Below are 56,823 nucleotides of genomic sequence, written 5' to 3'. Positions count from 1 at the left end.
GCTTATTCTGAGCTTGAAAACCAGGCCAGCAATTTAAGCTCCAGAATAGAACTGGGAATGCAACTTTTGTTTCTTTAGCTTGGTTTCCTAAGGAAATAAAGCTTATGCAATTAAACTCTCTGTGTGCACATGGGTATCCCCTTCTACATTTGCACCCTTCTGCCAGTTCAGCTGTGTTTCACCATGATAAAGATCTGTTCAGTGTCTGGGGAAAAAAAATAAAAAAATAAAGGAAAAAAAATAAAGCAGTTGTGTAGGGCAGAGGGACATGCTCTGGCCTGAGCTCAAGTATACTATAGGACATCAGAGGGTCCACATTGCCGGTGCCTCCCTGAGCAGGATCACAGCTCATGTTGTGTTAAGTGCTGGCAACACAGTAGCTTTGGAAACATCATTTGCATCCTTATGGTTTTTTTTTTATTATTATTTTTATTTTTCCTTTTTCTTTTTCTTTTTTTTTTTCTCTCTCTCTCTCTTTTTTTTTTTTTTTTTTTTAAATCTTTGTTCTGAGTGCCAATGAAATGTCCTCCACACCTGGGCTGTATCACATCAAAGATCAAGAGCCGTCTCAGCCCTGCAGCAGCCATGTGAGTGTGGCAGTGGCCTGGCAGCCAAGTGGAGGCCATGTGCTGTGCAGACCATTGCTCTGGACTGGAGCTGTGGAGAGGCATCCAGCCAAGAAGGACAGAAGGCAGAAAAGAGACCCTGCAATCTGTTGGAGGGGCTGTACTATAAACAAGAGCAGGAAGGCTTCAGCGTGCCAGGGAAGAACAAGCTGCATAGATAAAAGAGGCTGCTTCAAAAGAGTGGACGGCAACTAATTTTCCTTGCACTGGGTGGCCAAAGAGCAGGGAAAAAGAAGTGGCCTTCACTGAGCTAGCAGTCAGAGGAGGGGAGCAACCTTTTCATGGTAGAAAAACTCATAGAAAAGCCTCTGGAAATCTTTCATCATGGTTTTAATGGCAGCTGGATTCAGCAAACTCAATTTTTTGTCTTTGGTGATACAGAGATGCTCAGGGAAATTGCTTGATTCAGAGTCAACTTGTGGTAGCAGCTGGGCTGTCAAATGGGCAAGCTACGGTCTTTTATGTACAGCAGCAGAGGGAAAACACAGGGGGTCAACAGCTGTCTAACAACAGAAACCCTAGAAGAACTGGTATAGGGGGATGTGGGGGCAGCTACTGTGCCGAAGTCCAACACAAAACCCAAACACCAGGCCGAGCACCCTCTGGCACTCTGAACCTGGGTCTCCGGTACCCCATTAGGAAGCTCAGGGCCTGCTGAAGACCCCAAACACATCCCCTCAGCCTCCAGAGGACAGGTGCTATAGAAAGTGTTCAGGTCAGATGCTAAAAGCAGACAAACCAGACAAAATGGTTCCCCCAACCAGAAGAAATTCTACAAGTCCAGGGGCCTTTCTCCTGCCCTGAGACCTTTCCTGCCTGCCCCCAGTCCAGTCACTTGACTGGTTTTAGCTAGGAAGGTGCTGATAACGTTCATGGACATGGAATTAATTTCTTTGAAAAGAAGCAACTACAAGCTCTTCCCAGCTGTTTGAAGACTAGCATGTTTGGTCATGGTGTTTCCGAGCTTGCGTGTGGGCTTCCAAACACCTCCGAGAAGCTGGGGCATCCAAGGGCCATCCATGTGGGCTGAACTTTCCCAATCACCTCCTGGATCATCGTGCACACATTGGCTCTCTATGCGTTTCAGCCTCAGCAGAGACTGCAGGAAGAAGGTGGACAGCTCTGCCTGTGTGGAGAACCATGAAGGTGTGTTGGAATGGAAGTGGAGCAGAGGGGACATGCTCAGCAGGACAGTCAGTGGTAGGATCTCCACAAACAGCTCAAAAACACTCAGAAGATGATCTGTAAGATTTCAGAACAGCTCTGGGGGCTTGGGTCTCTTATATTTTCCTGATGGGAGAGCATCTTCAGAAGCGAGCAAACCATTTCTTCCCCAGCAGAGCTGGGGTGTGCTAACCCACCAGTCCTCCCAGGATTTTCTTACTGCATCGCTGCTCCCTGACCCAGTGTATGGAGGGTGAGTCCAAGCCACTGCTGGAAGCATGTTCTGACCAAAAGGACACCTGGAGTGCTACCAGCAAACTGCTCGCAAACAGCCTCTCATTTTGTAGGCCTGTTTTCTGCATGGTTGAGCTGTTCCTCGTGCCTTGCTGAAGTTGTGCCATATGGAGCAAATGCTTTAACGTCTGTCTGTGTGTCTGCCTGACCGTGCAACCCAAGAGCTCTTCTTTCTGCAAACAATTCTCTGCTCTTATTGTTCTCATGAGCTGCGGACAGACCCCAATAACAGCTTTTCTCCACTTTTCCCAAGTGTTGTTTTTTTTCCCCCCTCATCTCCTACAGTATAAGGAGCCATCACGTGAGACCTGGAATTGTATAGCTACTGGAAGGGAGAAGGTGGCTGGAAATACTTGCACGCTTATGCTCTGTGTGTGTCCTCACTCGTGCCAATACATGGCACTGGGATTTGGTTTAGCTTTGGGCTGTTAAAAGTGTAACAAGAAGGAACAAAAAGGTCTCTCATCCATTCTGTTCTCTTCCTGCTACACAGCCAGCAGGAATCTGCCAGCTTGCAGGGGGGAAAGGAGTAAACAGAAAGGATTTGAGAGGAGATGATGGGGCTGAGCACCCTTTTCTTGCACTCCATGCTATACAGTGCTGCAGTCTGGAGGAACATTCAACTTTTATGAAAGCAGATTTTCCTGCTTTCTAAGAGAAGCTGAGACAAAATCCTGGACCTGAATCTCCTCAGTTCTTTTTTTTTTTTTTTTAATTACGAAAAAAAAAAAGGAGTTGTGTGTTTTCAAGGGTCTGTGTGTACACGTGGTGAGTAACAGCACTCCCAGGGTTGTGCTGTATGTCAGGTCGCACCTCGCTCTCACCGCCTGCCTTGTTTTTCTCAAGCTGACGAGCTCCTGACTAATGACAGTCACTGCTGCTTAATCAGGAAGCAATTTAAGGATAACCTTTTTTAATTAACTAGCAGAGAGAAGAATGAATAAATAAACTGTGAAACAGCCAGCTGGCTTCTGTGTCCCCAACCGAGGGATCTGTTGGGTGAGAGAAAATGGCATTTGGGGACAGGGATGGCAGCTCCAGACCTGCTGCTGGGAAGGGCAGTGACAGTGTGAGATGGAAGGGGGTCACAGCACTTCACGGGACTGTTTCCTTGCCTTTTTTCCCCAAAGCCACTCTGGCCACACATGAAAGGATTACAGCTGTCCAGGAGGGATGGCTTCGTGCGTATGATTACACCCCGCGTATAATAAAAACCCAGGGAAACACTTTTATTCAGAAATGTAATGCAAATACGACTAATTGCATTATTATGAAGGTAGCATCGCTGTTGCCCATGTGTTACTCTTACTTTTAATTCTGCACCCGCTTAACAGACAGGTGCCTCGGTGCACCAGGCCCAAGAGGCAGCTGGTAAGCAAGCTCTGGGTGCTACTAGGGGACAAAGCCCCAGCCCGTGGCTTGCAGCAGGGACCCCACACCCCGCATGTGTGCGGAGGACAGGGGCAAACAACATAATTAGCGCTGCCTCCAGCCCCCCTAATTCACCAGCGAGCCCCTCAGCGCCCCTAAAATGGCGCCGGGCTGGAAAGACTCTATTTCCCAGCGTGCCCAGCGGCCCGCGCCCTATTTCAGTTCCCGGCGTGCCGCCCGCCCTCGGCTTTCCGATGCCGCTGGGCGGCGAGCGCGGGGGCTGCTGGGAGTTGTAGTCCCTGCATGGCCGCGCGCCCTTTGGCGCCGTGGCCGGCCTCTGCCCGCCGGTGGGTGTGGGGGCAGCGGGAGGGTGCGGGGAGGCAGCGGGATGGAGGGGGGCCGGGGGGGGGGCTCCTTGTGGGGCGGCAGCGGGGCCTCCAGGGGGTCGGGACATCCCCCAGTTTGTAGGGGAGGCAAGGGGGGAGCCTGGTTTTGTGCAGGGGGTGGAGAACGGCCGTGGCCAGGCGCTGCAGGAGGTGGGCGACGCCTCAGGGCGTGAGGGGACGTGTGGTGGGAGCCTGATGCAGCCAAAAGAAAGCCTTGGGCTGGAGCTGCCTCCTTGTTATTGTGCAGTCCTGTTATTAGGAACCAGATATATAAAATGCTTCCTGCATAAGACCTCACAGAGGCTTACTGCTTTGCCTGCGTTTGCCTTCGCAGGCTGTCCCCATGCTGGGTGGTTTTATCAGGGCTGGTAGCTGCTAGGACTTGCCAAGGAGGGTGCTCAGAGCTGTTAGGAAATGGAGGTTTTTCCCTTTTTTTTTTTTCCCCATACTTTTTTGTCAGTGTGGGACTAGCATGGAAAGCCCTAGTGGTGGTTATCAGCGTTCGCTCACTGGTAGTGGTTCAGCACTGGTCTGACAGCTAGATTTTTGTGTAGGAGCAGTTAGTGTAACATCTAACCACAAATAATACTGGGCTGTCAGTGCAATAAGAACTTTGTTGGGGATGGAGTTGAAATTTCCTGTTTTCTGTGTGCTGTTTTCTTGCGTAGGCTGGCCTCCACTCCTGTAAAGAAGCAGGTGCCTCTGTGATTAAATACTGACGCGGTTTTGCTTCGGGTTTGTTTGAATTGTTGAAGATGTCATCAGGCCTTACAGATGAGCAAAAGAAAAGAATTGAAGAGAACCGCCAGAAGGCCTTGGCTAGGAGAGCAGAGAGGCTAGCAGCAGAGAGAGGCGGACAGGTGGGGATTGCAGGACCTCAGGTAAAAGAACAGAGTCCAGGCAATTGGGAAAACTTGAAGCAAGAAAACAATCATGTCAGGTTCATTAACCAAGACCAACGGAATCCACACAGTCCTGCAGAGCAGAAGAGCTATCTTCAGAAAAATTATAATCATTACCCTGCAAACCAACAGATGGCTGGTTCACATGGAGAGCAACAAAAGAATTGTTCAGAGGACGCTAAGCAAGCAAGTGGCATTAAGCAGTTCCCTACAACGATCCCAAATTCTCTGAGTTATTCCCATCAACAAAACTCAGATGCCGATGGTCAGAAACACAGACAACAAGCTTTAATTAATCTTGGTACATTCCAGCAGCCCACATGCTACCCAGCTTCCAAAAACCCTGCAGAACCATCTCATCCTAAATTAATTGATAACGGGCACCCTGATGGTATTAAAGATTTACAAAGTTGGAGCAAATCTGCCATAAAATATGTTTTAGCGCCGAGCAGCGCCACCCCGAGTGATTCAGAAACACTGATAAACAGAAGCAGACCAACAGAAAGCCAAGGGGGAGGTGGTGCCTTTCAGACCAGTGCTAAGGTGCAGAAGCAGCCCAGCTCTGCTGTTGCAGGCTCTACTTTTGAAGCTGCCTCTCGCAAGAAAGCAAATAATGTTACAAAAGGAAAATGTGTGAAATACGGGGAAGACCGTTTCCTGGTTGAAATAGGGTATAACGCTGAACTCATTGCTGTGTTTAAGAAAATACCAAGCAAAAGCTATGGTAAGAATTGATTGTTTGCTTTTATCTCTGTCTTAACGTTGGATCGAAGTTTCAGCATCTGCTGGAATTGTAGTAGCTCTTAGTGCAGCTGCTGTTGGGATGGCATATGTGGTATTAATGGGGGATTGCACAAGTGAAGGCAGCTGAAATTGGAAAGAATTTCTGGGTGTAAATATCTTGAGCTTGGATTTAGCCAGGAAACCAGAATTTTTGCTTTATGAACAGTGCTCCAATAAGGTTAGTGTTGGCTGCTGGTCAGAGCCTTTTGGGAATGAAGGAGGAGAAGTTATCCATGAATTAGTATGGGAAAATGGGTCACTTCAGCTGTAGTTCAGAGTTGATGGGCTAGCTCTGTTAACTGGGTTAGTGAGAGTAGTGGAGTTTCCACCTTTTCAGCTTGCTTCTGATCTTTTCTCCCTGCCTTTATTTGTTACATTCTACTTGTGTTTCCCCACCTGTGTTGCTGCTGCCTGTGAATGATTGATGCATTTTTCTTGCTTTAGTATTGATGTGCCCTGTGGCTTTTTTTTGGTGTCAGGTAGCTGTAAGCCTGTGCATACTGTTTTTCAGATGTGTATCAAGAACTTTGCATGAGTAGAATGAATTCAATCTTGCCAGGCATGAACGTTTTATAGCACCGCTTTATTCTACCCTAAATGACTCATATTCTGCCCTATTTTAGATCCTACTATGAAAAAATGGAATTTCAGCCTGGAAGATTACATCAGTTTCAGTAAGTAAATGGACTGTTGAATGATAAAAAGAGATCTAAGTCTTAACATTCCCCCCTGCAACCTTTCCATAATTGTTATTTAGCTTTGTTATTGTCTGGAGTAATAAAAGAAACAGTGGTACTCAAACATAATGCCTGTCTTTTCGACTTCTAGCTCATAACATTCTTCTGACATGGCGTAGTATATTAGAAATAACTTGATTTTTGAGGTAATATAAATGCCAAGCGTAGACTTAATCCTGCACTTGCTGAATTGCTTAGGAGTCAACAAACCATATCATAGGGAAAATATCTGCTGTGTGAATACTTTATATGAGTCTGTATGGAGACCTGAGCGTTTTCCTCTGGCTCATGATTAATTTCTAGGTCTGTTCAAGCATTTTCTTTTTAAACAGATCTTTTTTACTTTTTTTTTCCTGTTAATTTTGGGGTGTCAGAAAAGGAAAAAATACAGTTCTTTAAAGCTCTGAGCAAGGCTGAAAATGAAGTTGCCTTTTTTCACATAGCAAGGATGGTTTTATCTTTTTTGTCTACTGTCATTTTGTTCTGGAAAGATTGAGAGATGACAGAGGCAAACAGTTCAGGTAAGCTTTTCAAAAGCACATTGTATTGAAGCCAGTGATAAATCACTATTGATTTCAGTGGGAACAGAACTGGGCCTGTGTTGAGCACTTTGAAAAACCCACAGATGAGTGCTGGTATTTTAGCTTCCCATGTGGGTTGCCGCATATTCATTATTTAAGTGCTGCTGGTTTACTTGAAGTTTGTCAAGTACAGATGAGAGCAGAGTCTCTGCACCAAGGAGCTTGCAAATGAAGAGAATGTTTTGTTGTTTGTTTTTTTTTTTTTTTGAAATCATGTCATGTCGGGCTTTTTTTTTTCCCTTAAACCATCACAGTTGAACGATAATAATAAAGACAACATATGGGTATAGGTTGGCAGAGAGACAGAAGGAAAAATGTGCCATTAGTTAGCGTTGTTAGCCGTGGTCTTTGCCTAACAGCTGCAAAATGATCTGTCCCTTCTCTCCCCATGCCCTGGCATCGTGACAGCTGTGGTTGCTAGTAATCGGTAAGAGAGGAGCCCGGATGGCTGGGGAAGTACAAGCCTAGCTGCAAGGTGTGTTAGAATAAAGGGTGATGGACTTCAATTGTAACAGAGGAGATTTGAGGTTTTGGCCTAGATTCCTTCCTAGAGTATTACGAGTATAGGGCATTCCTACTGGGTATCGGAGGTCCACATGAAACACGAGGCAGATGTGTTCAGATCTTTCTCCTTTGCTCTTTACAGAAGCACCTTCCAGCCTTTCCAGGCACATGCTATTGATCACCATACCCCTGTCCCTTTGGCTTCTTAAGCGACAATACTATGTTGTGACCATGCAATTTACTGCTCAGTGTGGTTCTGCAGGTTGCCTGCACTGGCCTAGTAAGCCACATTTTGGGACTGCTGATAGCAGAAGCCTCACACAATGACAATACCGGGCATTAGTTCCCCTATTCTCACGTGCTCCCCCGCCCCTCCTGCACAATTTGAGCCACCACTCTCGCTATTCTTTGTCCCTGCAAGTTAAAGCAAGAAGTCATTATTCCCTTTCAATGTGAAGGTGTCTGGCTTGCTTGTCAGCCACTTGTCATCCTTTTCCAAAGCATCCTGTACACCTCGTTTATCCGTGTCCTTTGTTCTTTCCATGCTATCTCATGGTTTTTCTTCCTAGTGGAAGCGGCGAATCGGCTTTCTTCAGTGATTCTGGAACCACTGGAAGGCGGAGAAAATGTGGTTGGCTTGGCATCAGGCTCTCGTTTCGGTGACAGTGGGGTTGATGTGGTGTCCCTCTTGAAGATGTGCAAGAACTGGAAGAAACCCTCAGCCCTCGTCAAAGGGAAGTGTGTGCTGATCTCTCGCTTCCGCTTTGAGGTTGATATTGGATATTCTGCAGAAGTTATTGGAGTGTTCAAACAGATGAATTCTAGAAATTACGGTGAGTCTGTTATTATTTTGCTGTTGTTTGGGCCGCTTTTGGAGTGCTGTGAATTCAGTTCTGAGATGAAGAGGCATGGATGGATGGCCATGCTCTTCTGGACAGAGAACTCAGTCTGTTTTAAGAGTTGTGACAGTGTTTGTTGTAACTATTGCAGATGCAAAGACCAGAAAGTGGAATTTCTTGCTGGAGGACTATCCCAAACTGGGTGAGTTGCAGCTTTTTTTTTCTTTTTTTTTTTTTTCTGGCTAGGGCTGTTTTTGGGAGTGGTGATTTTAATTGTAACTTCATTTTGTGGACTAAGCCTTTCCACTCTGGGGAGATGAGTGGCTAACGGACTATGAAATGGCTGCCTTCCCCTTTTGTCAGACTTCCTTTTTTTTTTCCCCAGACTCAAAACTTTCTATATGTGTATTATTCATGCCATCCCACTGGGCGAGTGGCCCTGTTCTATAAGATTCTGTGCTGAATTTCTGTACAGCTTCTTAGAGGATGTCTCAGTATTTGCTATCACAAAAATCTTCCTGCTTACTATGTACAGCAGCTCTACTTGAACTCTAAGGAGCTGCAGGAGAGCAGATTCCTCTCGTCTCCTGCCATATTTGAACAGGTAGGCATGGTGGCAACCAGGCCTTCTTGTCCTCACGGAAATTCTGTCTTACAGACTCTTTTTAGGTATGCTCCTCTAATCCTCAGCGCCAGCCTGCCCATAATGTTTGTTCCCTCTTGTTCACATGTCAATTTGTAAACTGGCACAGCCACCCCTTGCTCAGAAAAGAGCACAGAGCAAAGCTTACCAGGCTGTTTCACTTCCAGTTCTTCCTCTTAGTTAGCTACAATATTCCAGTAGTGTGCAGAGTGTCACGTTATTTTGTTTCACACTTAGCAAATTCTGTCTTTCAGGTCAGAGCACGAGGTTTTCAAATCAGCCGATGATTTCTGTAACAGTTCCTGTGTGGGCACAGTTAGGGTGTTGACTCCAGCTGGTTTTGTTCAGCATACATTTTACTGTTAATAATAATGTCTTTGCGGATGTCACACAATGTTAGGCTTCCAGCTGGTGTACGAGGCAGGTTAGAATTCAGCTTTCTCCCGTAGCTGTATTTACTGTTGGCCAAACAAGAAGAGCTGCTTGTTTCTCTTGCAGGAGTGTGCAGATCTGCTCGAAGTAGTCGTCTTGATGCAGAACTTCATATCCCACTAGAATGCTTCAGTGTTCGTTGATAGATGCTTAAAAGAAAGCTTGCCCCAAAAAAATCTTTTCAAGAACATCATTTATTCTTCTCCCAAGTGGAATCAAAGAACAAGGTGTTGCTGCACCGTTCATTTCTTGGCAGAAGTTGACCGCTAGACTCCTGCCTTAGTGCATCCACGCTGTGCTGGTGGAACTGTGACTGGCTGAACTGAAACGCAGAACTCTTGTTTTGGGTTTTGTTGCTGTTTTTTAATGGATGCCACTTTGCAGAACAATTCCGTCTAAGCAGCGTGTTCCTAGCACATCTGCTTCTTAGTTGGTTTTTTTTTTTTTTTTTATGTTTAGTGAAGTTTATAGAGTGCTTTGAGATGAACAGCATTATGCAAGTCCTAAGTATTATAATTATTATTTATCATTCCAGTTGGCCTGCTGTGTTTGCCTTGCTACTTACGGGAGGGTGTGTGGCTGTGGAGTGTGATTGGGGTAAGCTGCAGAAAGATAATAAGCAAGGTGCTCTGCACTCATCCTTAGAAAGCATGTTGTGTAGGACTGAGCATTTCAGAGCTGGAATGCTCGGAGTGGTTTTTCTTTCAGTGCAGGCTCATGCTTCCATGGGATACTGAAGCGTGCTTCTTGACTATCTCTCTGTGGCTATGGTGCGTGCCTCAGGAATGTTAATAATGGTCGTAGGGCTGAGAGCTACGTGGTGAGGCCTTGTAGGAATGGCAAATCATGAAAACAACGGCGTGTGCCTTGTTGGAGGCTGTGAAGCTCCAGGACTGGGACAGTCTGGTGACAGACCTGGATCTTCTGTATGTGCAAAGGGCCTGATCTTGTAGCTAGAGCTAGGTAGTGAGAACAAATGCATCATCTGCCAGTCTGTCACTCTCTTTGCTGTGCTGGCAGTTTTACACATTGCGTGAAGGATCCAGAATACCACAGATTTAAAGAAAAATCAAACCAAACCACCGCCACCAAATCCTGAACCAAAAACCTCCAGAGATGCTCAGTTTGTGAGGGCATTTGAGGCTTCCTGTGGCATGTGCCTTTCTGAGGAACAGCATTCGCTTTGTGCCTGTTCATTTACCTACGTCAGGAAGAAAAAACAATGTTTTTAAAAGGCTGGTTGCCATTTCCAGCAGTGATATCTGTTAGTTTGGAACTGTTTGTAGAGGTTAATGTCTCTTTGCCTAGTTGCTCAGTCATCTTTATATAAAGGTCACTTCAGTAAAAAGTGTCTGTTGGATGAATCACGCTGGTGGCAGATATATCTTAATCACTCTCCCAGCTCATGTACAGAACAATAGCAACAGAATTATCAGTGAGCAAATTGTAGCAATTATGCTAACACATAGCTCAGTCTGTGAGTGTAATAACAAGCTTGTGCTCTACTTCGGGCGGAGAGAGTTCCTGCTATTGAAGAAGTATAAATTAAGCTGGAGAGTTTAGAAAGTTTGGCCATTGCCCAACCGCAAATGGAAATCTTTTCATATGTATATTCCTTTGAATTGCTTTCCCCCTTCATGTGGCAGGGGTCCATAATGCTGCTTTCCTCCTGGAGCTAACTGAAACGAGAATACCTGGCTGGGTTCTGGAGGTGCGTTTACTGCTGGTGTAGTGAGTTCTTATTTCAGGGAGCGTAGCACTGGTCATTTTTGCAAGCAGGGTTGTTTTTATGTCTTCCCGACTTCCTCTACAAGCCACTAAGTAAAAGTGGCTCCTCACAGGAAAGGATCCGTGCACATGCATTTGTGTTGCTAGTGTAGAGGTGTCTTTTGTTCCTCGGTCAGTGGCCGCAGGTTGATTACTGAGCCTGATTTCCTGGTCCCACATGTTTGAGAATTGTATTTATTTTCATAGAAACTCACAGCTGGATTAAAGAGACATACTTATCCCCTTTTGGGATGGGACGGGGAGGCAAGGATGGCTGGCCGAGTGCCACTGACGATGTGGTACGAGGGGAGGGTCTCTGAGTCTTGAGGCACTGCCCGTTTTCTTATCCAAATATGCTGAAAGTGGGGTGATGTGCATTTTAGTCAGAGCTGAACCTGTGTGAATTCGGGTAAGAGGAGAAGAAGAGTTTTCAAAGCTGAGGATTCGTATGACCTTCTTTAACTGTCTCAGGTCACTCCTGGTCATGTACTAAGGGGTGGTAGAGACCTCAGAGAAATTTAGTGCAGAATCCCAAAGTCAGGATCAAGGTGCTCTTACTTTCTAGGCTTCAAGAGCTCTTTTGTTCCAATCCACACTTTTATTCCTGAGTAAAATGTGCCCTAAACTGCCCTCGATGTGAATAATCCAGCTCCAGCTGTATTAGTAGCAATCATCTCTGAATGATGGCATCAGACTTTCAGTTTTTTATAATAAAGCCTAAATACAAGGGGAGGGGATGTGATTCATCATGTGGTGCTGAAATAGACTTCAGGGAAGAGGCCAGGCCAACACCTGTGCGTGATGCAGTGCTTTCTTCAGCTGTTTCAGGGTAGGAAATAATGTTGTAGATGAGGTCAAGGGATGTGCTCTCGTGTCAGTAATGTAAGTCGTGTGCATGGCACCTCGGCTGCTAACAAACTGCTCTGTTCTTTGCAGTGAAAACGTTCCAGAGCCTCGCGTCTGTGCAAGTGGAGCCACTTCCCGAGGCAGTAGTGCAGACCTTCGCTGCTCAAATTCAGAGCTCCACGTCACAGACGACAGACCTTCCCGAGGCTGACCTTTCAGTAGTGGACTCTAAAATTGTGACGAGCCTCATGCCCTTTCAGCGGGAAGGTGTGAAGTAGGTCCTTTTTGCATGCTGTTAGAGCTGGTCTTTGCCTGGAATTGTATGCTTTATATCGGTGCTCAGGCCACGTTCTCTTCCACAGAGGGCTCTACATTTCTCTGGAGTCTTGGGTCGTCACACTCTGCCAGTCTGGGCTCTTGGTTGTTTGGTGTGGTTTGTTTTCTTTGATTTTTTTTGTTTGTTTGATTGAATGACACATCTATTCGTTTCTAGCTAGAATTTTTCATCATGAGTCAGGACAAAAATATCATTCTGCTAGTCTTACAGAACTGTTCAAATGGTACATCTCTGATCTCTCTCCCACGATTCAATATGTGCCTAATTGTCATATGATTTTTTTTTTGTAAGGTCATTTTTTTTACCCAAGTAACTTTTTTTTTTCCTCTCCAAATCCTAATGTACATGGAGAGTGCCAGGAAATGGGACTCTGGTCATGAAAGGCTTGGAATGGCTAACTGTATGTAGGGAGAACCTTTTAAATGTGCCTGTCTGTGCCATATACAGCTATTAGCTGCTGAATTCAAGATGCAACCCAGGAAGGTCTGTGTTTACTGCTATTTAAATGGCATTGTTGTTAATGTTTTCTTAGCCCAGACAGAGCATGAATAATAGCACGGAAAACGTGCTTTAAATAATTGTGAGGTCTTGCATCTACTTCTTGCATGAAATCAGTGTCTCTGAGGTCCGGGCTGCACCATCCAAGCTTTGGGAGAAGAATTTTATGAGCTGCTTCTTTATGTTAAAACTAATGGAGAAGGTCCAGGTTTACTGAAGAACCCAGATTACTTCCAGGCAGTTCACGTTGTAGGCTTAACCTACAAAACATCCCCAGTTTATTGGGTACCATGCAGAAGGCTAAAGATATTTACTGCAGTTGATGCTCGCTGTGGTGTCATCCACAATCTGCAGAAGGATTTTCTCTTTTTTTCCTCAATTTTTCTAGAAAGTGCTTCTCCTCTGATTCAGACAGTTGTTGAGTTGTGCTCACCTTGGACGCCAGGAGAGACGGTAACCCATTTCTTGCCTCTTATTTCCCCCAGTTTTGCAATTTTCAGAAATGGCCGTTTACTTCTTGCGGACGACATGGGCTTGGGCAAGACCATCCAGGCGATCTGCGTGGCTGCCTATTACCGAAAGGAATGGCCCTTGCTGGTGGTGACTCCTTCTTCTGTGAGGTTCACGTGGGCAGAGGTACTGTGAGCTTAGCATTACGGAGATGGCCAGTAGAGGGCACGTGTGGTGATTTATTCTGTGTTGCAGTCTGTGCAAGTTCAAATTTTAAGATGGATTTTAAGGGCAAGAAGGCAAAATCCGTCCTTGTTTAGAAACCTGAGATGGGCAAAATTGCGTAGCATTGGCATTGACCATGTGATAGAAGCCTGCTGCCTTTCGCTGGCTGATTTTCTTCTTGCAGTCCAGCTGATCTATTGAAAAGATGGAGATTTAGAGCAAATATGTCCTGTGAGCCTTTGTTAACTTTGTTCCTGCAAGTCGGCCAGCTCCAAGGAGGCATTTTACTCATTAGTGCTGAAGACAATAGTTGCATTGAAGCAACTGCCTGTTGTATTCAATTCCTTTATAGCAGGACTTAGATGCTGAGCTTCTTGTTATTCTTCCTTCTTTCCAAGAGGTCCCATTATCATCATCATTAAATGTTTGTCATAACATTTTTTAGCTTTTAGCATGTCCACCGTGTGATGCTAAGTCCTCGGAGCCCTTTATCACTGCTAAACAGAAGCTCAACAAAGCTCATGTGGCTGGGAAATGTGATTTGTTGAAAGAAATCAGTCATGACACAGGCTCTTGGGTTGCCATAGGCTAGTGAGATGCTCATTGTGGGAGAAAAATGTAAGCCAGATGTTTTAGCTTGTAACTTTATGTCTGAGTCGGTGACGGTGGGAGTTTAGTCTTCCCCATGATGCTTCTTTGATGAGAAGTAGATTGGTGGGGGTTTACTTACATTTTTTCTGTTCACGTTGTTGGTTGTTAGAGCATCTTGGCTTGTGTTTTCACATCCAATAGTGCAACAAAACACTGGGTGGCAAGAAAAAAAATAAAACCTGAACAAGGGAGTAATGCTCCTCGTGTTTCAGATGGGAAAGAAAAGGATTTACTTCAAAGGCCCATGGACTTGTGATTCAACGCCTAACCTGGATTCAGGGCTCCTGTTGGAGACACTGGGAGAGTTCTGGGGCCTGGGTTCTTGAAGTACTTGGTACCTGCAGCTAAACTCCTACATCCTGCTCCAGGAGATTTAAGCAGTGTGAAGATTTTCTTCTTGAGTGCTTCATTTCCTCTGCCTATGCCCTCCTGGCTCCTCGGGAGATATTTGTTAGGATGTTTGCTTTAAAATTGTCCGTGCTGCTTTGAGTATGTGAAATACCCAAGTCCAAGGAAAATGCGTTGCAGAAGGAGGAAGAAGGTGAAGTTTGTTATGGTCTGTAACCTTCTCAGTTCACTTCTGCACAGATGTGTTTAACACGGAAGCTCTTGTTGTGGCTCTAGAGCTGAATTGCCAGAAGTTGTCTTCATCTCAGCTGCAGGATTTATTTTTAGATTATCTGGGCTCATGCCATTGAGTGCCTTAGTACTGAAGGTGCAGTAGGAAGCTAGCAAGAAGGTGCAAGTTACTCTTAGGTGAGAAGCGCTGCAGGCGTGCATTTGGAGTTCAGCATCAAAACTATGTTTTCAAAATGAAGATTCAGATCTTCTGTTCGGGGAATTTCAAAGTCCTTGTTCCAGGCAAAGTTCAGCATCAAGTACAGGATCACTTTTATGGTGTGAATGAGGCAAGCGACCTTTAGAAAAGGAGAGAGCAGCACAGTAGGAGCTTCTAGATACCTTCCCACTGCTTCAGCCGTTGACTCAAGTTTGTGTAGCATCAGCCACGTGTTTTCTGGTTGAAATCTAACCTTGCCCATGTGGCGGCGTATTTTGTTTGTGGTGCTTATAGGTGGTGCCTGATAGCCAGGTGTTGGTTTCTAACACGCTGTTGGTATTTGGCTCATCTGACTACAACATGTAGTTGCTGCACGGAGGAGAAGAATGAGGCTTGGGGGATTTCTGCAAGTGAAGGGCCTGGAGACAGAGATGTTTCCCATCACCACTGCTTGAATGTATTTCTGTAGGGACCAGATCCTGATTAGTGGAGCCCCAGCCTGTCCTCTGCAGAGCAAGGCCATCAGGACTCAAATGTTGCAGAGAGATTGGTGTCGCTGGGGTCAGGTTTACAAGGGAAGGGGCGGGTGCTCAGTGCCTAACAGATGGGTTTGCAGAAGGATGTCTTCCTAAGGGGTGTGGAGAATTTCAAGAGGTTCTTTTGAGTGCCTATTACCACGTGAAGTTCATTTTGCTGTCACAGAGCAGATGGTGTGGTGTTGGCTTGATCTTTTCTTCCTTTTTTGTTGTTGTTATAATGGTTTTGTTTTTTTTTCTGGTATACTATTCAAGAAGGAGGGCTAGTGGAAGAGTTTTTGTTGGTCTGGATGTGTTATGCTTTATTGTCATCGTGGATTAAACATTAATTAATGAGAGATTAATTAATTAATGAGAGATGTTTACCTCTCAGAAGTTCACAGCCTAACTTCACAGCCTAAGTTTCCTGCTGAGTTGGGAGAACTGGAAATTATTGCATTCTCTGTCTGTGAACATAGCAAGTAATATCATGAGGAGGTGGCACCCATTTCTATTGCAGACCATACTTTATTTTCAGTAAGGAGCAAGAATAAATCAATTTGAGCCTTCCTGGCTGTGGAAGGTGAATTCGGCCTTGCAGCCTTGTGCTATTCTTCCTCTTCCCATGACTGGCAGTGCTGCCACGGGAATGCTGCTGACCCTTTCTATTCCCTCAGCTCGTGTCTGATAGTGGGTGGGGTGAGTCCTTGTTGTAAGCATTCATGTTATAATTTGTGATGGGTTCTGTGATCCTGACGGGGTTTGAGCACCAGAATGAAATTACTCTCTCTTCTCCTCCAGGCATTTCACAGGTGGCTTCCATCCTTGCGTCCAGGTAGCACGAACGTCATCGTGACTGGCAAAGACAACCTGACGGGAAGCTTGATTAACATTATCAGCTTTGATCTCCTCAGCAAGATGGACAAACAACTCAAGAACACTTTCCAAGTAGTTATTATTGTAAGTAGTACACCGGAGTTTTGAAGTTAATTATACGTTGCAAGTCGTGTATCCTTCGTGTGGTACAGCAGAGAAGCGTGAGGCAGAGGTTTTTTTAGGACTGAAACTATCTTGTAATTGTGGCTGTGATCACAGATCTCTTCAGGAGCAAAAGCAGTGGGATTTTATGAAACTTTTTTGATTCCTGAGGCTATATTTTCTGTCTTAATGCTTAAGGTGCACCTTTGGTTCCATTGTGGTTGAGCGTGTCCCTTGCTGGAGAGCAAGGTGTGTTGTATCCATGTAATAGTCTTGGAGTTGTATCTTTTTGAGGGAAATGGACTTCAGGTTGACTTCAGTGTTTATCAAGTAAGCCAGATAACCTCTCAACACCACCTATGTGGGTAAAGCATCAAAAAAAACCCTCCCCTTGTTTGCATTCCACTGGCAGTGTGCATTAAGCTTTCTTCAGTCACAAATATCTTTGCTTTTGTAAATTAGTTTGAAATCCATTTTTTTCACCTTCCTAGGAGCCATGGTAAAAGGCATTTTTCTAGATTTCAGTTTGTAAAAATTCAAAACACGTAGTGTTTCAAATCCAGCTTGGATCAATAAAGACCAAAAGTGTCTACAAAGCTTCCTGTGTTTCGTGTTCTCAGGCTAGCTTTCAGTTAACAGATGCACCTGTCCCCAAAAATATAACCCTTGGAACATAACAGACCTTTTGTTTCTCAGCATCAGATGGGAATATGGAAGTTGTGGGGGGTGTGGAGAGAGGGTTGGAGACTGAACTGCTCATGAGGGAACTGATTTTTTTCCCCCCCTTTTCTCCCCAAGCTACTCTCAGGGTGGAAGTGCAGATTATCTTACGTGGGCTGCTGCTTTCAGTAAAGGGACTCAGGCTACTGTAGGGCTACTACATTGGAACCTTTTACCAGTCCTGAGCTGGAAAATGTTCCTCCTGTGTTTATATGTTCAGATCTGGACACTCTGTAAGTTTTTACAGATGCTAGGAGCTCTACTGAGTGCTGAGGTTTCCTGCTTTTCCTTCCGATATTCTTTTGCTGACTGGGGCCAGCAACGTAGCTTATTTGTTAATCAGGAGGGAGAGGACTGTGCCTGGGAGGCTAAGCAGTTGTATTGTCTTTACACGCATGGTTGCTTGCTCATCCAGACGTGGAAAGATGAGAATGTACCTTGGAGGGTGCCGATTAGATTTTGTGTCCAAGATCTGCTTTGCTATAGCAGAAGAAATAAAGCCTGTTTGGGGGTGATGGCTCAAGTAGGAGGCTGTTATCCACCTGGTGAGCCCTATCAGCAGAGCAGTTGGATCCTAATTAGATTTCTTTTTTCCTTGTTGTTTTCATTAACCCTTCAGTTAGGAAAGTATCACTGTGTAGGCCTCCCGTGTTTGCTGCATTTAAAGGACACACGGGCAAACGAGTATCGGTGGTGAAGATGATGTTCCTCTTTCTCCTCCCCTTTCCTCCTCCCCTCTGGTCACTTGCCTGTGATCATTTGAGATTCATGGCTTTAAGGTTTGATTTCCATTTCGTTTGTGTGCAACTGTGGGTTTGAATGTGGGAAGCCTGCTGCTCCACGTGCTGTCTTCATGTTTAAAATTTGATGCGACTATGTCAGTGCTTGAAATTTCCTCTGGAAGGATAAGCTTCTAATATTTTAGATACCTGAGAACACTGGGAATTTGTTCTTTATCCTGCAGTTGGGCTATGGATCAGAGCTGTCTTCATTTCAATTCCTGTTTTGTTTCAGGATGAATCTCATTACCTAAAGAACGTAAAAACTGCACGATGTCGAGCTGCCATGCCTCTACTCAAGGTACGTATGTTGTGTGTCAGACATCCAGCAGCTAAGGCCAGACTTCCAAAACATGTGCTGCTCTTTTTACCAGTTTAGGAGCCAGCAGCTGAATTCTGCTGTTGTACCAGTGGAAGTCCAAGTAACTGTTGATTCAAGAGCAAGATTTGTCTTTATCTTAGCCACTAATTTCAATACAAAAGTTAGATGGTAAAAACTAACGAAAGAACCTCAGAAACTCCCTTGATCTAATTGTGGTACCGACGCTGATGTTTTATGGTGATGGGGGAAAAAGGGAATGTCAAAATTTACTGAAAATACATGTATTAGTGGAGAGTAGAAAGAATATAGCCGTATCAATGCAGCTTGCTTAGTGTAGAATCATAATCACTTACTACTTGGCACTCAGATTGCTGCTGTGTGTCAAAATGTTACCTAGGTCCCGTCCTTGGCTTTAGTTTTGACCTTTGCTTTGTTACTGCAAGCTTCCAACGTATTTGTGTGGCTGGCATATGAGAGCACTCCTACTAGTTCTTTGCGTTTAACCAGCAGGAAACAGCAGAATGGGAGGTTAGCAAGACAAGTGGCCCCCAGAAGGGAAGGAATATTGAAGTATGTGATAGCAGGAGAAATGTAAATTTTAATTTCTGCCTGTTGGTGTCGAATCAAAGAATCAAATTGTCCCTGGTAGCCTCTAGGAGATTAAAGTTACCTGTAGTTTCTAGGCACTGCAGAGTCTGTACGTTAGAACAAGATAAATGCAGTGCTTTTTCAACAGCTATCCGTAAGTGTGCATAAAAAGAAGGTTTGATCTGTGATGGCTTTACAGCAACCGACTTTTATATGCAAGATTTTTAATGGCAGGTTAAAGGTGGTTGTACTTGGGTAACTTCTTCATTCTCTCTATAGGCCTGACTCTTGTCTTCTCTTTGCTTTCAAATCACTTGAGGCTTTTAATGTTTGCAAACTCAGTAGGAGGTCCAATTTTACGAGCAGTTTTAAGTACAGTAGTTAAGTTTTATGTCCGAAAACGATGGAAAAATAACAATTTTTACCTCATTGTGGAATGCTCAGAAAGTTTTCTTCTCCCTTCCTACTTGTAGCTTTACGAGGATCAGCTCATCAAAATTATTTGCAAGCTATAAGATATGAAAGATGGTACCTGTTAAATGGAGGCTAATTGTCTGTATGAACTTACTGAGAATGTACAGTTTTATGCTATCACATCACTGGTCTGACAGCGTTGCGATCTGCTGCTCTTGAAGCTGAATTTCACCCTTCTGAAAGCGTTACGAGTCTCATGTTCTCCTTATGCACTTTCTCACCCATGAACAGCGTACAATAAGAGAGGACCAGAACCTTTAGAGGCACTTCTTGCTTGGTGTTTACATAAATTGCGTTTTCCTATTTGCTGACTACAACTTCTGGAGTGAGTATTTGCTGTAATAGCCACTCCTCTGCCCTCCTCGCTTTCCAACGTGTGTTTTGTTCTAAAACTAGTCCATTTGGCAGCTTTGTCCTCAGCTACCAGTGAGTGATGCTGAGCACATGACAGCGACGTTTCATTTGAAAGAACACCCAAGATGTGACAAGCCTTCATGACCTGAATACTGGATTTAAAAGCTATCCTGTTGTCTGCAGAGTAAATAGTCAATGGGGTAAAAATGGGATTATTTTCAGTATCTGTTACACGATACTTCAAAATTCTTGGATAAGAGGAACTGATAAAGTTGGCTGCAGTTTATTGTTGCTGGAAGTTTGAGAACTAAGGATGATATTCTTGCTCTTGCTTTCCTTACATTTAAAAGGAGCAGTAGTGAGTCTTTTAGAAGAGACCCAAAAAGCTGTATCCAAAGCAAGCCATTTAGAGGCACAGTGCACCTTGTACATCAGTCCCTACCTTGAGGGCTCAGTGCAAAGCCGTACCAGTGCTGTAACAAGAACCTGAGGAGTCAACTCATGCCTTGTCTAGGTGATCTAACTCTTGTTGGGAGCATACTACTCAAAAATTTCTTAAATTCTTAGTTACCTTTATTTTCTATGAGGTCCTCAACATCCTTAAGCATGAAAGCTTAGCCTTGTGCTGAATTTTGGGGAAAAGAAACAAACAAATGTGATCCTTTGTCCTTACTTGTTACAAAGATTTATGAGTCCATAATGGCACTGGACGGATCTAAATTAAAATATTCCTGTGCCTGAAATGTTTCTGTCCTTTCCATTGGTTCTTAATGAATTCCTTTCATCTTGGTAGAATCTGTTCCTGTGACTTCTCCATTTGAATAACAAGTAAAATATAAAAATTGTTGTGGGAGTTTAGACAGAACTGCGCAATAACCAGATTAAATCAATACATTCATAATAAAGATGACTTACCTTGGGTATTAATTTTGAATCTGCCTTGTTAGACAGCCAAGCTGAATCTCTACCTTTGAAATATTTAACCCATGGTTACAGCATTTAAAGTCTCATTTTACTTTTAATATCTGACATTGATTATTTTTCAAAATGAAGTGGTATTTTTAACCACTCAGTTATAATTTATCTTTCCCTGTTCTGTTGAATATATGGTAGGGTAAGCGTGGTATGGAATTGTCAAGCAGAGCCCATGTATTCAACATGCGGCCTAAGTCTGTCAGTTGGGGACTTCTAGACATCTTCAAAACATTTAAAAAAGCAAACAACAACAACAAAACCCACCAAACAAACCTTTGAGTAGTATTCAAGATCGTTTATGACCTACTTAGTTGCTACCCTGGTGGAGATGCAGGGAAGTTTTTTGCTTGAGGACAGTAGGCGAGCAGTAGCAGGCCCTGCTTTTGTCACCTTGCTCTCTTCTTTGGTCTCATGCTTCGGACTAAGTTCTCCTGGGCATACTGTCAGTACTTGTTCCCTTTACCTCTGTCCTACGTCTGCTTCCCACGGCGTTACGTCTTCTGTATGCATTTTGTTCCTTTCGAGATCACACCGGCCCAGAGACATGAGGATTGACGAGGGAGTGTACATGCTACCAATATCCATAAAGCACCAAAGCCCGAAGGGAAGTAGAGAAAGAAGAAAACAAAATTTTTCACTGATCTGTGGAGGGATCTCTTGGGAACTTGGGTGAAAAGGATTCTACATCCTTCAACCAGCCAAAGTGCTGTGTTGTTTTTGTTCTGCAATTGCGTGGAGTATCACAAAGCAATGGAAACTGGGGAAGGTTCCACTGGAATATGGATGAGTTTTTTGGTTTTTTTGGAGGCATGACAGTAAGTTTTCAGTGAAGAACAGCATCAGAAACTGAGAAACATAGTTGCATTTAATCAAAGATTCCAGTGGCATAAAATGGGCTTATTTTTGTTGTTCTCTGTATGTTCCCCCCCAACGTTTGGATAATATTACTCATGCAATTGTTTGTATTGAGCTGCTGCTCAGATTAAGAGCATGACACACATCCTGATCTGTGGAGGGTTAAAGGTCTTTGTTTCTATTACAGAAGTCCAAATGCATTGTGTAGCTGGAATACGATACTCTGGGCTGGTTTTAATAAAGAGATGCCTAAAAATAAGAAAGAGAATTAGATCAATGCTGAAGGTAGAAGGTGAGGAGGGAAGAGAAAAATCTCGCTGGTGGGAATAAATAGCTGCTTTCTTTAGGCATTACAAATCCACGTGGACTGGATAAAAAAAGCCTTCCCTTGTCACCTGCTGAGAGGAAGAACTTCATCTTGAGATCACAGAAACTGTGGAGGCATCTCCAGATCGGTTGGCACCTTCCAATTTCCCCTCCGTCTCGAAGTAGGGAGGTAGTGTAACTTGCTTCAGTCACAGTGATTTATCACTATCTGACACACATTCTCTTTCTGGGTGTCACTTAAGAATAGGGAAAGGCATATATATATTTTTGGAATGACCACTCTAGGATCATCTTATAAAATGCAGAGCACTACCTGACCCAAGTACAGAAATAGACTCCCCAAAACAGCTGCAGCCCTTTCCCTTTATCAAACCTTCTATTTTATGTTTTATCCCTATTATATTATGGCCACTCTCAGATTTTTCATTTCACAAGATAATGCATTCTTATGCTAAGCAGCTCAAAATTACAAAGTAAGCAAAAATTGGGGACACGAGTAATTGTACAGCCAGAACCAGCCATACTTTTATGTTTAAAAAAAAAAAGTCTGTCAGCCTGTTAGCATATGGCAGAGCTCATGCTGTGAAATTCATTTAAAACAGAGACAGTCATTGTATGTTAATGAAGCTCTTTGCATGTTCTCTTACTTCTTTGTGGCATAATGCTCCCCAGCACCCCCTAATCACTCCCCTTCCAGTCAGTTGGGTTAATAAATTCCCCTTTGACTTTCAAAAGTAATTTTTTTTGTAAATGTTATCACAGCTGTGGAATTAATTCTTGCTGCTGTTCTGTGTGTGTGCAGGTGTAATGCTACAATTGTCTTAGGTGGCTTGGTAAATGAGGGCTACAGAAGAGGTGTCACCTTTTCAAGCCATCCTCAGAGTTCCTTAAAGCAGTTTCATAAGAAAGTAGCTGTAAGAATAGTCACAGGGACACGAGAGAGAGGAGGGCTCCTGTCGAAGATTTATTTTCATACCTAAACGCAAACAAGTAGCTGAAGTGTCAATGGAGATGCGTATCAGTTGCTGACAGCTCTGTTTTTGCTGGAAAATCCTCGCTGCTCGCTGCGCTCGTATTTTCTGTGCTGTTGATCCATGTTGTCCTGATAGACCTTGTAAGAAAGAGGGTAAGCACTCACTTTTGACACCACAGAAGGTTCATCAGAAAACAAGAATAAGCAGTGATCAGCAGAGACTTCTCTACAGGAGCAAATCTCTCTTGGCATCTATTCAAAATGAGTTGCCAGTAGCAAAAGAAACGTGAATCAAAGCTGTTGCTTTCATCCAGAATTTAAGAAAGTCTTCAACACTTGAAACCTCTTCAGCCTAGGATTTTTCTTCCCTCTCTTAGGCTTCTTCTGTCATGGATTTTAAAACTGAAGGGAATTATTGGGATAATGAGTCAGACCACCTATGTTCTACTTCTGGAATTAATTTCTGCACATTCTTAGCAGCTGTTGCTTAGGTTGTACCTCTCTTTTCTTTCTTTTTTTTTTTTTTTTTTTTGTGGTGGTTCTTGTTTTTGTTTGTTTACTTGATTTTTAAAATGGTTGATTAGCAATTAGGTATCACAACCCTTAGGAAGCACTTGCAGTGGCTAGAAACTATCTCTGTTCAGAAATACGTTGCACACAAAAGCAGCAATTGGACAAGTTTAAAAATCAGATAACCTGTAACTTTATCATTCCCTCTCTTGGTACCTTTTTTTGGGATTGGAGAAGGAGCAAGGAGCCCAGCTGATTTCACTACTGGGGAATTAGTGTTCCAACCTGGTCTTCCATAGCTCCTGAGGAGCCCCCTCCAAGGAGGGGGAGTTTTGGGAATGGTCTAAGACCTCTCAACACAGTTGATTTTACGTTACGTTTAGCATGTCCTGGGCTTGTTTTGAATGCACATTGCTTGGAAGTGTCCCAGCAGTGCTGTTAACTCCTCAGTTAACTCCTCAAAGGCTTCTGCAAAGCACTGGATATGGTCTAGGTTTTGCTTGGTTGTCCTCCACTGTTAGCTTCATTTTGAAAACTGACCCAATTTCTTTTTTTATCACTTTGTTGCCTCATGGGATTTGAAATCTTTGGGTTCTCTCACCCCTACCCCCTTTGAGCAGGACAGGGACCTTTGTCTTGTGTGAACTAACACTTAAACTTCTGACATGTCTAAAGGTTAGACACCTCCTCTTATTTAGTTCGATAAACATCCTGCTTTTTAAAAATGTTTGTGGGAATTGTCTGATCCTTTTGGTGACTGCATTGCCTTCTGACATGTTTAATAGGGCTGGAGGGAGAAGGCAAGCCCCACCTTCATTACAACCTATATCTATATATCTGATAGAATCCTGAAATTAATTTCCGGTAGCTGAGCTGTGAACTTTTTCCACCAGATTTTGGTTGGTGAGTGGATGAATCAGCTGAATAGATTTGGGTGACTGGTAGATCTCGGTGAAACGATAAAAGAATTTCATTTTCTTTTTCATTTAAATGTGAATGAGCTGTTGGTACAGATGTCACTCAAGAATCCCTTTTGTTATTTTAATGAACCTGCTTTAAACCATGCAGGAAATTACAGGGCATTTGTAATTTAACTACTATAGGTGAATTTACAGCAGGAGAAATTCATCTCTCGCATCTAATAATAGAATTAGATAATACTGGACATAAGAGGCTAGAAATGCATCTTGGAGGCATTTGTTTGTGGTATAATTTTCCCTCAATTTTGGGAGCACCTACTTTAGATACCGTGTGAGGCTTGTTTGTCTGTTCCCCTCCCGTATCAGACACAAAGCTTTTTTTTTTTTTTTTTTTTTTTTTTACAGTATTCTTATGTGCCTTTTGCCATGGCTGCTAGGTAGACATCTTCTGGCCTTTCTTCATCGTCTATCTCTTCTTGCTAATAGAACTTAAAAAGAAAAAAAAAATCAGAAAAAAACAACTAACAGACTGAAAAATCCTACTTCTTTAGATGCCTTCTGCTTTTGTGAGCAAGACGGTCTGTTTATGGCATGGTTTATTCCAAGAGGGTTTATTCTGGAGGTGAGGATGTACCTGTGAGGGGTGTGTGTCATGCTCCTGTGGCGTCTGGTGCCCAATGAAATCTTATGCCAGGCGTAAGGCATCAATGTGCCTTGTGCCTAAATGCAAATTTGGAAAGTACTGTCATAAAAATTGATGTCCCCTTCCCTTCCAGCATGTGGATGATGAATAAGACGTGCTGCAGGCTGTCCTGCTTTGGAAGGTGAAACACCCTTCCATTTAGGGTGCCTGAACGATGGCTTTTGGGGCCGGGGGATGACTTCTTAGCAGGTGCTGCCTCTCTCGTGAGCTGTCTGATAAGGGATGTTCCACTTTGCTTTCCCAGGCGGCCAGGAGAGTGATCTTGCTTTCGGGAACCCCTGCCATGTCCCGGCCTATGGAGCTCTACACGCAGATCGCAGCTGTCCAGCCAGGCTTCTTCCCTCAGTTCCACACCTTCGGGCTCCGCTACTGCGATGCGAAGCAGGTACCTCCGTGGGGTGCTGGGGAAGTGACAGCGAGACTCTTCAGACAGCATTTTGCTTTATTGTTTTGTTTTCTTAAACTGCAGTAGTGTTTTTTTTTCTCTCCCTCCTTTCCCTCTATGATATTATGTGCTCTTTTTGAGAAGGTCTCACTCCAAAGTAATATTTTGAAAGCTCTCAACCTTAGAAACGGTAGGTGCTGCAAATAAATCGTGGGCCTGAGATATGGAGGCAGTAAAGCTTCTTGTCAAAAGCTGCCCTGGAAGGGCACAGAAATAAAAAGCTAAAAACAGAATTGGCCTTAGTGTGGGGAAAGGAGCCTGCTCTGACAAGAATTTGCCGACAGCTTTAAATGGGCAGAGTGGCTGTGGGCCTTTTAAGCAGCTCTAGGATTGGGCTAATTGATTGAAAAACAGTCTCTGGTCTGGCTTAGTGACTGTTCTAACAACGTGAGGCTTCTGTTGCTTAGGATTTTGGATTTCATGCCTCCAGCTAGGTAAAAAAAAATTAAGACTTACTTATTAAGTCTGTATTCCACCTCTTCCAATTCAGGAAATGGATGTGGTGCCCAACAAAACTTGGAAATAAATTATCTTATCTGGAAGTGTTTTTCTCTTCTAGGAGTACTTCTAAGAATACTTCTCTTATCCCTGGAAGTGTTTGAGGCCAGGAGATGAGGCTTTGAGCAACCTGGTGTAGTAGGAGGTGTCCCTGCCCATGGCAGGGGAGTTGGAATTATATATGATCTTTAGGGTCCCTTCCAACCCAAACCAAGTTCATATAGATTATAAATATATACAGAGAGAGAGAGAATGAGAACATAACAGCATTCATGTTAGCAAAGCTCTGCTTTCATGGCAGAGGATTGGAACTTCTGCCTCCCATCCAACTCTTACTATGGATGGAGAAATTAGAAGGCTGCAATTTCTACTGAGTTTCATTATCTTTGCTGAGAGATCCCTGTCTGAGCAGTGTCCAGTGTGCTTTTTAGAGGGAAATGAAAAGATGCAGTTTAATCTTGTTGGCTTTCTGCAGTAAAAGGGAGGGTGAATTGTGAGTGTAAATAGGTTTGGAGTTTCATAAACCCTTTGAGGGTAAAGTTCTGCATGACTTGCTGTTGCTTCAATTACAAGGCATATGGACCTCAGGTAAGATGTGGAATTGGATAAAAGAAATAAAATTGTTCTGCACGATCCAGGTTGTACCAATGTATTCTGTATAAATGAGTTTTCAGCCTACAATGGAACTCAGCATGGAGGTCACAGTCTGTATCAGCTCCCCTTCAGAGCCTCTGCAGGGTTTCTAGTCCAATTTTGTTTTTGTTTGACCCGCCTCTACTAGACAGTTGAACATTACTGGTCTTCTCAGTGCTCACCTGGGACTTCTGCTACAGTTAATGGCAGTAAATGATACCGTGAACCTAGAAGGAATTTGCTTATTTAGACCAGAAGTGGGACTGCTGGAAACGAAGAGATGTGGATAGTATTCGAAACTAAAAGTAGGACTGCAGTGTATTAGGTTGCTGAAAATCCACGCAGCTCTGAGTAAACTAAAAGGTATTTTGATGATTGTAGTGTTTCCCTCATGGTTGCAGTGTTTCCCTCATGTTTGTTTTTGCAGCTCTAACCTGCGATTGTGTTAAGAGTTACAAGCTCTCTGAAGAACCGTTGTGGTACTTTTGCTGGTGTTACTCAGATAGGTTCTTCCTTCTGCCCTGAAAGTGGCTGCATTGTAAGCGGGGTGGAGTGGCACAAAACCAGGGAGGTTTTGCAAAGCTTTTGGAGATCTGTCAGGATGAAAGGTACTCTGTAAAAATATTTTGGTGTTAATTGTAAATCTGGTTGCATTAGAAGATTAATGAAAAATTGACAAACCTGAACCATTCAATGTAAAACCAAAACCTGACAACTTTCTGTTTGAAGAGAATAGATTTCGTGACAGAAAATTGCAGATACCTGGCAGATGTGATTAGGAAGGATATAAAATAAAAGTTTGTCACTTTGCAATTCAACCTCCCAGCATCTATACTCTTAAAAATGCAGCAAGTGAAATGTCACCTGCTTATTTACAAAATAGCTCAAGTCTGTTTCCCAAAATACATGCTGTGAATTCATTTTTCAAACTGGGTGATGTTGGCAAATATTAAATAATTTCTATCTGAGCACATGCTCTGAATTTGTAAGAGTTTGGCAGCGTCTGCTAACGCTGTAATAAGTTTACTGACTCATGTAAGATGCTGTAACACTTTGGTAAGAAAATCACAGTTGGATGCATTTGTTCTGGAATGTTATGGATCAAAGCCAGATGTGTATTTTGGCAAAATAATTGTCCTTTTTTCTCTCTTTTTTTTCATCCCAGTGCATACTAAAATGTATTTTAATAATTCCAAGAAATAATTCTCATCACCTAGGTGCAGCACAGAACCAGAACGTTTCCTTGTTTGCAAATTGTTCCAGCAGCACGGTCACCTTATAGGAGCATACTGCTGGGATTCTGCCTGGCTGTACTTCAGTATGACAGCAGAGAGTGTCTTGGCTCCGTTTCTGCCCTGTTCTTTCGGTCAGAGTGATGTTACTCTTCGGACATGAATTGTGCTACGTGGCTGCAAAATACACGCATTGCTTGTTTGGTAGGGAAATGGAAAGGGGAATAACGTGGGTTGCTTGAGTAGAATGAGCCTGCGGGAGGTGTCCAGGTCCCAGAGCAGGTCTTGCTCAGCAGCCTCAGCGTTGGTTCCTGCTCCTTCACTGGCAGAGCGCTGAGCAGTGTGACCAGGGAGCTTATTGCACTGGGTGCAGCACCAGGTCCTTCTCGGGTCAGCACATCTGCTCTGCTGAGCCCGAAGCCTTGAAGGCAGGAAAGGGGGCAAAGAGACTGGGGCTCAGCCCTGTCAGCTTTCACGCAGCACCTGCCTACAGCTAATAAACCCAGCTAGACTCGAGCCAGCTTTTCGTGGACCTGAGGGACCTGCATTGCACTCCTGGCTTCAGGGAAGCAGAGCAGGAATACCCACGTTGGCTTCTTGAGGGCTTGGCTTAGATCCAGGTGGGTTTATTACCTCTAGCTCTACACCGCGGTGCTGTTCTCAGAGCCAAATTCTCTACTCTATGGGACCCAGTCTGGCTTTGTATCAGGGTTTTGAATTATTTCTAGCTTTAATGAACCAACTACAGATAATCAGAAGGCACCATCATTATGTAGGAATAGATTAAGTCAAATGAGTTTTAATGATGACCATAGGTGCCAGAAACTGTAGTTAGTTGATGGTTCACAGCACTACAATATGGCCATAGAATGGCAGATTGTCCTGTTAAGTCTCTACGTGAAGTAGGACTATTCGCTTGCAGATACCATAGTGGTCTTAATTGCCTGTGACCGGTTTGATTCCTCCTCGTTCTGTCTCAAAGCATGTTCTCACCCCTGTTCCACCAAAGCACTATCCGTTCATACAGTCAGTGCAGTGCTTAACCATGTGTCTGGTACAATTTTTCTTATTTTGGTCTCCTCCATTCTACAGAAGGATAGAGGTTGCAGTGAACACTTGAGAGCTTTTACCTATTTTATTCCATTTCCATGTCGTAGCAGCTTTCTCTTGGGGAAGGCAAATAAAGGAAATACAGATTTTTTTTTATTATTTTTTTTCCCGGTTAAATTTATTTTAGCAATTCAGGTGGTACAGTTAAGAGCAGAGCAGCAGGTCAAAGGGGTTCGTGCTGAGGCTCCCCACATTTCTGTTACAGGCCATCGAGGAGTTTATAGGTACAAATGTGTAGGGGCTGCTTGCTTGGGATTGTTTGAAGATCAGAACTTGTACTTCTTGGTGACGCTGCTAGCAAGACTTGGAATCAGAGCTGTGACGAAGATTTTCCCCCCACTCGGCTTTCAATATTATAGTAGCTGTATTTCATATACTTAACTTGTGAAACTTCAGCAAAAAGATTGCTCTTTATCCTTTAAGTCATTTTAAAAACGTTACTGGTCTCCTGTCCAAACCCAAGTAGCCTTCTCTTGTTGGGTGGGTTTGTACCCTTCTGTTTTACCACCAATTTTACCAAATCTCTCTTCCTACTGATCACCGAGTTCTCTCTTTATCCGTTTTCTCTGGAAGTTTATTCCACCTGCAGACCAGGAGGGTCAGTCTCTTGAGTTTGACGCTCATAACTGCTTTGGTCTTTCCCAGATGCCGTGGGGTTGGGACTACTCTGGATCATCCAATTTAGCCGAACTGAAAATTTTACTGGAAGAATCCATCATGATACGACGTCTTAAATCAGATGTGCTTTCCCAGCTTCCAGCAAAGCAACGCAAAATGGTTGTGGTGTCTCCCGAAGGCATTAATGCAAAGACCAAAGCTGCCTTGGCAGTTGAAGCAAAGAAGATGGCCAAAGGATATGGAAATGTAAGTCAGAAACTATTTTCATGATGCAGCATTGGTATTTCAGGTGCCTTTATTTTTCAGATTAGGAGATTTTTATTTTTATTTTTATTTTTTGTTAAATCAAATTAAAAACATCAGTGGAAAAGCAGTGTCCTGTGTTCCAAAGAAAGTCAAGAGCCCCACCCCATGTCATGGCACAGTGGAAGACTGTTCAAGGCACAGTTTTAAACAACACGAAACAGATCTGCTTTTTTTTCCTTTTAAGTGGTCTGCTTTATCCCTTTGTGTCAAATACCATTTATTCTCACTTTCTTCTTGTTAGTCCCCTCTAATTGTCTATTTACTCTTCCGTCTTGCCTTGTAATTCCATTCAGTGTACAAACACAGCCTTGTTGAAGCTGAGTTGCAGAGTACAGCGGTAGCCAAAAATGCTAAGACTGAATTTTTGCAATTTTTTCTTCTATGGATGGCAAAAGCATTTTCTAGATGCTTAGATTCTTAATACAGTTCTGTAATAACCTGGGAGTTTTTCCTTGCCATTTTAGTTGGGAAGTGCTTTATCAACTCAAACTGCGTTTGTCTTATGCTTGTCATTCCACTTGTAGGAGTTGAGTGGGAGATAGGAATGGAGGTGTCAGAAGTAGGAGTGTGAGTATCTGCCATGCCCAGTGGTGTGTAGACTTCCCCCTCCAATCCCCTTTTGTTTTACGGTTTTAGGCTGATATATATTTTTTTGCTAGCAAAGTGTATATGGGCAGCAACAGACATTGCAAATCTGTAAGCAAGAAGGTAGAAAAGCCATTTCTTGGACTCAAATTTATTTTTCTTTCCCTCTGCAGAAACAACAGGAGAAAGAAGCTCTTCTCCTCTTCTACAACAGAACAGCAGAAGCTAAAATCCACTCAGTCGTGTAAGCTGCATGTCACTGCTTCATTCTTGCCTAGTAAAATGTGTTTTTTCCGCTGAGAACAGGAAAATGGTGCCTTAGAGATAACAGTGCAGGGACATGAAGCATAGCCTCAAGCCAGCTTAAAAAAAAAAAAATTGATTTTAATTACAATGCACTAAACATTTTCTTCTCTTAGAATTCCTAGGCTGAACAAGTCTTCTGATTTCATTCCAGATACGGTTCTAAACTCTGTCATTTGAACTGTCTGAAATTACTTGGTGTTTGGGACTTGGATCAAGCTCCCTGCTCCAGACCCTATTTCAATTTAAGGAGGGGTGGAGTAATGAAACTAAAAGTATCAACAGAATTTGAGAAAACAAATACTGCAGTAGTACTGCAGCAAGAGCCCTGAGCCAAAAAGCTTATGAGATGGTCTGAGCTTTAGTTATACTGTTCTCTGAGGGTGTCACAGCCCCTACTGTTGGCACTTCCACAGCGCTCACATGGGACCTCAGTAGCAAAAGTTTTCTCTCATAGATGTGCTTTTAACTGTCTTCTGTAGGAATAATTCCCTTCTATGACTTTCCATGCCCTTTCATCCTTAGCCTTTCTGCTGGGACTGCAAAGGAGTTGCTTTAGGCCATTTAACATGACTTTTTAATAAGCATGCTAAGAACATGAAAACAGTTTACTTTTCCACAGCCCTCTGAACGCGAGGACCAACTAATGTGCACTGATTTCACAATCTCAGCCCTTGCTGCAAAATCTGTCTGTTTGGCACAGAACTGCACTTCAGAGTCCCAGCTCTCATTTCTGTAGAGGACTTTCTTCCTTTTGTGTTAGTGAACAGTTAGTAGAGTTTCTTCCTTTTATATTCAGTTGCAAGTGTGAACTGAATACAAAACCATGAAGTGTTTACTTGACTCTACAGGCACTGAGAAGTAGGAGCTAGTCCACTTTTTTCTAGGGTTTAGCAGCATTTAAAGTATCAGACATTACAAGGTGCTAATGTACAGTTCCATCTAGCTAATGGTGCTGTCATATGAACATTAGCACCTCCCATTCCTTACCCTTGATGACAGTTTCCATTGCCACTCTGCGGAGTCACTGAAATGACTAACCACTTTGTAACTGGGTGTATGGGGGTGAGCTATAAAATAATTGTGATTTGTTGGCATCTGGTTGCTACACTGAATGTTCACTTTGATATTTTACTTTAAAACCCAGTAATCCCGCTCTGAGATTTCTTTCTTAGCTGATATTCTGTAATTGGGATCTGAACATGACAGAATCCAGGGAGCTGGCTGCAAAGCATTGATCCATCTTCGTATGGTGCTGGAAATCCTGCTTGGTGTTGTCTGCCAGTTGCTGCTGCTGGCCTAAGCTGTCTTTTATTTAGCAAAGAACTTGGTATTCCTGGTCGTGCAACAACTTTGCCGTTCCAAAGAAACAAGGCATTTGTATAATCTACTCTGAAGGCTGTTGCTATATTTACTTACAAATTTTAGGATTTTAGATGTTTTTCGAGCTCTAGTTTCTGGTTGACCTAGTTGTATCACAAGTTACTAGATAGACATGTGTTCGGTACTCAGCTGGTATGCATGTGATTACTCCATGGCAAATGCCAGACGTTTTGATTTAATTAACACTGTTTAACTGGATTTGAACTGAATCTAGTTGCCTTTCATTTGTCATTAGCCTTTATGCATATGGATGCTTCCTGGAAATAGCTGATGTATATAGGTTGTTAAGCTGCAGTAAATATTAATATGAACCCTTACAAGAAAAATGTTTTTACCATATCCTCATGCATGCATTTAGACACCTATTGTTCTAAAATAAAAACAATCCGAAGTAAACACTGTGTACAGATCAGTTTAATGTATTGTGATCGTGCAAAAGTCAGAAATACAGAAGGCTGGATGGACTAGTCAAAACGTACAGGCAATTCCTGTTCCTTGGTTTGGGGTGTCAATATTGAGGTAGGATGCAATAAATTGATTCTCAGTGATATACGAGTACAAATGTAGGCAGCTGTCCAGCTGGGATGAAGAAAAATGAGTGGATTTTCGTGTTATATCTCTTTCAATCTGTAGGAGACTTGACTTGCTACTTGCATTTTACTGCAGCGCTTTATGCTAACCTATTTCCTAGTTTCTGTAGGATGAAAAGTTTCTTTAAAATCTGATTTGGGCAAAGTCTGTATTCTCTCAGCACATAATTCATGTTTTTTCTCTTTCATATAGAGAATACATCTTGGAGTTACTAGAAAGTGGAAAAGATAAATTCCTGGTGTTTGCTCATCACAAGATAATGCTGGATGCAATAGTTGAAGAGCTGGAGAAGAAAGTAAGTAACAACTGAGTTTTCTCAACTTTATCACTATTCCAGCTTCACAGCTGCTTAAGAGCTCCCCAGAGTTACGGCTGGTCAGCTGGTTTATTAAAGTTAGGGGCAGAGATGATTTCTACTTGCTGTGCTTCTGAATGTGCCCTTCACCAAGGGAGCTGAGCTGTTGGAGGAGTGCAGCATGGGATGCACTTCGTATTAGCTGAATGGCTTTTGTCGTATTCAGTGTTCTTCACTGATCTCCATCATCTGCCCTGGAGCTTGTGAATTACAGCCCTGCATCATCCAAGTTTATCATCCCTCTCCTGAAGAGCAACTGAGATATGTAAGATCCCATCTCCTTCCATTGTAAACAGAGGAAGACTTCAGGCTGGAAAGGCTGTAACATCAGCGTGCAGATAATACTCTGCTTTTTGCTAAGCTGCTTCCCTTTCCACTGTACCTGAGTTGCCAGCTGGTTGCTGTCCTTCCTGTTGCTCCGGATCAGTGTGGGAGCAATGGACAGGAGCGAGGCAGATGTTGTTGACAGAGGGGAAGAACATTACACGCTGAGCTACAGTGCCTTGAAATGGTGAAAGGTTTTAAAAAGACAGCAGTTGCATTTTTAACTTTTTTGGTTCTGGCATGGGGAAGGGAAACGGAATCCACTAAAATATGGAGGGAGAAGACAGGAAAGGGGACACAAGGCTGCTAAGTACTATCTTCTTTCTCTGCCTTTTCTCAGCGTGTTGAATATATCCGCATTGATGGCTCCACCTCTTCAGCTGAGCGGCAGTCTCTGTGCCAGAAGTTCCAGTTGTCAGAGAAGCAGGCGGTGGCCGTTCTGTCCCTCACTGCCGCAAACATGGGCCTGACGTTGTCTGCTGCGGACCTGGTGGTGTTTGCAGAGCTCTTCTGGAATCCAGGGGTATGGATCCTGGAAGTGTCAGGGGCTGGATGCTGCCTGGAGAGCAGAAATGCTGGCTCTTGGGAGGAGATGTTATGGGCAAAGAGAGCATAGATTTTTCCTAGCTTGTTTATCTATTTCCCTTAATCTCAGCCACATACGTTCTCTAGCATTTTTGTTATTTCTTCGACATCGCAGTTCTCAATTAATTCTCTTTGTCACCTTTTTTTATGTAAAGGTTTTGATCCAAGCAGAAGATCGGGCACATCGAATTGGACAGACCAGCTCCGTTAACGTCCACTACCTGGTGGCTAAAGGCACAGCGGATGACTTCTTATGGTAGGAAGTGGAGGGGGACATTTTGGTTCTCCTCCTGGCTGTTCTCAGTCTGTCCCACGTGATGTAAGTTGCTTAATGGTAGTGCTGATCTCCACAGCCTGCAAGGGGAGGAGCAGCAATTGCCAACCGATTGTAAGTGGGTGACACGGCCTGGCCACAGCGGATATAATTAAGTGGGTGATAAGCAAGGAGGAATAAAAGTAGTCACTGAGCAATCTGTCCGTTTGAGTGCTTGGACAGGGAGCTATGGAGGAGAACTGCACTGTTGCTTTCCTCTTGGCTCTTCAGCGAGATCTTTGATGGATTAAAGAAGTGCTGTTGACCCAACTCTGGGGAAACGGGGTCTACGCCTTGCGGGCTGCAGTAAGAGCTATCAGTGTGCAGCAGTCCTTGTGGCTGGGAATCTGACATCCTGGGGGAATGGAGGAGCTGGGGAATCCTTAATGCTGCGAGGGAACTGACCTGCAAATGATGAAAAGTAATCATCTACCAGCTGGTTCATTTAAAGTCCAAAATTACTTCTTTATTACCTCATTTAAAGGAGCGAATGGAGTAAGTGAACTTGTGCAGTTCCCAGAATATCATGATGGCAAATAATTATAACCCTACAATGAAGGGATCTGGAAACTAATGTGTCGCCCACGTTTCACGGAAATTTAATGACAGTAATTCTGCCTTTATTTGTGAAATGCTGTCCATGCGGTCGTTCATGCTTAACTGGATGGAAGCATGGCTCTTCAAATAAGGACGGGAGCATCTGTTTTAAACGCAAGAAAAAGAACAAAAAGACAAGGCTATTTGGTAAATGTGGTGTCGTGCTGTGGCCTTTGCCCCTTTCAAAGCCTCCAGTGTGGAGGTGCAGTTGGGACCTCACTAGACCTCATGGGCCAGTGAGGGATTATTCCTCCTGCAGTAGTTTGGGAGGTACCCCAGAAATGCTGATGCATCTGTTGCTGAGGATTATCACTGCTTGCCTTGGAGGACAGGCTATTTTGGCTCCCTTTACCTGCATCTCCTTGTTCTGACTTCATACCATTAGTCTTGCCACTTTCTCTCTTGGATATGCGACCCTTCCAAATATTTGTAGCCTGAAATCACATCCTCTTCTTGTTTCTCATTTAAATTGGATTGATGCTTCCTTAGATTTGATATCCCAAAACAGCATACAGTCATCATAAACAGTAATAGGGCGGGTTAAGGAGCTAATGAGCTTTGGAAGAAAAGTCATCTTTATACCGTTATAGTTTTTTCATCTACACGTAGTAAATGACAGTGTCTTTCCCAATGGATCATTGAATCTGGCATGTTATTTTCTTCCTTTCAATAACATTTGTTTCTCTCTCCTAGGCCAATGATTCAAGAGAAAATAAAAGTGCTGGGGGAAGCTGGTCTTTCGGAAACCAACTTTTCCAGTACAGCTGAATCCACCGATTACTGTCCTAAGGTAACTGACCTGAGGGAATGGCAGAGGTCCCTGGGAGAGGCTGAATGCATTTGGGATTTTGTATTTCTAGATTTGCATGTGATGGGCAGTCTGACCTCACACCTGTTCTGCCTTTAATGTCAGAGGGTCATGGGTCAAGGGCCATGGGACTACCCTTTGATGGTTGCTTACTTTCACTGTGTGTGACAATGCATGTACAGACTCTGCCTGTTATAATTTCTCAGCCAGATCCGAAGCAGAAGACCATCTATGAACTTTTCCAGAGGACCTTCTCTGATTGCAGAGATGACGACGATGAACTTTTGCTTTTGGAAGCAGCTGATGCTTGCTGTGAGTTTGACTCTGGCAGTGCCTGTCAAGACACAAACGAAGAGAGGTGTTCAGTGAGTTCCCCCAAAAAGCGGCGTATTGAGGAGGTTTTTGAAAGTGTAACATAAAAAAAAAAAGGTGGCTAGCAGTTTTTAATATTAAAAAAAAAAAAAAACCAAAAAACAAAAACACAACAAAAGGAATCAAGTATTATTTTTGAATTTTCAGAAATAAAAGACTCTTTTCTGTATCTCTAGCGTGTTTCATCTCAAAGGATGAGGAGACAATCTGACAGCATGATGGATGAGTAGTGCACAGCTGGCAGCCTGCAGGTCTTGCAGTCCTGCCTCTGCTGATGACTGAGTGGCCATGGGCAAGTAGCATGCTGCTTTGTTTTAGTAAGTCATCTTCCATAGCTGTTTTATTTAGAAAGCAGGTAACTGTTGTCTGTCCACATTGCAGAGCTGTTCTTGAGGACTCATGTCTGAGCCTTCCATCTCAGAGAAGCTCAGACTGGATCTTTAGGAGTCACTTCACAGGCCCTCACGAACTGTTTCTGCTATTCACTTGAGTAGCGAGGAGAAAAGAAACTGGGATCTAGAGAGATCTTAACATTTTTGGAGGTGGGGGGAGAAAAAGGAGAGACCCAGGTTTTGTGTCTCTGCAGGGCAGTCGGTAGCTTGAAACCAAGCAGTGCAACTGCCTGCTAGCAAGTGTGTCTTGCCTGATAGGCACAAGTCTGCGTGAGCACTCTGATCTCTGGCCTCATTCTCTACATTTTAGGACCAGCTCCATGGCACGTGCTCACTTCAGTGAAGGGTGAAGCCTGCACCCGCTGTCAGGGATTAAGACTGGTTGCTCAGGGGAACGCGTGTGTGTGTGTTTTCTTTAAGACTCGAGACTCATTTCCACAGATGAGTGAGCAGAGGAGGATGTGCAGACTTCTGTTTTTGTAGGAAGCTGATTCCAGGTTGAATTGTTTAAAAAGTTGTTTTTAACTCATGTTTCCCAAGTTTCCGGTGCTTTTTCTGTCTTAGAATTTCATCTCCCATTTGGTTCTTAACTTTGAAAAGTACATGATGTAGTGGGAATTAGTGTGGTGATGTTTTTTGTTTTTTGTTTTTTTTTTTTTAATTTATAGTGGCCAAAAGGTTTGGTTTGTCTGGCGATGCTCTGTTTTGTGCTTCCTAAAACATGAAGGGAAGCTCACATGATACTTCATTTAGAGGTGAATCGACAGCTAATGCCTGAGATACTCAGGGTGGTTAGGACCTGTTATTCACTCCTCTTACAGCTCTGTGCAGGCTACACTGAGACTGCCAAAAGCAGCACTGTTGCTTGACGCGGTGATACTTTTTGGTTTGTGATGGCTCAACCAAAATTCTGGAGTCCGTTTTTAATGCGGGCTTGATACAAAGGCAAATTTCTGTTTATCATGACTTGTCTTTTCAGGCAGTGCTGCGTGGTTGTCTTCTCGTGTGTGAATATTGCTGCCAGTGCAGCGTAACGTAATCAAGAATTCATGTCTTTCCCAATTCTGATCTTAATACTGGAAGATACTTGGAAATGTGATAGCATTGTACAAACATGACCAGGGAGTACAGGAGAAGATAAAATGTCAGAGGGACCAGTTAGATGTATTTTACAGCCTTAATCTGTGGATAAGGGTGAGGAAACAGCAAACTAAAGGCTTATGTTCGGCTTCTGGAGACCAGCAGCTAACGTTTTGTGCAGGCAGCATGCTTGACTGTGTACAGATAGATAGCAGACAGTGGCCAAAAGCCCTCTCTTCCATGGTTGAGGACAAAAAAAAACGTTGTGCTACAAGATCAAGCTGATAGTAAGTGTGATATATTTTTTTTCCTGCTTCAAAGGGTTCGATTACCCCGTTTTCAGCAAGTGTCGTCATGGAAATGCCCTACAGGCTGTGTTTGCAATTGTGCTGGCTTTTCATTCATGACTGCAAAAGGTGCTTTGATGTGCGTACAAGCGCAGAGGCATCGGACCAGAGATCGTGTGACTGGCCAGCTGTGGGAAGTGTTTTGTCTCTGGATTTTAGGAGTGAGAGCTAAACATCATTTCTCCTGTGCCAACAGTTGGCCAGGAGATGAATACACACTTCTAAACACTTTTAAATGGCTTCCTTCTTGAATGTGGAGTATTTAATCTGTTTCTAGGACACATGATCTTTCTACTTGCAGAGAAGGTTGTTCTGAGAAAGGGGTGAGAAATGTTGCCATCTGCCTGCTGAAAAACAAATGGAAGGCATTATTTGTGTACCCATAATGTCATCTCCTACAGGAGTAATTCTCTTCCTCCTCGTAAAGCTATAGCTACTTCAAAACAGTATTTTTTCTGAAATCTGCTGAGAGTACCCTTGGAGAATTCTGCTTCTCATAAACTCAATTTATCTTGCCCATATATTGATAAGTCCCAGCCCTGCTAGAAGAATGCTAGGTGCACTCTTTCTTTGTTAGGACCCATAAAAATCTCAGCTGGATTGCTGTAGAGTTACAAAGGCTCTTCAAGTACACTTGAGATTCACTTTAACCGTACTAGATGAAAAAAGGGAGAAGAATCTTGAAGCAAAGTGCTTTTAGTCATTACATCAAGGGATTGGAAAAAAATTGTGCGTGCCTTAGCCCAATTACACCATTAGTCTGTCATTAATAGGAGGAGGAGGAGGTTGGGATGCTGCCAGGAGACTTCGACAGGACCTCCAAGGCTTGCTGATGAGAATCTGTACAAGGTAGCGTGCAGGTTGGCAGCGAGACCTCCAGGCAGCCTCAGGAGTGTGCAACCCTTTGGGGACTCTTACATTTGCCCATCGAAGACACTGGAGCCTTGATTTTTAAATCCCAGTAATGTAAATGGAATGACACATGGCAAGGCCTGTGAAACCGGGGGCTTCCTATGGGCCTACAGCCTTCACTGTTTCAGTAGGGTGTCTTCTGTGGTTCTTACCACTTGTTATGGTTTTTGTATGTTCTTGGGAGCTTTTTATGGGAAGACTGTTTCCTACCCGACCTAATGTAGCAGAATGTCTTTGTGCTGTCAGCGCAAATGGAAGTGACAAACGTGCTGACCGCTCTTTTAAACAAGGAGGAGGCACTACCAGAGCAACCCCAATTATCAGGTAACTGTGTGTGTGTTTGGATACACCGAAAGCCCTTCCAGATTCGGACTCAGAACTGCAGCCTGCCTCTGCTCCACTGTAGTGGAGCCGAGCTTGGAGCGTTTTACTGGGGTGACGTTTTCAAGAAGAACACCCAACTAGAAACAACAGGTATTTGAGCAATAAAAAGGAGCAGTTTGAACAACGACAGCAGCAGTATGTGAAGCTGTACAGCCTGGGACATGCCAAAGAGGGCGAGGCGGTAGGCTGAGAAAAGGCAAAGCTCTGGGAGCTCTGCTGGCCTGTCTGCGCCCACCCATGTCCCAGTCACTTGGAAATACGCATTTATTTTGGCAATGCTGGAAGAGGCTGTAGCATGAGAGGGTTGGTTGCATTTTGCTGTTGGCAGAGCTGTCTGGAATAACTGTAGGTGAAGGATATGACCGTGGACTGTATTGCCACAGCCACCCTGAACTCTGTAAATACAGACTGGAGAGCAGCGGTAGATCCTCAGTCCTGGATGTGCTGTCTTTTTATTTTTATTTTCTAACCAAATAGTCACAAAGCAGCGAAAGGAACCTTTTATTATATATATTTCTTAATACATTGGTACTGAAGATGTATCCCTTGAGTCATCATTAGGTTCTGAAAAGGGCAAATATATTCCTAGGCTGTGTTAAATGAGACTTTGACTCAGCAGAGATCTAAATCCCATAAATTCAGCCCTACGGAAAAATGCACCTGCAAAAAGTGCCTGGCAATGGTTTCGGCAGGTGGGCTCCCAGCCACCTGGGCTCCCTCCTCGGGGCTGCAATGAATTTGCAGCCGGCTTTGAGCATTAAAAAGCGCTTGGGCTAACGAGATTATATTTCCTAATGGGGGTTAATGGGTGGTTAATCCTGTTAGCAGCACTGCAGAGCAGCAGCGGGCGGAGAAATCCCTCCCTGCGCTGCTCTGCTCTTTTGATATTGGTGTTTTGGGGAGCTGGGGGGGGGGGGGGGGGGCACTGCTGGGATTTTGGGAACCCCCTCCACCTTTTTGGGGGGTTTTGGGGCCATTTATTTGGGTATGGGGTGGCACGGGAGGGAATCACAGGTGTATGGGCATTGTGAGCTGGGTGTTTTGAAACCTCTGCTTTTAGGGCTGCTGTTAGAAATTTAGGGCTGGTTAGAATTTGTTCTTATTTATTTATTTATTTATTTATTCCTTTTATACCTGCAGCGGGGCTGCTGAGCCTTTATCCCGTTTCTATTTAACAGCCACCAGAAAGGAGGCGGGGACGGCGAGGGCTGCTTCTCTGCTGCCTCCCCTGCCCTCTTGTGGGGTGAAGGTGTCCCCCACAGGCCTCCCACCGCCCTATTTTAACCCAAATTTGGGCTCCTCGGGGGCATTTCGGGGGCCCCCTCAGCGGGGGCCGCGCCTCCCCTCAGCCCCGTCAGGCGGGGCTACCATAGAGTTCAGTCCTCCAAGCGGCGCAGACAAGCCCGGCCTCTCTGCCCTCGCTGACTTCCGGCGGCGCTGCTTCACCTCCCCGCGCATGCGCCTTGTGCCTTCCTCTCTCCGCGGCGGCTCCGGGCGGCAAGATGGTGAGCGGGGAGGGGGCCGCTGCCATCCGCCGCCATCCGCCGCGCTGGGGCCGCGGGGAGCGGCCAGGGGATGGCGGGGGGATCGATGAGGGCGGGGGGAACGATGATGGCGGGGGGGCGGCCTCCGGCGGGGCAGCGCTGGGGGAGCAGCGAGCGGAGGCCTTGGGGGGGGGGAAGGGGGGAGGCTGGGCCTGGGGATGGCGGTGCAGGGATCCTGTATAAGCTTGGGGGGAGGGGCGGCAGGACGAGGGGCTGGGATTTAATTAAACAACGCCATGTGCGCCGTGGTAGGGGATGGTTTGGTGGTTGAGACTCGCGGTGGTCCTCGTTTGTTGGAGGAGGCGCTGGGGAAGGCGGTGAGCTGGGTGAAACCGCGCCTGATGGCGGTGTGGTGCTGTTCGCCTCCCTGCAGGCCAAGCGCACCAAGAAGGTGGGGATCGTGGGTAAGTACGGGACCCGCTACGGCGCGTCCCTGAGGAAGATGGTGAAGAAGATCGAGATCAGCCAGCACGCCAAGTATACCTGCTCCTTCTGCGGCAAGGTGAGGCGCCCGGCTTCCTACGGCTGTACTCAAAAATCGGCCTGTTAGCGGTGGTGGGAATGGATTGCGTCTGGATTTTTTTCTGCTTGACTGGCTTAAGGAAAATAAATAATTTTTTTGTGAGCGTTAGGTCACCTTATAAAATAAAAGGACTTAATAGACATTTCAGGTGAATGCACAGTTGGTAGTTAAGTGGAAACAAATCTTTATTTCATTGCCAGACTGTGTATTGTAGGGATCTGATGAAAAGACCTGGCAGAATTTACACAACGTATCTGTAATCCTGATAATTAAGGCATGATTTGGGCTTCTTTTTCTTTTTCTTTTCCTTTTCCTTTTCCTTCCTCCTTCACTAACTTTACAGCATACCTGGGGAGGAAGGGACCTCACTCTTCCCGCTTACAACTCTGACTGCACTTGGTTGCTTACATCTGTATGCGTTTTATAGCTCTGGATGGGGAATGATTACTGATAAGGAGGAGTCTTACTTGTTCACGTGTGAGCACAGTTCACTTGAATTTGGCTTTGACAGCTTGAGAGGCCCAGCAGCTTGTTCTTTGCCCAGACTATTGATACCTGTAAAGTAAGTATGTGTAGGTGACTAGAAAACTGTAAGAATTTGTCTGTTTTTTTATACTTAATGGCTTTCACATGTGAAGTGAGAACATTGGTATCTCCATCTGAATAGCTTAGACCAAGGTAGGTCTGAGCAAACCCGTTGTTATCTCCGCAAGACGATGGAGACTTCCCCAGGTGAAGAGAGTGAAGTGCCCACTCCTTAGGTGCAAAGAGCATTTGGTTCAGAGCAATCCTGGGATGTTCATAAAGGGCAAATAACAGCAGTGCAATGTTGGTCATAATGCCAGGGGAGAATATCAGTTGTTATTACCAGTATAACTCCTTAATATTTTTTTCTCCTTTAAAAAATAGATTTTTGATGGTGCGTTTAGAAATAACCCCCTTTAATCCATATACGAATAAAAAAAAATATTTCAGATGAACTCTCTGTTTTGAGAAATTGGAATGAAAACCTCTGATCCTTGTGTGTTTTAGGCAGCGCCGTGGTGTGATGCTGAACTACTCACCTGAAGTTGGCTGTTAGGATAACAGCATGAGTTGTTGTGGGTTTTTCAGCTGTTGGAGAGTGCGTCTTTTTCTCTTCTGTTACAGACCAAAATGAAGAGGAAGGCTGTTGGGATCTGGCACTGCGGATCCTGCATGAAGACAGTTGCTGGTGGTGCCTGGACTTACAAGTAAGGCAGTAAAGAAGTTTCTATCAGCATTCATTTTCATGTGGCTGAGACATTTTCATAGAACTGAGGGATTTTAAATTTTTTTAATTATAATCTGCTAATCATTAAGTAGATCTGTACTGAATTAGTGATGTGTTTTTTTCTCAATTTGGTTAATAAAATTTGATCAGACGGAAGCACTTGCTGTTCTTTCCAGTATCTGTTGTGCAGCTTTTGCCAATACTGCATTTCAGCCATGAAGTTCCTGCTATTTTTGGTGTATCCTCCCAAAAATTTCATAATCTCCCTGGACTTTACCAAAGCAGTTGTTTTTTTCTTTAAAAAAAAAAAAAAAAAAAGCAATTTTTGCATCTTTTCCCAAACTTGAAATCAACAAATCCAAACATCTGCAAATGTGGAAGCAAACATTTGTTTCTAAGCAGTCTCTCTTGTGGCTCTGCTGTAGTAGCATCTCTTACTGGAGATGCAAACGATAGTTCTTGCTTACAGGGAGTATTCCGAGTGGGCCAGGTGTCTGGTGATGCTGGAAGGAAAGGAGCAGAGGTAAAGGCTGATCCATTCAGCTGTTCTCTGGGTGGAACAGGCTGCATGGCTGAGACCTGACAGCTCTCCTTCCAATCTATTTAAAAAAATATTTTCACAGATTGTAATACATCATTGTCTTTGATCTGGGGTGTATTTTTCCTCCCTTGGTTCTCTTGGCTGTAGAAATAGCGTAGTTGTGGAAAGACTCTTACCTCCTTATTTTGAAGTTTAAGCAGCACTTTTTGTGGTTACTGCAGTAGCCTTCCCAGTTCAGAGAAACAGGTACAATAGTTGAAATCCAAAGAAAACTTTCTTTTTTTCCCTAAAACAATTGAATCATTACAGTTTTTATTGTGATGGTGCCCTTGCATGCCTTTCTTTACCCTCCTTGCCCCCTCCCATTCTGGTAGAGGACACGGTTACCCCACACGACAGTCGCTAGGGCTCAGCCCACGCGTTTGCGCACGTAGTTGTTGGATGCCGGGGTAATTTGGATTGAGAGGTAGCTGTGAAGTTGTGTGCGCGTCTGTAGGCACGGGCCTACGCTTCGTTGTCAGGAAAATCAACGTGGAGGTAGCCTCCTGTTGGCAATGCAGTCGGGCGAGAAGTATTTGATGAGTGCTTTGTCCAAAAAATAACTGGTGCGGGTTGTTGTGCTGCGCTGTGCAAATGACTCTGCTGCTTCTTTCAGCACCACCTCTGCAGTGACAGTCAAATCTGCAATCAGAAGGCTGAAAGAACTGAAGGACCAGTAGATGCTGCACCCTGCTCTCCTTCTGAAACATGCTTGTTTCCTCCACTGTCAAGATCTGTCCCTTTAACAATAAAAGGTGATATGGAGTGGAATCATGTTCATCTTTCTATGGAAAGCGCTGTCTTGCTGCATTATTATTTATTGGTATAACTATGGAGGCATTTGTATTTCTATCCAGTAGTTGAAAAGTTCTTATTACTGGTTAAGTCATTAAAAAACAATTTTCTATTCCATTTAATTTCCTACTCTGGTTCTGTTGCTTTAATGCACTGAGGTGAACGTGAGGAGAACTTGGGCACATCTTGAGGTGCCCTTGGTGTCTGTGCCTTGAGGAATAGCACAGAGCAAGTGGATGAGTGGAGGAGTGAGCAGATGGAAGGGGAGAGGAGAGGAAGTGGAACATCAGCCTGCCTTCTCCTGTTCGTCTTTGAGGAGGGCTTGGGAGAGCCGTGCATGTGCTGCAAGGAGAGAAAAGAGCATCGTGGCTTGAGGGCAGAGACTGAAATGAATAAAGAGCAGCTGTCATCCTCTGCTGCTGGCTGGTGCTGCTAATTTTCAGTGCCAGCTGCAGATGGTGGCTTACCTCAGCCCGTAGTGTTTTCTGCTGTGTGCAGATCTCAATATCAGCACGCACAAATGCTGCGATTGGGTTGCTCTCCCTACTTGTGGTAGGGCTCTCATCTCTGTGTGTTCAAGTTCCTGAGTCCATTTTCATGCTTTTCATGTTGAGCCAACTCCTGGGACCGTCAATCTTGGAGGAAAAGCTGCTGTTTAGGCTAATAATTGCCTCCAAATCACCTCCTTAGACTCTCAAGCTTGGGATACTGGAACATTTTTTTTTTTACAGCTGATTTGTTAGGTGAGTTTTGATTTAGTTCAGGATTATGAGCTGGGCTTTTTGGTCACTGCAACACTTCTCTTGTCCTTCACAATACACATCAGAAAACACAGGTCTTAGTAGTAGCCTTGATAAGGGCTAAAAGAAAAATAGTAAAGTAATATTTAAGTCCTCTTGCTCCAACTTAAAAACAATAAAGACAATAATGTCATTAATGAGCCCGATGTCTTTGGAAGTTGTATTCAGAAGAGGACTTAAATAGGAGCGCTTTCTTAAGCTGCAAAAAGTCTTCATGCAACTCAAATGTTTGAATTTGGCATCCCTGAACCCATTTCCTCTTTTTTTAAAGTTCAGTGCTATAAGCTTCCCTTACTAAAGGAAAGTGGTTTTTGTTTTTTTGCTTAACTTGCATCAAAATAAAGACAATTTCCCTTATTAAGGTGTTTTCATTTAAAGTGGGAATCCTTTTCTCAGAAACTTGTGCTGAGGCCGTGGCTGTGCGCTGGTGCCTTGGTTTGCATCTTCATCCCATGGAAGCCTTCACTGATAAAACACGGGGTGTTGAGCTGTTTCCACAGGGAGGCACTGTGGGCAGCGGGTTTGGCAATCAGGGAAGGAGCAAAAAAGCGTTCTCCTCTCTGAGAGGGTGTGGAAGAGGTCTAAGATTCCTGCACAAGATGCTTTTACTGCACCAAAACTCCCTTGAAGCCTGTGGTGATGGATGTAGGAAGTTGTGGTACCAGCTCGTGAAGCACAGGTGGGGGTCTGTGTGTTTTGCCTTTTGTTCCCCACTCGGGGTGCTTGGGATGTTTCCTTCCATTTTCTCATTTCTAGTTGCTGTGATGTAACAGCCCTCTGTCTTCATTAATGCACAGGCCGTAATTAAAGCACGTGGCTTTGATTAAAGCCTCCCCACCTGGCATGAAATAGCCACTCGGTAGCAGGTGCAGAGGATACATCCACGCTACCTTGATACCCCAAAACGATTTAATTCCCTTGGGGATTAGCGTGGGCGGAGGGTGGAAAAAGGGCAGGGTGGAAACGGGAAGAGAAAATCAGGCTGGGATTTGGGTTTGAGCTGCTCCTGCCTTGCCAGGAGCGAGAAACCCAGAGCCAGGAGCCGAGAGCTGCTGCGGCCGGGGCGATGCTGCGAGCGGCCAGCGGGCGCCACTGCCGCGCTGCGGCTGGGGGCTGAGCCTGGCTCCGTCCTTCCCTGCCCACCTCGGGGGTCCCCTGCTCACCTGTCCCCCTCCCCAGCTGCTTTCTCACGCCCTCCTGGCACGGAGCCGGGTGAGGATTTGGGGGCTCGGCGCCAAGAGGAGGAATAAACGGGAGCGGGGAGGCTGGGAAGCGGTGGTCAGCAGGCAGGAATTGGTGGAGCTGCTCTGTCGAGAGCATCTCTACGTCCTAGGGAGGTGCTGTGGCGTTGTGCCACGCTTTACGGAGCACGTCCTGGTGTGATTTCTCACGTCCACGAGCAGCAAAGGTCGTGGCCTCGCTGCATGCTTGGCTGCCTTCATCCCTGGGTGAGATCAAGAGGTGCCCGTGGCTTTCCTGAGCTCCCCCAAGCCTCTTTCTCCGTGCTGCACCCCAGGGAAACTCCCAGCAGCTGCTCCAGAATCAGTGCAGGTGAGTGGCCTTCCTGGGGCAGACATGCCCTGTCCTGGAAGACATATCCAGGTCTCTCCCCAGCAAGAAAGGAGCTTAGCAATGAAGTTTGTTGACACTTTTACAGCTCAGCACGTTGGCCAACAAGAGAATCAACCAGGGCTGGGGTCACTGTGGCGGGCTGCAAGCTGCCATTTGCTTTTACGCCTTGTCCCAGCTTCCAGCTGCTGCTCCTCTCACCTGGAGCTTCACCAGCTGCTCCTTTTGGGGACACAAAGCATCACAGAGCTGGCGGCACAGCTCTCATCGAACTGCTCAGGCAGCACGGCTCACGGCTTTAGGAGAAATCATTCCTCAGAGGATGCTGCGAAATAACACGCAGTGGCAGGAGACCGTGTGTTCGCAGTGGCTCGGGGGGGTGGCAGAGGATCACAAGCTTAGGACCAGCCCCAGTGCCCTGCAAGTGGGCAGTTGCCGTCGCTAACGTGCCCTTGCTCTGTGTATTCGCCCCTTAGCCGATGTCTTTTGAGGCACGGAGCGTGGCGGGGTTGTGGATACGCCTCAGGTGCCCTTATTAGATGCCTGGATGCATTTTGAAAATGGCTGCTTAGAAAATGTCTAATTGCTATTCCACATATTCAAAGTGTTTTTTTTTTTTTTTTTTTTTTCTCTTGACAAGGCTTTGGCATGCCTTGGATTGCTAAATATACTTTCCTCTTGCAAATTCTTGGCAGGGATCTGTGTAAGGAATCACGCCAGGCAGTCTCTTCAAATGTTAACAAGCTCATCGGTGTGGCTTTCCCAGCGCAGGGTTTGTGCTCCCCCTTCCCATCCCCCCCCAAAAAAAACAGCCTTTCTCCTTTCTGTACAGCGTTGCTCCAAGCATACGAACAGTGGCAGCTCTGCAGGAAAGGGTTTCTCTAACCAGAGCTGAGAAAAACTCTTGTTGGGTGCTCAGCAGCTTGGTGTCACTGCCCTGCTCGGCCTCCTGGGGCTCCTACCAGTTGTGTGGATTTTGGGGTGCATCTGAAAAACCCAATCCGTTTCCTCTCCTCTCTTGCCCTGTCATGCTTTCCCCTCTGATTTTAGCAAGCTGGACTGTATCCCTGCGTGGCAATCATAAATGTGATGTCTTTCGGTAGCCTATTAGCAAGTGAATGAGCTCGCCCGCCCCCTCTTTGTTCCCCCCAGTGTGCATACTGGTGCTGGAGCTGGTGCCTGTGGCTGGGCTGGGATGCCCGGAGCTGCAGCACGGAGCTTCAGGCCTGGCCTCAGCATCTCCCTCTTCCCCAAGCAAAGGGCAGTGCCGCTATGGCACCTCAAACTACAAAAGCAAAGAAAAGGGGGAGAAGCCAGCACAGCATTACCCAAACTCCAATATCTGCCTAAAAGAAACCTCCTTGGGCTCTGGCATCCCTCAATGTCAGGCCACAAACTTCCCTTGAGCTCTACCTGGGCCAGTCTTGCAGCATTTTTTGGAGAACCAAAGGGCTGGCTTCCTCTTGAGCTTCACCCACCTCTTTTTCTTCTCTTGTCCTGTATCGCTCACCTCCTGCTATGCATCCCTGTGCCTCTCCTGACCTAGAGCACGAGCAGCATCACCAGGAAAGCTCCTGAGCTTCCCTGTGCTGCACCTTCAGGGCTCTGCTGGCAGCACGCCCCAACCCGAGGGATGCACCTGATTTCTCAGCAGGAAAGGCAAACCGGAGCCGGCTTCTCCTCCCCAGCTCTGCTGTGGTGCTCACTGTCACGGCTGCCCCTTGCCCCTGTGGTGGCGGAGGGAGAGCTGGCCTGGGTTTCTTATTTTTGTGCAATGAGGGGCACGTTCTTGCCAGGTTGCACCAGCAGAGGCTTTGGGCTGCGCTTTTGAAATGTGAGTGATGTAAAAGATTTCCCTGGAATTTGCTCGGCTTCAGATGTCCTCTCCTGGCCTTCAGGCATCTAATGGATATGCTTCGGGACTGCGTGTTTCTGCTCAGGCTGGAGATGTTGGGCACACCTGTGTTCAGAGTCCTGCCTGCTTTTCATGGCGAGAGCATGAAGAAGGGGCTGTGGGGGAGCTGCTGCAGAGGAGACCGAGCTGCGGGGCCGCGGAGCCTGCGTTCATCCCATCACAGCCAGGTGAGCAGAGGGTGGACAGCCAGGAGCAGACCTTGGCCCAGAAGACACCTTATAGGAGACGACTGGAAGGGTGGTGCAGGCCAGGTGATGATTTCCCCCTTTTACACTTGGTTGCTTCTTTTCTGTCTTCTCTCTGCTTGGGGCTTTCTGGTTTGGGGCCATTCCTGCAACGTGGGGCTGTTTACCTGGCATGAAGGGGACCGTCTCTCATGGATCCTCTGGCTCTCGTGTTAACGATGACTTCTCTTTTGTATTTTGTCCACCAAAATGGAATATTTTCAGCCTTGACTCACTGGGCTTTTCCGAAGGGACCTCTGTCCACACCAGGGAATACTTATTTATAACTCGTGAATTTGGAGTCAGGAATTTGCTCTGTGACCTCTCTCCATTTCTTTGATTAAGTCTAATATTGTAAGAGGAACATTGTATTCTGCAGGCCTGGCCACCCTGAGACAAATGTCCTTCAAGTCACTGCTTTGTTCTCCCCTTCAGGCATTTTTGGACCAGTTCCAGTTCTTTGAAAGTGTGAAGAGAAGACCTGACTCTTCCAAATAAATATTATTTCCCAGGAGACACTAAGTGGTGAACCAAGAGGGCCGTTGGCTTCTTCACTCAACAAAGTTCTTCTGAGCCACCACCTACTACTGGGCCTCACCTTTGAAGGGAGAAGATTTGATGCAGAGCAGGATTCTCTGATATCCCGTTATTTACAAGAGGCAACGTGCACAAACACAAGAAGTTCTGTCTAAGCACCAGGAAGCACTTTGCTGGGCAGGCGAAGAAGCACTGGCACAGGTTGCTCAGAGAGGCTGTGGAGTCTCCTTAGAGATCTTCAAAAGCCAGAGATCTGGACACAGTCCTGGGAAATCTGCTCGAGGTGCCCCTGCTTGAGCAGGGTTTGGATGAGGTGGCCTCCTGAGGTCCCTTCCAGCCTCAGCCATTCTCTGATTCTGTGATCCCAGCTGTGGGGCCACACTGATTGCCTAAAGATAGGAAGCTGGTCTCTGACAACGATGTCTGTTTCCATTCAAGCTGTTGGATTTGAAACTGTTTTTACTGTAATGGATTGCACTTGAGATAAAAAGGAACATTTAAAACCTTAATTGCAGAGCGGACCCAAGTCATGAAAGGGAAGAAGAGGAACAAATAAATAACCCAGGCATCAAACAACTGATTTTAACCTTAGCCTCCTGAAACTGTTATTCTTTGTGCATGAAGAAAAAGAAGAAAATAAATACAAATTCCTGTAGCAAGCAGAGATATTTATTCCAGAGTGGACCCACCTCTGACAAAAATGTTACATATGCCATGGTAATCCTTATGAACCTCCAGTGAAGACTATGCTGGTACCTATCAAACTGAAGAAAACAGTCAAAGAAAAGGTGGATGATAAACCATCAGGCAGATATGGAAGCCTTGGCAGCTTAAGATGATGGTGCTTGTTTGATGATGATTTGTTTGGCCAACGTGCTGTCCTCCCTTTTTTTGCTACTCCCCCTTTCTTCTGTGTTCCCACCTTACGCGCGTTCTCCTGGGGGATGCGAGGTCCCTGAGGCACAGAACATCTCACTTTGCTCATTTTTGGAGGACTGAGCACAGAGGAACCTGCCTGCTGTCCGTCTTTTACCTCTGTTGCTCACCTGGAGGATGGAGATCACCCAAGCTTTTGAGGATGCGCGTTGTGAGCGTTCCCTGCCGTCACCGCAGGAAGAAGACACGTTTCTCAAAGGCAGAGCTTGCTATCGCTTGCAGAAAAAGGGGTTATGTGGAAATGAAAGAGACTCTGGCTTGTGGTCTTGCTCTAAATCAGCTGCATTTTTAACATTCAGAAGCCAACAAAGATGAAAGACTCCTGGTCAACCTCTCCACTCCCTTGGAAAAAAAATACAAAGACTTGATAAATATTTTGCATTAATAAATTCCATTTGTCTTATAAAACAAAGTTTGCCAACTACCAAAGCAGGGAAAATATTTTACATAACTCTGAGTACGACGTCTAAAAGGTTGCTATGAGCCTGGTTTGAACAACTCTTTCCACAACCCAGAATGTGAAGGAATGCTAAGCTTCACTCAGGCTAGGACCAAGCTTGCTGCGTGTGCGTGTGCTTTTCTGCTGTCTGGTTGATTTTATTGCAGTGGAAGTGGCAGGCTGGCTGCCTTCTGGTCAGCAGAGGCTAGCAGGTGAGAGGTAGGCCATGGAAAAAGAGAAGAAGGCCCAAATGCAGCCCCAGAGCTGCTTGTGAACCCCAAATGATGTCCCTCGCTGTGCTGTGGGAACGTTGCTATAAAAGGCATGAAAAGCACAGCTGTCTACTATTATTGTTTTGTTATTAATTTTTAAGAGCGATGGTGATTAACCAGTGGAGCGGATTCCCTGGGGATGTTTCTCGGTCTGGACTACTGAGGCTTTCTGATTCTCGGGGAAGGGACTGAGCACTGGCTGTTCCTGCTGACCCAGCCAGTGTCTATGTGATGGGCTGTGTCATCCTGCTGCTCTGGTTTTTCAGCAAGGTGGTGATCATTTTTTGTGTCTAGGGGACCAGCAGCAGCTTTTTCTTGCCACTTGCAAGCCCACGCCCTTGGTCTTGGCTAGCTCTTCCAGGCATACAGAAATAAGAGTTGTTATTGAATAGGGTGGTAGAAGGATGAGGGACCCAAGCCTGAGGTTGAAGCCCTGGGTTCGCAGGAAGCTGCACGAGGAGTTTTACAAGCAGAAAGGAGAGTGAATCACCCCCTTCTTCCCCCAGCCACATGTCCTTTGAGCAAGGAAGGGCTCTGAGGGTGCAGAGCACATCATTTGCTGAGTTGACAGGCCCGAAATGATGATATAGGCCAAAGAAAGATGTTTTACCTCCTCCTTTCTGACCTAACTGCCTCTGGAGAAGGGATTGCAGCCAAGTATGTAGGAGCAAGTGAAGGTGGGAGAGAAAGATCTGTCAAAGGTTGGTTTCCGGGTGTAGTATCCTTACCACGGTGATAACCAGGCTTTCTAGATGTGCTCTTGGCTCACTAGGTACTGCGTTTTAGGTACTGGTTTTAAAACTAGTACCTAAAATTAGGTACTGCTTTTAACAGTCAACGTGAGAATGGGACAGCGGAGGTCTGCCTCCAAATGACAGTCCTGAAACCACTCAGGATTTGGCGCTCAGGAGCACTCTAAACCAAGTATGGCCTTCTGATTTTGTAGGGTACGCATCATCAACATAGCTAACCAACCTCCCTCCACCCTTCTTGTCAGGCCTCCACCATTCTTCTCCTGGGTTATCAGCTTGGCTTGGAAGATCTGGGGTTGTTTTTCTTTGCAATTAAGTCCATTTCCTGGCCACCTGCGCCTACCCCCTTGAAGATGAGCTGGCTGCAAGTTTTCTCATGCTTACGCTTGTCCTTGAGCCTCCCTTTGCCCTGGGCCATCTGTCACCAGTGAACCTCGAGGGCAGGATGCAACCAAAGGCTCCCAAGCCTCTGTCAGTGTCAATGCTGGCCAACGCCATGGGTTAAACCTTGCAGAAAATGAGGGCTGCAGCAACTCTGGGTGCACCAGCATTGTCTTGGAACTCATCTCTCTGAAGCATCAAAGACCCTAGACTTACCTCTTGGGATGTGCATGCCAGGAAGATATGGCATGGCTCGAGCCTCATGGGAAGCAGCCGTTCCCTGTTGGGAAAACATCTGATATAGACGACTAAGGATTTATCCTGAATTGGGGTGAAAATTTATTTACAAATCCCAAACAATGTCCCTAGCAGAGCTATGGGAATGTTGCTATAAAAGGCACGAAGGGCCCAGCTGTCTGCGATTATTGTTTTGTTGTTAATTTTTAACAATGAGGGTAATTACCCATTGGAACAGATTCCCCCTGGGATGTTTGCTGGTCTTGGGTATTTAAACTATGAGATCCTCAGAGCAGAGACGTGTCTAGGGCAAAGTGTACGTTCAACACCGAAAACCGCAGCGCCTTCAGCCATGGCTTGTGCAAATCTACTTTCAATTGCGCGGCAGCAGTCTGGGAGGGCGCGTGTGGCCAGACACGCTGTCTCAGTGGAGGGGTGTCAACTCCCGCTGGGGTGGCAGTAAGTCTTGGGAAAACCTGGAGAGCTGGGTAGCCCCGAGCGCCTGAAGTCTTTCTCAATTTTGTCAGACTGGTATTTTACAGCAGCACGTCTTCGGACTGTTTCTAGTGAGGAACAATTAGCGTTTGTTTTAACAGAGGTTGAGACTCTTAGGAAAGAGTTTCAACAGCTGAAGGATCAGCCCGTGGTCACCGAGGGCTTTTTTCTTCCCCTTTCCCCTCCCCAGTAGGCTGTGCAAGTACCTTCTCTTTCAGGAATTGGTTCTGAAGCAAACAGAGACGTGCCTCTAAATTATATCTCTAGGCAGAAAAGAAACACCAATCTGGTTCATTGATTTTGTAATGCAGGGGACGGACTCCCCCCACCCCGTGCCCTGCGTGCAGTCACGCACAGACACCCTGGCATCTAATTAATAACTTGCAGTTAAGCAGTGGCTACTTCCTTGCATCATTTCAACACGGTTGCCAAGTGGAAAATTGAAAAGCGAGAGAGAGCCAAAGAAACGACGACAACAACAACAACAACAACAAAGGTTTAAAGTTCTAGGAAATTTCACTATGTGAGGTCAAAATTCCTTGCGCGTTCAAGGGCTGTGCTGTTCGCTGGCAGGAGACTCTGGTTAAAATGGCAAGACCCTTTCTATGCAAAGCCTTGCTCTCCTAAAGCTGCTTCTCTTTGACTGGAGTTTCTCAGCCCTAAAATGCACGTGTATTTGGGGAAGGGGAGGACGTGGAGAGAATGTGGGACTGGGTTCAAAGAGAAGCCCAAGGAGGGCTTTTCTCTTGCTTGAGGCTGTACATGCTCTGCAGAACGGGGCAAGCAGGGAGGGATGGCAGAGCAGAGCTCTTAGAGCAGAGCCAGGAGAAGTGTGGGGTGACACAGCTAAGGGATTTGCAGAGCAGAGGGTATTCACACATGGGCCTCCAGCCAAGGGTGGCCTGGTCCTAATTTTTCTGGATATCGAGGAAAGCATTGGTCCATGAGCCACTCTTCTTTGCCTGTCAGCAGCTGGAGGCAAGGGGTGTGCTTGGCCTGTTCATGGCACAGATGGGCTTTCCTCTGGGCTGAGGGTTTTTAGCACGGCCCTGTTAGAAAACAATAACAAGAATGTCTCGTGAGTTAGGTTTTCCACTCTTTTATGCTGCTAGCCCTGGGGAAGAAATGGGGCATGCAGCACTGTTGGCACAGCCAGAAGTACCGCAGCTATCAACAGCTGAACCGAGGACTTGGGTTTTTATGTGTCTTTGTGCTTGAGGTTATGGGAGACGTGAGGGGAAGGGGCCCAAGGGAAGGCTGGTGTTCAGAGCGTATGATGAGCTGTTTCTGCTTTGCTTGCCTTTCCTCTGCCTTCTTTTCTCCGTGGAGGAGGCCTGTGGAGGCTCGTGCTTCTAACTTTTCCCAGTAGTCTTCATGAGGTTGGCAATTCCAGGATCTCTGTGGCTGGAAACTTGCAATTGTTTGTGGGATATAAGGCATATAAGGCGTATAAGATCAGCAGTCCCAAAAACATGACCTATGAGTGAAGTCTGAAGGATCTGGAGAAGGAAGGGCTTTTTTTTTTTTTTTTTAAGTATGCAAGAGGTTGCTGTAAGGAGAAGAGGTCTCATCAATTCCCTGTACCCACGGCACACCTGACATGATGTGATGGTTGAAACTGCAACAAGGGAGGTACAGGTTAGATGTTGGTTGGCCTTACTTTGAGTCGGGGTTGGAGCAGACACCTGCAGAGGTCCTTTCCAGCTTCAGTTATTCTACAGTTGTGTGTTAGGAAACAACTTCTCAGCAATGAGGATGGCCATGTAGTGGAGAAGCGAGGTGCTTGAATTGTCACCTCTGGAAGTTTTTAAGCTGGAGGTGAGGCAAGCACTTGTCAGAAGCGGCTCTGGTAGAGCTGATGCTGTTTGGAGGTATGAAAGCGGACTGTGCTCCTGAGGTCTCTTCTGGTTTTGGCTTTGAAGAACAGCAGGTCCTACTTCTCAGCACCGAGCCCTGAGGGCATCAGGCTATGTATACTCCATTCCTGCTTGGAGGAGCTTGAGATATACAGACACCTGACATCAGATAAGATAGGGAAACCTGTGAGGCTGAATGGTTTCATCAAGAAAAATGTCGTTCTCCATGTTCACCCTCCTGGCTTGTGGGTTTTCCAGACAGGGAAGGAAGAAATTCTGTGGGTGACTCATGGCCTCCATCTAAAAGCCCCAATAATGCTGTGTTGAATCACTGAGCAAACCCAGGCAGAGCTGCAAACAATACCCAGAAATATCGGCCTCCTTCCTCTGTTCCCATTTCTGGGGCTTATTACTAAATCTAAACCAGGGGCTCTCAGCTCTTTTTAGGGAGGTGTGTTTAACAGCAGGCACATATCACCGGCCAGATCTCTTCCTCTTTGCCCCGAGTCTTTGTATGTGAAGCGGTGATGGGGGGCCTGTAGCTTCTTGCAGCTTCTTGCTTCTGTGGGATTCCCGTGGGCTGAGCGTGACTGAATGGCTGCAGTCCTGGGGATGAGAAATGCCTCACACCCCGCTGGCATCAAAAAGGGATTACTGCTCCCCTGCCTAATGCATTTGTTTAGTGCCCATTCCATGAGGCTGCTTCTTGCGCTGTTTTCCTTGCAGGATATGACTCCGTGTGTGTAATTAGCCAAGAGACATTAGCTTAACGACTTGTGCGTGTCTGAATTAGGCCCAGCCCCATCTCAGACTGCTGCCTTCTCCCTCACCTTTCTCCTGTCTGGAGATTTTGCATTCTCTCAGAGCCGCACAAACTGCTCTGTCATCCTCATCCCAAAGGGGCTGGATGCCTGGATGCAGACAGTGCCTCTTGCTGGTCCCCAGCCAAAGAAACCCTGCTATCACACATAATTATCTCCTTGACTCATCACGACTTTTATTGCCGCCATCCCCCCCCTTTATTTTTACAAGTTTGATTTGCTTTTTCAAAGCTATTGTTTCCAGCCCTGTATTCCCAGTGGCTCCGGAGGACTGCAGTGTATCCATGCAGGCATTACTGGGGCGGGCTCTGTGGTCTGTTTTGTGCAAGAGTTCAGCCTGAACGATCGTTTTGGTCTCTTCTGGCTGGTTTCTGAGCTGTGGGGTTAGGCTGAGGGAGAGAAATATCTGGCCAGCGGGCTGCACTGGTCGGGAAACGGTGCTGGAGCAGTCCTTCACTGAAATGTAGGCCTCATTTTGAGGCCAAGGTCTTGATCACCTCAAGTTGTCCACAGCTGCTAGCTGCTTACCTGAGCTGCTAGCTCAGGTAAGATGACATAGACACTGATCATTTGGTCTCCTGAACAGTGCTGGTGCTAAGAGTTTTCAGGAGAGCAAGAGCAGGTCCCACAGGGGAATGCCCATCCGCTGTTCTTAACCACCACCGAAGGAGAAGCCAGCACATCAGCCGGTGAGCTGTGCTGACAGGTGATTCCTCCTGCTAAGCTGATTTCTAGGCTGAATTTGGCCATTTTCAGCTGCTATACCAGGGACTGCATTGTGTCTCTCTCTGGAAGGCTCAAGATCTCCCTGTTGTTACCACTTCTCTTCTTCACAAGCATACACAGCCTCAGCCAAGTGACCCTGGGGTTGTGTCACTGACAGGCTGAAAGTCTCCCAAACACCCTGAGACTTGAAGTTACATCTCCGAACCTGTCCTCCCTCTGTCTTTTGTTCTCACTCATTTTATTTCCTGTACACTCCAGCACCAGTTCCAAAACTCAGTCCCACAAACGTGTCTGCAAAGGGCACTGATAAAAGCCAGGCTCCCCTTTCCCCATTCCTGGCTGGACTGGAGCTTGTGCTGACTCAGCTACTCAGCTTCGCCTCTGAGCACAAATGAATTAAGCTTCTAGAGCCATCAGTGTGGAAATGTTTGCAGTGGCCAGACCAGCATGACGACATCTATGGAAAGAAAGGCAAGAAAATCCAGGTGTTTTGTGGGCTCGCCTGTGTAAAAACAGGGTCAGACAGCTCATCTGAACTAGCCATTGTCTGCTTAATGCCACCTCTGGCCCTTCCCTTAAATGTGTGGGCAAGAAGGCTGATGAGTACGTTGGGTGCCAATAAACCACTTTACCTGCGTCAACATTATCTGAGGTTTTGCAAAGTTCTGGCCTCATGAGAGGTGTCACTGGGCCTTCGGAAGTGGCAATACCCTCCGCAGTTCCTCCTTTTCATGCTTCCCTTCCTAAAGTCAAGGACATTGAAGTCACCATCTGCAGTTCAGTGAAGAGAGACCTGTACTTGCTCCCTTGAAGGGAGCAGAGGAAAGAAGGGCCATGGGGGAAGATTTGCTTCAAGGCTTTCTCTTAGGGTAGTTTGTGTATGCCAAGGAGCCAGCTGTGTTTCAGAAGGTGGTCTGAGATCCAGTCCGAAGCAACAAAAAGATGAGTGACAAGTTCATATCTTTTATTTCCTCACCAATTTTCACTTCTAAGGTAGATTTGGTAAAGCATCAGCTTCAGGCTTGACACCAGGAGGAACAATCTGAATTAATTTACCTAGTCCTCTTTTAAAATCTCTGAGATCTACCAGTTTATTGTTATCCTGGGAAGCACTGTGACATTTCGCTTATTGCTGACGATATTGTTCCTATTATAGAGTGTCAATCATTCGATGCAGCTAGATATAAAT

The 56,823-nt window shown here is 45.3% G+C and overlaps 2 protein-coding genes across 2 annotated transcripts; both read left to right on the top strand.

Moving 5' to 3' along the window:
* The first annotated feature begins 3,744 nt into the window (after nucleotides 1–3,744).
* SMARCAL1 (SNF2 related chromatin remodeling annealing helicase 1) lies at nucleotides 3,745–35,962 on the top strand. The gene is made up of 17 exons (XM_084289544.1): nucleotides 3,745–3,802; nucleotides 4,510–5,467; nucleotides 6,150–6,200; nucleotides 7,918–8,181; nucleotides 8,339–8,389; nucleotides 11,966–12,149; nucleotides 13,196–13,346; nucleotides 16,131–16,289; nucleotides 18,042–18,107; nucleotides 25,052–25,192; nucleotides 29,371–29,589; nucleotides 30,408–30,478; nucleotides 32,704–32,806; nucleotides 33,531–33,713; nucleotides 33,931–34,031; nucleotides 35,379–35,475; nucleotides 35,700–35,962. The coding sequence occupies exons 2-17, from the start codon at nucleotides 4,597–4,599 to the stop codon at nucleotides 35,910–35,912; spliced, it is 2,925 nt and encodes a 974-aa protein (XP_084145670.1). The 5' UTR covers nucleotides 3,745–3,802; nucleotides 4,510–4,596; the 3' UTR covers nucleotides 35,913–35,962.
* A 4,474-nt stretch (nucleotides 35,963–40,436) lies between these two features.
* RPL37A (ribosomal protein L37a) lies at nucleotides 40,437–43,796 on the top strand. The gene is made up of 4 exons (XM_084288787.1): nucleotides 40,437–40,485; nucleotides 40,898–41,026; nucleotides 42,197–42,279; nucleotides 43,496–43,796. Exons 1-4 carry the CDS (start codon nucleotides 40,483–40,485, stop codon nucleotides 43,557–43,559), a joined length of 279 nt encoding a protein of 92 aa, XP_084144913.1. The 5' UTR covers nucleotides 40,437–40,482; the 3' UTR covers nucleotides 43,560–43,796.
* Nucleotides 43,797–56,823: the final 13,027 nt, after the last annotated feature.

This window comes from Netta rufina (genome assembly GCF_964035555.1).
Source record: "Netta rufina genome assembly, chromosome: 6".
Classification (NCBI taxonomy): Eukaryota; Metazoa; Chordata; class Aves; order Anseriformes; family Anatidae; genus Netta; species Netta rufina.
Note: the sequence above shows the minus strand (reverse complement) of the source record. Positions and strands in the feature narration are given on the sequence as shown.

Coding starts and splice junctions, on each gene's coding strand:
- SMARCAL1 (XM_084289544.1), top strand. CDS start 4,597: ATGTCATCAGGCCTTACAGATGAGCAAAAGAAAAGAATTGAAGAGAAC. Junction 13,347..16,130: donor TGAGGTTCACGTGGGCAGAG/GTACTGTGAGCT, acceptor CTTCTCCTCCAG/GCATTTCACAGGTGGCTTCC. Junction 34,032..35,378: donor ACAGCGGATGACTTCTTATG/GTAGGAAGTGGA, acceptor TCTCTCTCCTAG/GCCAATGATTCAAGAGAAAA.
- RPL37A (XM_084288787.1), top strand. Junction 41,027..42,196: donor CCTGCTCCTTCTGCGGCAAG/GTGAGGCGCCCG, acceptor CTTCTGTTACAG/ACCAAAATGAAGAGGAAGGC. Junction 42,280..43,495: donor GGTGGTGCCTGGACTTACAA/GTAAGGCAGTAA, acceptor TGCTTCTTTCAG/CACCACCTCTGCAGTGACAG.